This window comes from Mya arenaria, chromosome 8 (assembly GCF_026914265.1).
Source record: "Mya arenaria isolate MELC-2E11 chromosome 8, ASM2691426v1".
NCBI lineage: Eukaryota > Metazoa > Mollusca > Bivalvia > Myida > Myidae > Mya > Mya arenaria.
In genome coordinates, this window is record NC_069129.1 from 71,395,693 (window position 1) to 71,467,781 (window position 72,089).

The following is a 72,089-nucleotide window of genomic DNA, read 5'->3' on the forward strand; positions in this document are numbered from 1 at the left end:
GTAGTAAGGGATTTTTTTTTATTAATATTTTTTAATTCTTTTTTTAAAATGCCAGAATTATATCAATATTCATGTTTATTTCAGGTGAATTATTTAAAAATAATTCAGTGTGATATATAAATTCAAATGTTCTGCCTTAAGCTAAAACTGGTAGCTTGACAGCCATTGTACATGTATTTTAGTTTGAGAATGCGTCCTTTTGAACAGCAAAACTAGTACAAATACACAATCACTTTTATCATTTTTTCCGGAAGTAAACAAAACATTCAACGTTCTTATTGCCAATATTTCTACATTGTAATTTTCCTAAATGGCGTGACCATAACTGTTATACAACACTGTTTTGTTATAGAACTTAACTGTAACACTGACAACGATCTACGCAGTTCTCCTTTCACTTTCATTAAAATTGACATGAAGTTAGCGTGCACCTGTTTCCCGTGCTTTTTAGAGCATGTGCTACGAAAAATGTTTATTTTTCTGTTAACTTATTAAAAACTTATAAGAATATTTTTTTTATTAACCGATGATATAATAAAAGCACTTTAAATAAATGAACTAAATATATCTTAGCATTGTTGTTTTTCAAAACCATCGCGGAATGTATCCGTTTATTTGCATAATGGGCGGAGTTAATATTACGTCATTGAGTTTGAGTGCTCCTCATTGACACGGTTACCGATCCGAATCCAGATCGATAATCACTTGTCACTTCGGGTGTTAATTGCTTTTGCAGGTTAAACAAACATTCAGATCGTGCATTGGGGCTCCTTTCAGATGATACCGACTCTCACACCGAAATATCCCGGGTCAAAACTGACGCATACTACAAATGTATGATGCGTCAATTTCGGGTCATTCACGATTTCTGTGCGTCAAAACCCGGGAGCTCGGGTCAATTGAAAGCCCTGCAGTGAGTTTAACGTCACAATCGTTAACGCCTCGGTCCATATACACCTTCGGGGGCTGACTGACCGGTTCTTATAATGTCATATGGCCCTCAGTGGTGTGTTATATTTCTTAAATATGTGTTATAAGAAGCGTTGTGCATTAATATATTCTGAAATCGCCTAATATATAAGCGTTAACAAAAGGCCACGTACACTTTTTGTCTTAATGAACTAATTTAAAATAGTTTTTCAAATGTATCATACATATTGAGCCTTCTGTTGGATCTTATCGACTCTCGGGTGGACGATTCCTTTCTGGTGTGAACTATTTTTTCAAACGAATTGTTTTAGCGGAGAACTTACACAAGAGTATTTAATAGTTTAAGTTAATTTACTGTACTCACTCATTTACTGACATTTACAACTGAAATTCTCGAATTTACGATAGTTTGACTTTCGCTCGTTGTTATTCCCAATATTTATGGCAGCATGATTTCCTGCGACTGTGAATGGTAAATGCATAAGTTCGTCGCTTTGTAGGTTGAATATAAAAACAGTGAATAATGTGTCTACGAATCTGTTAGAATTTATATAATCAAATTCGGATGAACTTTCTAACAACTGAGTAACCATGAAGAGTATAAGCAGACTCATTAAACGGTACACACGGCAAATTTTGCGAAATAAACAACAACTTGTGTTTCAAATAGAACCTGGCGCCGTCAATTACCAGTGACCATTACATTGGACTCAAACTAAGATCAAAGTTGAAAAGAAGGAATTAAAGAAGTGGTGGAGTGCAGTGTTGACGATGTCAAATGTAGCCTCGCACTTCTTTCATAGTTTAGTTGTTGTTTTTTCCTAGTTCATCAGGATCACAATAAATATTTTTTGAACAATCTTAAGTCCCTTATAACAGGCAACATCATACTACCAGACACTAAAGTTGTGACATAATAGTACGCCTCGTTATTGTGTGAGAATAATAAATACCATACTACCAGAAACCACTACTATAGTTGTGACGTTATAGTTCGCCAGATTAGTGTATGGTAATAAATTGCATACTTTTGCCTTGCTATAATAAGGGGATAATTATGTTAAAGTCAAGCGAAATGTACAAACAAAATTCTTTATTCTTAAAGGATAACACTTCAACCTTTTGCGGGAATTCTTGTGTAATTGTTGTTGTTGTTGTTGTTGTTGTTGTTGTTGGATGTAGAGCTCATTTAGTGTGTTCAATATTTTTTGTGGATTTCATTCTGTGGACATTTAAAATAGCATAATCAGTAAAAAATATTAACTTTTATACATATTATTTTCTTTTTGGAATTTAAATTTTCACAGGACCTATTTGAATTTACTTTTGTATTAATTTTAGTAAGCTTTTATATGATTTCAAGTTTGCTCTTGTTTCTCGTTCTGTGTTTGGTTTGGTGGTTGTTTAAACTGGATATCAATATAAAGTGTGTTCTTGTTGAGAGCTGTGAGTGGCATTGATTCTGGACATTACCAAAATGCTGTGGCATGAATCCACTGTGTATAGGAACTTTCAACCATTTTGGCTACTCATTCAGAGGAATCATTGCCTGTGTGCATATATTTGAATCGCAATGAAATGAAATGATTTTTTGTTGCATATATCATGTTTGAAACCTGTCTCATGCATATTTATCTTTTTATGGACGGAAACTATCGTGCTTGATGCTCCTCGCTATAAGGGCTTTGAACGGATGAATTGCATGAAGTGGTCGCCGTCAGAAGTCACGCTAACAGTGACAAAAGTCTCAAACTCGAAGGGACATCACATTGCTATAATTTAGGACTTCGTCTGCGCATTTAAACCCTTCAAGCGTTTCGGTGGTCTTAAACATTAACAGGTCGAAAATATTTATGGACATAATTTATAAACGTGCATTAATATTTGATATCGCTGTTTATGTTAAGTTTGAACATACACGGAATAAATGCATTATTTGTTCATACTCGTTGTATGGTGTTGTCGGTACAGTTTCCAGTGTGTTTTTTTACATTTTATATTTGGGTTGAAGTTTTATCTCTGGTTATTACTCTGGCCTAGCATATCTTTGTGAGCAAGTGTGAAGTTTTATTGCAGATTAAGTGTAATGTTTCATTTGTGGGCAATTTGAATGAACTATTGATATGATATATTCAACTTTTAAAAGGAATAAATGGCTAACGCAAATATATTGTGCTGTACAATTTATACGTGTATTTGTTGAATTGCATTCACAGTTTTTTACTGGCCACTTTCATTAATGTTTTTCAAGTGCAGTATTAACTTGTTGCGCTTTAATAGTATGTGCAATAGAAATGTGCAGTCAATAACAAGCCCGACTTTGGCTCATAAAATATCCTGCTTGTTGGAACACCTACACAGTGTTTAATTCTTTTTTATTTATCTCAAGGTTAGGATATTTAAATTTTATGTTTAGCATAATTAAAATAAAATAGAAAACATAAATATGTCTAAGCGGTCTTAAGATAAATAATCCCACGCATCGCATCGGTCATTTTATCGGCAATATTTCATAAAGACAATACAAAACAGATCCATTTGGTCCAAGAAGCTAGACATTTGTTATCGAGGTAATATTACTAAACTTATATCTGCGCTGGCGCAAGAATTACACAATGATGTTTATACTGTGAATAAATCAGAACTTATGTGGCATTCACTCTGCTATTATTCTTTCAAAATGCGTATACAATTATAGTCAAGAACCCAGAGTTCTTATAGGATTTGCTATTCAATAGAGAGCCAACACTTAACGACGGACGAGGGAACATGGAACATTTGTTTGTTTCAAAACCAGCGCTATAAAATCAGACAAAATAAGTTAAATAAAACAGGAAGGGAAGTCTGAGTCTTGATGTAAGATTAGTAAAAAACTTACATAATGGGCCACTGGATGCCGGTTTCTTTCTAAGGAGGCCATATTTTGAAACAGACTTAAAGTCCCATTACGTTTTATTGATGTACATTTATTTATTTTTATGCATATACCTTTTTTTTAACATTTTTACGCTCCCCCCCCCCCCACTCCCACCCCCCCCCCAAAAAAAAAAATAAAATAAAAAATAAATAAAAAAAATAATAATAAATAAATAAACAAATGCATTTCTCGCAATTATTTAATGCAACAAAACCTTGTGATTTGCATTTTACTTAGGCATATTTACGTTAGAAACAGACGCTTAATTTCATTTTAAAAACGTTTCATATTTCTTAGTTATTTCTCTATTCCAGCAATTGCTCATCTACTGTTTGCAAAGCGCTATGCTCCGCCCACTTATCAACCTCATTAGCATATAGCGAGTGAGTGATCCAGTTTATAATTTCGTTAGTATTTCCCACACCTTTCCTTTCACTAAAGCACCGTGTGGGCCTCGGTAGTTTTTCAGAATACTTATTTATCTATGTATTTAATCCTAAATGACAGAGAGACTTTAAATTAATATTCATCAAGATGTACCGAGTAAGACTTCGGCTGCCGACAAAAACTATTTTTCTTCTCTATTTTTTTTTCCTTTTTTATCTTATTGTTATTCCCCTTTCAACTGTCTTATCTACAAACTTTGTTTCTTAATTTCAGAAATATTCAAGATTCAATAACAAAATGAAGCTTATGTGACTTTGAATTGTGTCGAAAACAGCGAAAAATAATGCCTCCAGTGCTTCATCGATTACTCAATACAAAAACAACAGACTTTTATCTATTATTCAAAATGAAGAATTGCGGTTGTATATTATGGATCACCACAAAAGGGCCTCAATATATCGAGAAACAAGCATTCTCCTACCTTTCTCCTTGTGTTATTGTTTGTATGCCGAGTGTTGAACTTGAAACATTTATTTCGATGTGTATATAGTATGGTCGGTGACAAAAATGGCCAAAATGATTTTTAAATAATAATACTTGTGTTTTTAACATGATACAAGCAGGTGCGGCTAAAGCGGTTGAGGCCCCAGTGCACGATTTAAACAATTAGTCTTACGAAACAACAAAACAACTCTATGCTGTTCATGAATGTACGAGGTCATATCGTTTTAAAAAAGATATCACGGAACGCGACGTAACAATGAATTTAATTATGAGTGATGTTCTTGCAGCCATAGGGTGGACATTAAAGCACTGGACATACTGCTAGACCGCAGTCAAACACTTCATTCCGTAAAAATTGTCTCGCACTGCCAGATGGAACTGATAATACCCTATGTTTCGATAGAAGTGACTGTCCTGCGAATGTCAATCATTGTTGATCAACAAATCGTTTGCGCTTATTGCACAAAAGATCTTCTTCTTTTTTTTTTAGATTTGCTAGGTAATATTTAACTTGATTTGTCGGTATAATAGATTTGCATTGGGCTTTGCGTTTCAAATTCATTTCATGTTGCTTAGAAAAGTAAAAAACTCACCACTAGTTCATCAGTAAAAAAATTGTGAGCTATATACGAGATGATTTATGTCACCAATCGCTACCAAGTACGACTATCTTTGTCCTGGTTCCATTTATTATTTATCCAAATGATTTAGATAGGAAATTACTGTTGTCCAAGCTCAGTTGTAAACATACGTCACTTTCTTATTATGCAAACTCTGCTAGGAAACTGTATAGGAAACTGATTTATGAAAGACATCAAGACGTTTTTTTTGCACAATTTGATATACTTGCAGACGGAATGCAGCATACTTACTGTCACATAATCCTAGTACGCATATCATTTTAATTTTCCCGCGAACGGTCAAATATTACACTGCGTCTTTGGCAATAGTGATATATTTTTTTATAAAAAAGAAATCAAAGTGTGTTGTAGATACAATGACCGATGCGTGGAAAGAATTGAGTAAGAAGATTCACATTGAGTAGTCGATAGTTGACAGCTTGGCTGTTCATAAATAACGACAAATTTAACGGTTGTATATATCCAATTCACTGGTTCTGGTAATTGTTCATTAAATTAAGTTCAAAGTTAGTGACCGGTCAATTCCAACTTTAGCGAAAGTTTGACAGTTTATCGATGTTATTGTGTTGTGCCACTGAAACATTTCATGGTAGGTATATGGCTTCAAGATGTGTCCTGAATTTTCCATTTTGTTGTTTGTTTTGTCTTATTATGATGATAATCTGAATCATGCAATTCAAAAAACATACCAAACATAATTTCAACTTGATTATTTTTGCGAAAATTGTAACCATACGTTCCATAAGGCAATAAAGTCTGAACAACGTCCAAGGCAAAACAGACGGTTACTTGGCATTTTACAAAATCTTGGCGTAGAAATTGAAGAAGTGTAGTCATGGAAGGGTAGCTGTAGTTTCCATTCAATTATTTTAAATTTTAGAACATATTTTAACGAGAGCGACGGCATGTGTATCGGTCCCTTTTAATGTCAAGGCCAAAGCACTTGCCTGTCCCTAATTGAGGTGTTCGTTGGTTTCTAGTTTGAAAAAAAAATCCGTTTGTGTCAAGATACAACGCATATTAAACATATAAATATTTGTATATTCCAACAGTATTTATTTATAAACAAGAGAGCCAAGATGGCCCTATATCGCTCACCTCAGTAAAACTTTGTGCTATAGACTTGTTGATAATTAAAGGGCAATAACAGGGATTTGGATTCTCTGATGTATTATGCCCATTCACATTCTCACCAAATTTTGTGATGATTGGACAGATGCTTAAAAAGTTATTGATAGGACAAGAGCAATTTTGGGTAATTTCTATGATTAGAGCGCAATAACTCTCGGGTGACTACAGCAATTTTGCTTATATCAAACACGTTCATACACATTCAGACCAAATTTGGTCATGATTGGACAAAGGGTTAAAAAGTAATTGATCGGACTACATACTGGATGGTGCCTGTCTGCCCTTCCATACACCATAGGTAGAACTATTACATGTCCAGTTTTTTAAACACATGACAAATATGTATTTGTTTAAAAAGATACAAAGGGCAATAACTCTTACAGTATTTTGGTAATCACAATTTACTGTGAATGAGTTCATGAAGTTTAAAGTTGGTTCCTTCAATGATTTTAAAACAATAAATAACAATACAAAAACAGATGACTCATATTCGAACTTGACTTTAAAATTATCAAAACAACCTTTCTGAAAACTCCGGGATATTTGGGCTGAAAATTTTACCTCTAGAGTGTTAACAAAGTTTTTTCTATATTTGGGCTCTGTGACCTTGTTTTTGGCCTCAGATGACCCATATTCGAACATGAGCTAGAAATCATCAAAACAACCTTCTGACATATTTCCAGCATATTTGGGCTGAAAAGGTTACCTCTAAAGTGTTAACAAGGTATTTCCATATTACGGCTCTGTGACCTAGTTTTTGACCCAAGATTACCCATATTCGAACTTGAGCTAGAACTCATCGAAACAACCTGACAAATTTCAGGATATTTGGGCTGAAAATGTTACCTCGAGATTGTTTACAAGGTTTTTCCATATTTGGTCTCTGTGACCTAGTTTTTGACCCCAGATGACCCATAATCGAACTTGAGCTAGAAATAATCGAAACAACCTTTCTGACAAATTTCCAGGATATTTGGGCTGAAAATGTTACCTTGAGAGTGTTCACAAGGTTTTTCCATATTTGGGCTCTGTGACCTAGTTTTGGACCCCAGATGACCCATATTCGAACTTGAGATAGAAATGATCAAAACAACCTTTCTGACAAATTTCCAGGATATTTGACCCATATTCAAACTCGTCCGAGTAATTACTGGGACAAACATCCTGACCAAGTTTCTTGACAATTGAGGCAAAAATGTGACCCCTAGAGTATTAACAAACTAAGTGTGGACGGACGACGGACGACGGACAATCATCGATCCTAATAGCTCACCCTCAGCCTACGGCTAAGGTGAGCTCAAAAGCATTGTTGAAAAAGTTCCGTCCAACATGATCGATGCTTAATTAAACAACCATATTATATTTTGGTATATCATAATGACATACAACACGCATCGACTTTGCAAAATAATTTATAACTTGAACCAAATAACTCGTTTAGCTCAGATAAGACGAATGTAGTTATGTCTTCCCTAAGCCTATGCATTGTTGTGCAGTGTAAGCATTTGTCACTTCTAAAAGCATCGAATGAAATAATGTTCGAACATATTAAAGCGGATTCGGGAAATCATAGTAACGCAGGTTCGTGAAACCATAGTAACGCTTGATCGTGCACCATGTATTTGCAATCGAATTGCACTTGGCATCACGTTGCTTAGTGTATATAGATGAACCATATATCACGGGCTATGTAATCATAGATACAGGATAGATTGAAACATATTGGAAAAATATAAAGATGTGAACCAAAAGAATGTATACTTAACATCGTAAGTAGAACACATTTTATAGTTAAAATTGTAATAGAGGGTTCCGTTTACACAGCTTTCAGACGGAAAATAATAAACTACTCTACTTTCGCAACTGCGTTTAAGAAGTATTATGTGTAAAGTTATCAGTAATTGTTCTGTTATTTTTTTTATATATTCTAAAATTAAAACGAATATTCCACTGTGTTGTTGTTTATCACCCAATAACACGAATCTCTTAAAAATTAATCTAGCAATAGTTTTTAATATCTCCTAAATTTTGATTTAAAACTGTTTTCATGAACCTCAAAGAACAAACAATATGAATAACGAATTAAGATTATAGCGAATTACTTTCAGGATTCTCATGAATAAGAGTGGGGTCCGTATAAAGGTTCGGCTGTGCAAATCTCGATAAAAATCTTCATTGGATTACTTTATTCTCTAGTAATCACGTTTTCCAAAATGATGAGATGGCGAGACGTTTCAGGCCGTTACATATTAACGCCCGCATACAAATCTTTATTGTGCCCTTTGCATTGTATGAATAGACAAACTGTCAACACTCTCGACATTTTACCATCATTGCTTTATTTTTTCCACGCATCGGTGAGTCTATCTGCAATATATTTCTTAAAACAATACAAAACAAATTGCTTTTTGCAATAAACGCAAAATAATCACGTTGCTTGGTAATATTGCTTGGGAGCGTTGGAAGAAACAGCAATAGGATGTAAAGTGCTTGACTGATCAGTAATTATGTTGCATTGAGAATCCAATAATAAAAGTGCGTAATACAGTGTCTGAATGTCAATGAAATGTTCAAGGCCGCTACAATCCTTGCAAAAATAATTACAGTAAATGGACGAATGATTACTACCGACAACGGAAGATGGACACCAGGAAATACTTGTATCTTTATAACTGAATGACATCGACATGTTTAAGAATTTAACTACAAAATTCATCGATATTTCTTTGACGACGAAAACCAACCCTTACATCTCGGAAACCCAATCCTAACACGTTAGTTGGAAGATAAGACTGCAATATTTACCGAGATAGTTTGTCGTCGTTAAAGAGGTACTGGGATTGTAGGACTATCCATAACTGTCGACTGGAAGATAACACTGATTTACCAGAAAATGTTTTGTGTGCTGCCAGTTTTATTCCCCGACTGGCAGTCGAAAGCCGTGTTGACTATATTTAATTACTAATCCGAACAGAGCACTATCTTACAGGTAAGTCCTATGACCTGGCTAAAAATGGTAAGAATGTGGATGAATGTTATTTGACTTAAGTTATTGTGATAAACATTTATTCTAGAATCTTCTCTGGTGCAAGCATATATCCTAATAAAGTATTCCCGTACTCGTTATCGTGAATAATTGAATACGTTGTGTGTTAAAAGTACGCTGCATTTTTAACTTAGGGACCTGAATACAATGTTACATTATAAGAATATTTTCTGGCACGGAAGAATACTTATCCAATAACGTCTTATGAATTTGCCATGAAACTTAGATCTTAGAGCGAGGGTATAAATGTTCTATCACGGATTATTTTCCAATAGTCTATATAAAGGTATTTTAAGCAATTTTTTTTTAGATATTCATAAATTGAAACTTGTATTCTTTACAATCTGATTTATTTCCCATGATCGCCCCTATTGTATTGATTTGTTTTCATTCACTAAATTTACTTTGATTTTACTTTTTTGTGTATGTAAAAATTTTCATTTTCATTTTTAATTTTATTAAAATAATTTGTTTGAATTCAAATTTTAATTTTGATTAATTCATTCAAATTTGTATTTCATTAAAATTTAAATTTAATTTCTTAACTATATTTAAATTTGATTTAAGTTAATTTAAATTAATTCTAATAGAACTTGTGTTGAATAATTATATTGTCTTCAATTTGAATTTCGTACCATTTCCTTGGAAGAATTCAAAAAATCGAACGACCAATATTTCAGCACGAACAGGAGAATTTAATAGCGCGATAATGAAATTTTATGAGTAGATTATACCTACCTGAGATTACAATATGGATCTGCAAATAATCAATTCGCTCCCTTACCAGAAGTAAGCAATATTTCGCATTGCGCATGCCCGAATGCATTTACTGCGGACCCGTATTAACCACGAGCTTATCAGTTTCCTGCAGTGTCAGGTAGGTATTACAAACTCATAAAACTGCAATTTGAATACAGATTTATAATTTCATTTTGTAAATAGTCCTTCCTGACAGTAAAATGAGGATAATCCAAGGCTTTCATAACAGTATTGCCAGAAGGTGGGATTGTTTAAACATGGTGTACCAGGCATCATGTCATCATATTCATTGGAATGCATGACATAAGCATCCGAATATAAGTTTCTCTACATTATGAAAATAGTATGTTTGTACATTTCTTTGTAAAAATCACATTATTTATTCCGAACGCAATTACCCTTTAGTGTTTACACTATAACAGAACATGAGGCCACATGCCCTAATTTTTGTCTTACATTTACTATTGTATACATGTGTAAAATAAACACAAAGAATGATATCAATTTCTTTTAAATAATTAGTCGTTAACAAGCAGTTGGGTATTCTATATGTTTTACAAGATCATTTTCTTTCAGAAAACTGTGAAAACTAAATTCCTACATGGCAAGGAGTTAACAGTAACATGTTTTTTTGAGAACCAATCCTTGATCGAGCAGTTAAATTACAAAAAAAGAAGGAACTGTAGTGATTTACTGACTTAATAAGAGTATGACTAGATAACTTAACATAGTAACACCTTAACATTTCAACATTAACTAGCATTAACCCAGAAACAATACATATCTTCAAGACAAAACTTTTAGTGGTAGTCGGTAGCGGTTACGTCCCTTGTTTCTTTAATCAATTGCTCAAATTTCACTATCGATTGTCGCTGACGTAGGCCTTTCCGATCAATTGTCGATTATAATCGATCATCGGCACAACCTACCAGTATTCTATATTTTAAATCGCATCCTTTACAGCTAGGATGTCGATATTCATAGAATTTAACGTGTTCCATTGATGCACCTTTCAATAGCGCCTATGAAGGTCCAACAGGCTGTATGACCTTTAATATGGGGAACTGACAAAAAATTTGTCTTTTCTTATAGGCTTATTGAATGATTTTTACAATCAATTTCAAAACAACTAGTAGTTTGACTGGAGACCGGATGTGTCGTTAAACCTCTGTCTTCCGTAAGAATGTATCAATGCCTTTTTCGGACCTAAAAGGATGTTTTGTGGAAAATAAAATATCTTGGAAGAACGACTTTGTCGATCTAATTCAGACAAACCCGACCGTATGAAAGTTACCCCGATTTTTGAACAGTCATATTTCCTTTACCTCACCATAGAGCTCGCAAGTCACTGCCTGTACGAAAACACGTAACCAAGATGAGAAAGCTGGTCTTCCAGTTTAGCATCCCTCATGGGCTCAAACGGTGGTTCTTTCAAGTAACAAGAGGTATGTCATAACCAGGAATGAATTTCCTAACAGGTGGTATATCATTAAAAACTCCTTAAAAGTCTTATTATAAAAGGATGACGACCAACTAGGACCTTATCAACTTGGGATATCACTGAAGATACCATGGACCTATAACCCGTATTTGTCTTTCACATATTGAGTATTCGGTGTCCTTTATATGTGATAAAAGACTTTGAACAAGAGGTTACCTGATCGGACATGCTATCAGCATCTTCAACATTTAAGAAAACCATGAATGTCTCGGCCATCGCAGTGCAATCAGTATTAACCTGTAATGACAATTATATATGTTTGCTTTACTTTTCATAATTAACTGACATGTGAAGAATGTCTAGTCATAAATGTTGTGCCAAACAATCTACAGGGTATCCAGAGCAAATGCTTGATGGTGTGGAATCCATGAACAGAGAAGCGCCGTCTGGTTGTTTTGGATGTTGCAAACAATTCTTTCAGTGGTTTGTCCCGAATATTGAAGTTCTTAGTTGTCAGTTTGAAATCCACTTTGAATTCAGATTTTGTCTGCTCAGAACATCCGCTATGAAATTCCATTTCCTCTTGTTGTGGACGGACCTTAGTTTGATGCTGTTTTGAATTGTTAGCATCCAAACATCTCAAGTCAAAAGTAAAGAATCTGAAGATTTATTTCCCCCTTTTCTAAATTTTCTCGTGTGCTGTCTGGTCTTATTAGAATATTATGATTTTTTTTCGAGCCATGTCAGAATCACAGCTTACATTTACAACACATTGATATGCTACAGCTTTTCCTGGTCCATTGGCCTCGCACTGTACGACTGCTCATATGCCCACCCCAGTCTGACTTATGTCTGTTGTCAATATAATTCGAGGAAGTCAATGACATAAAGTGGGGGTAATTCAGTTCAATTTTTTAACAAAAGAAGCTGAATTGGTCTCCTGAACAATCAAGTATTCGGAATCAATTCTCTACAACGGTAAAAGGTACGTGCACCTGCATGAGAGAATTTCCATTAAATTTCATACCCGATATTCTCTCTTTGTCAAATTAACAAGGCCTTGTGCTAACATGCACAGAATCCTATTTATGTGAAAGGATGCATTTTAAAAAGTCAAGGTTTACACTGGGTATCTTCTCTTTGAACAAAAAACAGACCTTTTGAGATTGTGACCATCTTAAAATTGCTTCCTCAAATATTTATTCAGGGGTTTTAGATTAATGAATGGCCTCATTTCTCTCGATTTCTTTGATTCTAAAAGAATTGTAATGTAATAGCCTGTTTTAATCTGGTTTTCGGAGAACATTTCTGTAGCATTTTTTGCTAAAAGAGTTCTGATTAAACGATCTCTTTGGGCAAATGTATTATGTCTATGACTTTCACTCCGACTACGTGCCAAAAAGTAACGTTCTTGTCTTCTCGAGAGGAGAAAATTGTGTTCTTATTTTCTTCCAAAATGTCGTATCGGGAACGACGTTTCTTTGCCGAAATTCTTCTTTCGTCTGATATTTGACGGTCTCCACGGCGCAATGCGAATTTTTGCTTATTTCCGAAGTAAGGAAGCTTATATTGTATTTGCCTAATTAAGAAATCAGCATCGTATTGTTAGCGAGGTTTATTCACAAAATGAACTGACAACACCTATCTTGCATTTTGTGAAAATGAACGCATTTCCCAAACAAAGTAAGACGCTATACAGGTGTATTCGTCAGGGCAAAAGTGGGTGGAGAAGGTGTTTTCTACAGCTTTTATTTTGATGTGAGGTTTACTCTTTTGCAACAGTCAAATATATTTATCCTTTGCGACATGTTTTCGTGCGTTCAAGAGGTTAGCATATTTCACAAAGGGATATTTCATCTCAGATGTTTTCAGATTCTGTTCGCATTCATCGACAATATGAATATGTTTATGTGCCAATATGTTCCAGACATCCGATCAAAAGCATATTTTAGCTACTTCGTGCAATATATTACTCAAAGGGCCATAGTGGCCCTTAATCGCTCACCTGAGAAAAGTTTTAGTCTTTGTGTTTTTTTTTATGAGAATGAATGAGTTGATTGGTTTATGGTAATTCAACTAAAGATTCAACTATGATCGAGTATTATCAAATGTTGTAGTGGTTAAGGTCACCCAAGCACAACATTGATATTTGTCTGCAACACTGTACACATGGTTCAAATTACATTGCTGTAGCTTCAAAAATAAGACGGTAGGTAAAAGGTCACGGTAAAGCTCATCCGAGGACAATATTAATATTTGTTTGAAAAATTGCACGCATGAATGGTTTTAATTTCATTGCAGTAGCTTCAAAAATTAAAGAGAATGCCAAAAGGTCACAGTCGAAGTCATCCTAGCACAACATTCATATTTGTTTTTCAAAAACAACTGTACACATGGTTCAAATTTCATTGCTGATTTTTCAAAAATATGAAAGAAGGTCAGAAGGTCACAGTGAATGTAATCCAAGGACAACATTGAGATTTGTTCTAAAAAAATAGGCATGGTTCAAATTTCATTGATGAAACTTCAGAAAAAAAAGAGTAGGTCAACAGGTCACAGTAGAGCACAAAACAACATTGATATTTGAAAAACTGAACACATGCTCTTACTTCATTGCTGTTACTTCAAATATAAGAAAGAATGTCAAACGGTCACAGTCAATGTCCTCAAAGCACAGCATCGATATTCATTTACAAAACTGTACACATGGTCCAAAATGCTGTATCTTTATAAATAAGCATGTAAAAATGTCACAGTTTAGGTCATCCAAGGACAACATTGATAGTTATTTGAACAACTAAACACATAATCCAAATTTCAGCGTGCATTCAAACATAAGGAAGTAAGTCAAACGGTCTCAGTCAATGTCACTCAAGCAGATCATTGATATTTGTTTTCAAAACGGTTCACGTGGTCCAAATTTTATTTTTGAAATTTCAAAAATAAAAAGTACGTGAATGTCAAAACGTCATATCTAGGTCAACCTAGGACAGCGTTGATATTTGTTTTCAAAATTGTACACATGGTCAAAGTTGCATTTATGTAGCTTCAAAAATAAGAGAGAATGTCAGGGGTTGGGCCAGCTTTGACCCAAGTGCCATAATTTTAACAAACTTGTACACCTGTATGATGCTATATACAAAATATCAAGGGTCTGGGTCTAGCGGTATCAGACAAGACAATTTTCAACTTGTGATTCCAGGGGCGGGGCTAGTTTTGACCGCAATGGCAAATACATTAAATCACAGTAAAGATTAATTTAAATTGACGAGGCGGTTAAGGAGAGGCTACTCGAATCAGTTGTTGACAGACAACGGATGGACGGACAACAGTTGGTTGGAAATAGGAAAAGCCCACCCTGAACAGAATTAGTTTTTTTGATCAGAGTTCTGCATGAAATTAATTTCCTGATACAATTTTGAAAGGGCACCATCCAAGGAACATTCCACGGGCGATGGATGATGTAAAAAGAGTACAAACAAGCATTTAAAAAATAGCGACTTAATTTTACTTTCTTTTTACAAAACAACAACACACACACACGTATCATTAGTTCTGTAAAACGCTTCTTGTGTACAACTTGAAATATCTGAAAAAACACACACATAACCATGTCTGAAAAGTTTTTGAAAATGTTCATGCGACACAGACGCTGCTGGAGGTGTGCATCACACAGGTACAATAAAGTAATAACGAAAACGAGCTCGCGGCTGAAACGTATAGCGCCAACATGTCAAATGACCCTTGCAGTTTAGTGTTTGTAAAATTCAGACAACCATCTCGGGAGCGTTTTCAGGGCATGCATGAATATCAACAAACAATAGGCCCATGACGGCCTATGCTCTACTGGCATTTCTCGTATGGTCATTTTCAATGCAGAGCATGTTATGTATGGGTTGTAGGCAACAGACATATAGTTCACTTGGAACATTTTGTGTTTTGGTTTGCGGAAAACGTTGCACGTTCAACATCTGAGGGAGAAAATAGTTTAAGCAGATTAGTTGCATGAGCTATTTTATTGCAGTAGCTTCAAAAATAAGGAAGTAGGTCAAAAGGTCACAGTTATGTTCATTCGAGGACAACATTAATATTTGTTTTCAAAAATGTACACATGGTCAAAATTTAATTGCTGTAGCTTTAAAAATAATAAAGTAGGTCAAAAGGGGTGGGGCCAGCTTTGGCCCCAGGGGCATTATTTCAACTATCTTGGTAGAGGCTCATCATATGATGCTCCACAACAAATATCAAAGGTATGAGCCTTGCGGTTTGACACGAGATTTTTTGTAACACAATGATCCTGGCCAATATTAATTCATCTCTGTTTCGGTCATCATTCCTATCTTTAGCTACTAAGTGGCCAAATGCCATAGCGTTTATTTTCATTGGAGCTTCATTACCGTTACCGGCAAGTGTCGATTAGATATTCTGAGAAGAGATGGGAGAGTCAATCGCTTTGGCATATGCTAAGACTTGAATAATAACTATCAAATGACCTGCCTTTTGCAAAACTCATACGTTACTTGGTACCATCGAAGATCAATTCCTATCAAAGGGGTTTGGTCTAGTTAAGAGTAACGTCACTGAAACAATTGATTGACAAGCTCCTTTGTGGCGATAGCCAGTAAAACACTGGTTATTGTCACGTGATGTGAAATGTATCACATGATATCGTTAAACTATTAAGGGGAAGTTAGGAAACAGTTCTGACTGGTCAACTACAATTGGGGTCAATCGGGAAGTATACAACACTTATCCGGAGCTTGATAGAGTTTAGAGTCAGAGTCTGAGCCTGTTTTGGTTAGGAGTGTGGATTATATTCTGCAAAGTAGATAAAATCTCAGAGAATGTAATTGGGTTTAAATCTTCAGGTCTACGGACCGAGTTTAGGCAGCCTGCCAGGTTAAGATCTGAGAGGCAGCTTTGCTCTCGTTTAATAGAACAAATTAATTGGCAACTAAGAACTAAATAATTGCTAACAATACCACGGATGTGGTTGTTTGGACTTTACAAACATACGACTTAACGCCTTAGTGTATATGATGCGGTTTGGAGTGAGGGTGCTACATTTGAAAGTTTTTCTTATATAAGTTTCTAGGAAACTTGTGACCCCCGGGACAGGGCCATTTTTGATCCCAGGGCATAATTTGAACCATCTTGGTAGAGGACCACTATATGATGCCTTATTCAAAATACCAAAGGTCTGGGACAAGCGGTTTCAGACAAAAAAATCAAACATTTCCCTATATAAGTATACCAAACCTGTGGATACCGGGGCGTGGCCAGTAATGAACCCAGGGGCATAATTTGAACAAGCAATTGCGTTCAGATGGATGCACAGGCCAATAGAGCTAAAAATCAACCATCCCTAACTGTAATTGGGATCTTTTTTAACAAGGGAAAGGGAGAGTACAACATAAAGCCAACTGCATAACCAAAAAACAACTTGTCTCTCTTTAATCCTAGACATGCCTCTAGACTTGCCTAAAAATAGAATTTTTTATACTTTCAATGGCCATTTTCTGGTTATGCATGAGCGGATCTGGCTGGTTTTCGAAAGGAATCGAGCTCTGTTGGATATCTGCACAAGTTTCATCGAGATACAATAAAAACAATGAAGACTGTATAGTGTTCACAAGCAATTATTTACAGACGCACTGACGCACTTAAGACGTACACATTGCCATCCCATGGCAAAACCACATTCAATGTACATATAAGTCCAGTAGTAATCAGATTTTGTGAAAACAACAACAGTGATAGCATGGAAACTTTATTGTCAATGAGATATTTACAAAAGGGTACAGTCATTTATCTTTATAGAGAAACTGACTCTTAACAACTCTTTTATATATTTAACATGGTATTGTTTAAATTTCATGCAACAGTTCACACAGTCATCATCATTATCATTAGTTAAAATATATTTTTTTTATCTTCTCTAGTTTACATATTATAGAATATATTTAATTCAATAAAGCCATCTCTTACAATGCACTCTTGATAACCACAAGGCTTATATCTGACTAAGATAAGGTAACAAGCATTATCATACCCTCCATTTTCGCCACATAGCATGTTTGAAAGAAAATTAAAAAAAAATATAAGGAGAAACTATGGCATTGGTTTTCCTTCTAATTCCCAATGTTTACAATTGCATTCAAAATGTTTAATGTAAACACTATATGTGCAAATGCAAGTATCTATGTGTAAATGCAGATATAAAAGACTCTCTTTAAGAGAAAACTCACTATAATGAAAAACTAACACAAAGACACAAACTTACATTATTACATTGGCATTGTATTTAGGACAAGTCAGTATGATAGTTCAAATAAAATAAAGGAAAAAACATGTACACAATACAGCACGCAATTTAGGTCAGGTTTTGGATTGAATAGTTTTCAAAAAAAGGGATCTACATGAACGAATAAACGAGAAACAATGCTTAACAATACACAAAAATGCACTAAGATAACAATGCAAGACAAGGGTAGCATCATCGTGGCCAAACTTGTTGGTTTTCTAAATGGGGCATTACTCAACAAATTGTGTTTTTTCTGTCAACATGTGTTTAGAATATTTGTACCAAGATCTATATAACATATATCTTGAACTCTTACTTATTAGTTAAGGCCAGAGTTGAGGATTTTGCACATTGACGCAGACATGAATACCAATGCTCTTATGAAACCTTGCCCTTGTCTTCCAAAACCAGACCAGCTAAAAACATCTTAAGATTTTGTGATAGATTAGCAGTCAAAATAACAAGATATAAGTATATAATGTTTATACATGTAATGCATTTAATATTCAGAATTCGCAAAATCATCAAAACCTATTCAGTAATAGATTTATGTACCTTTTCCATGTTTATCAATATCTAATGGCCTCACTAATATTATACCTTCCAAAATTGCCAAAACCACCAAAAAAGGACCCCAAGAAAGTATAACAATCTACAGTAATATTCATATAACCAGGAACGCAGCAAAGCAATCGCTGAATAGTTTTGTTTTGCTGTTGAACAAGGGGCATAACTCAAACATTTAAGCCAGAGTTATGGGCCTTGTTGTACATGTGCACATTGTTACTGGCACCATGTTTACATAGTTTAATTTGATTATCTTGGATCTCAGCGGGGTTTTTTTCATTTATGACCCCGGTTAACCTCCCACCTGACAACGACATAACGACCCAGATATCTCGACTTTTCTTCTTTGAAAAAAGACAAGTTAAAAGTCATCAATCAATCTTTAGACACACATACACTGGTTTGGTACAAATTTTTGATCAGTTTCTTGCAGCACCAAACGTGTAGAAGCATTATAGATAAGAGCATCAAATCCAAGCATTGGTTTGTAAGTATCAAAGACAATAAATAACAAGAACTCCTATAACTTCCTGACAAATGTATGGATTCATAAACAGCATACCATTCAACTATTGTACAAATATTTCAAACATGAAACAGAACATATCTTTAAATCGTAAATAATATATTGTCGATCATAAAAACTTTCAAGTTTTTGCACAGTTTATGTATTCCAATGGTTTATGGATACAATACACTGGTGATACAAGGCAAACATTCACAGAATGAGTGGTTGTATCATATAACACAAATAATGTCTAATTAACATAGCCTTTATGAGAGAATGAACATGTATGAGGTTGAATGCTTAACAAAACTTCCGTAAAGAAATTTTATCAAATATATATTAAATGTAAATGATCCCCTCTGATGTTTTAAGCTGCTTACACCTGTGCAAATTGTCCCTGGTCACAGGTGCTAAGTTTCATGTAAGACTTGGAACAGTTTTGGCCAAGACTAAACACTGCACAGAAGATGAAGGGACACTAATCAATAATTATTATATTATATTTATATAGTCATTAGTCATTAAAGTTTTGTATGTATCATACATATATATATATATATATTTATATATATGATGTATATATATATATATACACACACACACAGTATGTAAAATTGTATGATCGGGGACATGATTTAAAACAAGCTGAATAATTTTCTAAAAATCTGCTATGCCCATACTAGAAGCTAATCTTGATACCAAACTATTAAGTGGTCTTATTGAAACAGATGCAAAAGTCTTATTGCCTAGCATGACTGCCATGGTGATCTTATTGAAACTGATACAAAACTTTGATTGGCTGGCAATGGTGCTGCAATTTAAACACATACAGTTCTCAATATTTATGTGAAAAACTGAGTCAAGTCTCTCCAGCTGTACAGCCTCTCTATGACAGCGTTTCATATACCATATATAACACACCAAAATCAACTACAACATATTTGAAGCCAATGTGAATCGGTCTGTTTTGTAAGCCTGGGAGCTTTATTAGCACAGCTATGGTTCCCTAACTAGTCTCTCTGGCTATCAAGCCTCCTGTAGTAAAGGAGGTACGGTACCCTGGGTGGGGCGTACCGCAGCACCTGATTAACTGTGACAGTTTTTACATTACTGTCGTCGAAGTTCACCCAGCCAGTGATGCCAGGGTGAAACACGTTGGTTGTGTAGTGGCCACCGCCTGTAGACTTCTTCCCATGGTGGTAAACAACTGAATTGAGAAAATGAAAGTAGAAAAAGGTAACATAAACAAGGGTTTTGAAAACAGCTGTTTTATTAGAATGTTTACTCTGTTTAACATGGCTTATTTACAGGTGCCTTCTTTACTTATTTTCTTGCCTTAATGTTGTGTTCCCCAAATGTTGATCTACTGCGTCCAACTGACTTTTTCCTTCCATTTTCCTTCTAAATGCTAAAGAGCTTAAACGTCACCCACATCTCCCACCCTCCAACACACACACACACCAGCAAGAAAAACACTGATGTTAACCAAAAGGTACCTGCAAACAGCTTGTACGATCTTTGCTGAATGGAGAGTTTGTTGCGGGCATTCGGTGACAACAGGTCTGAAATTATACAGGTTTAAAATATATATTAAAATAACTCATAATATACAGGCATATAATGGGCAAAATCCAACATATAATTAAAGCTCGAGTTCAAACACATGTGTATATTGTCACTTGTAAGCTGTATCCTAACTTATATGGAAACACCCTGACAAATGTTTTCTCAGACATTGTCACTAATATACGTTGTCCAGTTAATCAAATATATTAAAACAAAAGTGCAGACAGGTGCGAAGTGCAGACTGCCAATATGTCATGCACATTTCCAAATAACACATAAACCCATTAATTAACCATTAAGAGCTAAAATAAACAGAGATTTATCTGTCTGCTTTTCAGACCTTGAACAAATTTGTAAGCACTTTTTCACAGCGATGATAGGTTGTTATTGTTGTATTGCATTTAATTTTTTAAAAAGTATTTGTTTATTATCTAAAAGACAGGTGTATCTAAAAGACAGGTGTGCCAACAAGCCGAGTATTTTATCAATTCCGATAATACATTGATCATATTAAGACTGATGACGTGGAAAACATTTTATAAAGATGGAATTTAATAAATATGTCCAATGACAGGATGATATTTTATTGATTTGTAAAATAAAAGAAATCTACTTGCAATGGTCACTGGGCATGAGATCATGGGTTTTAATGGTTATATAAAAATAAATGATTTCATATTATAACTATCAATTTTAGCTCAACTCATTTAAGAAGTCTTTAAATCAAGAATGTGGAATTGAAGAATAAAATCCAAGCATTTTTGTTAACCCTCCAAAATAAAGACCACTCTACAAACAAGAGTTGTCACAGAGACAGCGCGCTCGACTATTACGCCGCTTTTCAGTGTAAGGACTGAAAAGTTTTGGCGAAACATGGTTCACTGTAAAATTAGATTAGATTTCAATGCAATACATGATGTATTTGCTTAGATATTAACATGAATGTGGTTACATGCAAAATTTTAACTTGAATTACTAAGTCCTATATTTAAGGGCCATTATTTGCAAAATACAGTACAAAAATGCAAAATGCAATACAGTAAAACTGCGTTCCTTCAAGGTTGCCGGGGACCGAGCCTAAACCTCGAGGAAACAGATGTTTCGAAGACCTGATTTTTAATTCGCCAGTCTGTTATGAAATATCTTTCAATGTATTTTAAGTTTGAAGTCGTCTGTTTACTAAGACACCGAATATGTGTTGCGTTGTTGAAATCGCTCATATATTCAAAGGTTGTTGTATACTATATGTATTCTTAATATATGATGTATAAGAAATATCAATAAATAAATGAATAAATAGAAATTTTTATTTTTAAAAGAATTGCTATATTGCAAGGCAAAGTGACAAGAAGGAATTCTTTTCAGAGATTCCGATGTTGGATCAATAGTATCGATGGATCGATGGTAGTGTTTATTCATATTTTTATTACTCATTTACATTTCTCACAATTAACTTCTTGTCTTTAACTTCTCATAATTACCTTCTAAAATGCACATATCGGTCATGCATTAACAGTGATAAACGGTTTTTCACACCTTATCAAATTGCCCTTCAACTGTCAATGCAATTTTACAACTTGCTAAAATTTTAACACCTAGCATTGTTTGTTTATTTATGAACACGCGTTCGGGAAAAGTGTAAATTATGACCTCGAGGGAGCCATAACGTTTTGTGCATGATTTGTGTACTTGGGACGGAGTTTATTGCTCGACTCCTCGACATAATTAGGTTTCGATGCAGCATTGGTATATTTTATATGAAAATAGAAGGAAAAAAGTTCGGAACTAAGCTCCGACCTCGAGGGAACGCCGGTTCTCGAACGACCGCTTGTTCGAACGACCCCAGTTTTACTGTACATCAAGAAGTTGCTGAGATATTAACCTATGTGTGCGTACATGCAAAACCTTAACCAGAATTTCTAAGTCAAATAATAAAGGCCAATTATTTGCATTAAATTCAAATAAGTGTTATCTTACTTCATTAATTCAGTAGGTTAGATAGTTGAGAATACATATCTAAAGTTTCAATGTAACACCAACCTTTAGTGATTTCCAGTTCAACCTTGTAGTCGACCTTCTTCATGAGCTTCTGTGAGCCGCCATCTTTGTTGTAAACGAAACACTTGAGATGAAGGATCAGCACAGGGGGCAGCTCTTCTAGGGACAGCTTCTTACTGACATCAACCTGTGTGGGGCAGAACAGGGGTAAATACTGGAGTAATGCTCAAAACGTATGAACGTTACAAGTGAGGGCAGGACAGGGGTGAATACTGGAGCAATGCTCAAAACATATGATCAAGTGAAGGCAGAACAGGGGAAAATACTGGACCAATGCTCAAAACATATGAACGTTACAAGAGAGGGCAGGACAGGGGTGAATACAGGAGCAATGCTCAAAACATATGATCAAGTGAGGCCAGGACAGGGGTGAATACTGGAGCAGTGCTTAAAACATATGAACAAGTGAGTGGAAAACAGGGGTGAATACTGGAGCAGTGCTTAAAACATATAAACAAGTGAGGGGAGAACAGGGGTGAATACTGAAGCAATGCACAAAACATATGGACATGAGGCCAGAACAGGGGTTAATACACCAGTACAAAGTAACCATAGTAACATATGGACCAGTGAAAGCAAATCAGAATACTGAAATCGTTTTTTCCACATTGGACATGCATATATCCAGTGAAATTAGCCCTGCTATCCTATGCTAGCCCATTCAAGCGCAATACTGAGCCTATCCTTGGTTCAAACAGTGTCTATTTTTAAACAAATAAGACATTAACCAAGTCACCACCTTTATGCAAGAACTCAAGAACTGCTTCTATTTCTATATGCAGTTATTGAGTTATTGCACAAGGGTAACAAAACTTAATATACATAATTTAAGCTAAGGATTTCTTTTTCTTTTCTTGTATAGTTTATCATAATTGAAATATGCCATATCAATAGTCAGATTATAATTTTTGCAAGAAAAAGGATAACAACATAAAACCATAGCTGTCACAGGCACAATCAATACTCAAAAAATGCTTAAATTAGTGGTATGTAACCAATGTCAAACCTGACCTGTACTTTATGGTGGTAAACATTATGTACCAAAATCATTTAAATCTCACATCAATTTCAAGATTTATTGTCAGGATAGAGTATTTTTGCCCAATTCCAAGATGAAAAGGGTCCCTAACTCCCATAATTAGTGGCTTGTAAGTTGCCCTTTGAGCTGTATTGGTGAACATGTGTATTATAATTATTAAATATGTCGACCCAAGACAAATTGACCAACAGACAAGCTTACTTATATCACCTATATACCAAACCACCCAGTTATTTTTTGTATACATGTACATACCTCAGCGTTTGTGCTAGGACAGGTGTAGCCACTGATCTGTTCCTTGCTAACCAACTCCTCCAGTGCATCTTGAACCGACCACACTCGCTCAGACTGGAAAAAATAGATTAAGCATTCAGTAAAGGATAATATGTGCTGGGATGAGGAATATGAGATTCTGCTCACTATGCCTAATACAAGGTGCTCTGATCATTTTGGCAAATTAAAAACTTCTTTATCAATGGAGACTATGAGTACCCCTGATCACTATGGAGAATGTGAGACTAACTGATCATTACGGAGAATGTGAGACTAACTGATCACTACGGAGAATGTGAACGTGAAGAATACAAGACTTACCTGATCGCTTTGGAGAATATAAGACGACTAATTGCAATGGAGAATATGAGGCCCCTAATCACTATGAAAAATATGAGACTCCCTGATCACTATGGAAAATATGAGGCATACAGGATACATATTAATCTAGTCCTTTATAAGTTGTATCAGGTTTTAAGCTACTTCCAGGATATTTAGGATTTTATAAATGGACATTTCATTTACAATTGAAGGGAAACAAATAGTTTAGCCAGAGTAATGGAATTATCTCCATAATGTGTTTCCATTGTCAACAAGTGTATTGAGGTTCACCCTGAATACTCTTAACAGTGTTTAACTTAAAGCCTTCATATTACAAATTACAAGACCACTGAACATGCTTGCGTGTTGTTGTTTTCAGCACAATTAATGAATTATTACCAAAAGGAGTCGGGAACTAACTTAGAAAGCGAACAAAGATAAAACAGATTATCCAATGAGAGGAATAAAGCTGCTCTCTCACAGATTGAACGTTTTGACAACTTTTTTATTTTTTGTCTTTGAATGAGCCAATTTTTGTGAAAATCCATGGAAACCAGTGATATAAGACAAAAAATCAGATCGCAGATTTTAATATTTAAGTTCCAAAATTGATGTTTTATGCATTTTTCTTAAACCGTTAGTGACGGTTTAAGCAATAAAACATTAATTTCGAACGGAAATACGAAAATCTATGACCTGATTTTTTGTCAGCAATCTGATATGATTGGTTTGCAGATATTTGCGCAAAAATTTGCTCTCTCCAAGACAAAAATTAAAAAAAGTTGAAAAAATGGTAAATCTGTGAGAGTGCAGCTTTAAGGCAGCTTCGAAATTAAAAACAGTACATCAAAACCAATGGAATCCTATCACGACAAACTCATTCTCAAGCTCAAGGACTTTCTGATTGTTTTACAAATACCCACCAAACGGGCATTAAAAACAATATGATTTGCTGTTTTAATTAGCAATATATGTTGATCTATGGCATTTATCATCACTATTAAAGTCAAATTCATTGGCGGATGATATAACTTTGTCACTGATAACATGTGTATTAAGTTTCATGAGAAATCTTGAGCACTTTGCCGTTCGTTATGGCTAAGGGAAAACATACTAAAACTGCATTATGGCCAAGGGAAAACAGACTAAAACTGCACAGAAAGCCAATCAGAGAGACACAACCATCAATGCGAGGATATTTCCTGTGTCTTTGAAAACATTTGACAAACCAAAATAGCATCTAAATACCTGAAATTGTGATGGAAGACCCACAGGCAACCAGCAAGTGCATTAAAATTAATTAGCTTCATAGCCAGTCCCTACACAGTTCAATGATCAGTACATCAAATCTTCATACATTTCATGTCATAAAGACATTTTAACAGCTTCCTACTCAAAGTAGTTATCCCCCCCCCCCAACCCGCAGGATATTTCAGAAAAAAGCTACCTTATTAAAAAGTTTTTCCAGACTTCCAGAATGCTAAGTACGGTAGTTTAAATCAGATCTTTATTTTTTTACCTAGGCAATTCATATAAATTATTACCAAGGTTACTGGATGGCTAAAATAGTAAAAGTACATAATTCCTGGTTGCAAACGCCTCTGTGCATTTCAAACATAATTCTTTAAAGTTCATTGCATTTTATGAAGTCAGAAATACTCTAATAAAGAAACTACATTCTTGTTCAACAAACTGCATTGAATCCATTCTGATGTAGAAATCCATGGGCACCATTACCTGTATGTCCAGCTGCAGTGTGAAGAATGGCTGGAGTGTGGCCGTCTCCTTGGCAGAGGTCTTGTACACAGCTGAACGCAAAATCCCCGCAAATATGTCGGCTATCGGACTCTTGGAAAAATTAGCCTATAAAACAAGAGCTGTTTTATAGGAAGGCCACATATAGTTCTGAGGTCAATTCAACTAGAGCTATCACAGAGGTGATGAATACCCCTATAAGTTGCCTGGACACAGGAATAGTTAAATATTGTGTTTTGGAATTAACAAAATGAGCATTTTAAAACTGATCATCATTGTGCTGTAAGTTATATCAGACAAATATTATCAGACCATTTTTCCTTTTTATTAAATGGTCATATCTCTGAATGAAATGTAATTAATTCAATCATAATCCACTTGACAAAAGACTGATTGAATTTTTGTATTATTACACCAAAAAAAACCCTCTTCGCACTTCTGCACCTACCGTGCGTGTGAAAACGGACTTTTTCTTTGGTCCGACCTGCTCCCAGGCATCCTCGTCTGCAGGCTCGTCTGCCGCAACAAAACCATTCGTCTGACCCTCCTCCCCTTGCTCATCGTCTGAAGTATTATGTACAGAATTTGAACTTTATATCACAGAGGCCCTGAACAGGCATCTTCCCTTCTGAAATCATGCAGTTTTCCCCATTGCTTGGAGATATCCCTGGAATTGGCATTCCCCCAGAAGGATTTTAATCTAAAATGGAATGCTATGAGCCCCTTCCTAAATTCCTGTGAAAATAACTACATAGGCATCGTTACTGTTTGGGATAAATAGTAATATTGATATGTTTGATAACTTTCGACTGCCATTTTTGGGTTTTAGCTTAATAGGTATGGAAGTGTGCTTCACCATGTCCTCTTTGGTAACTCCCTTCTGCCCTCATGTAGACCAACATGTGTACCCTTCTGCCTTCATAGAATTAAAAGCTTAAGATAAACAAATCTTTTGTTTTGATTAAATCTTAAAATATTATTATAAATTCATATAAACTTGACATATTTGGCAGTTGTAACCTACTATTACTTCAATTAAGCACATTTCCTACAATTTTTTGGTGAAACTCATAATGTTCAAACTCTTTAATGCCAGACACAATTGCGCTTTTCTCACTTAGCACCCTGTCCTTCTTTTGCAGCACCCCGTCCCTTTGAAATGCCGGCTAAAACCCTACATTATACATACAGATAATGATTTCTCTAGAGCAAAGGAGGCTATTTCCATTCCACATGTTAAGGTTATGACAGTGATGACATGTGAACAATGTTCAATTCTAGAGCCTGTAAAGGTCTCTATGGTATTAGACCCACCTGTATGTTCAGACTGGCAGTTGAGGTTGACAGCAGCTGACATTTCTTCGTGCATTCCATCGAGAATACAGCTGAGAAATTCCTCAGCATCTTCTTGCTTTCCCAACTGAAAATAGTGAGTAATCTGATAATTATGTTGTCTTACTCTCACCCAAAAGTTTGATCCCCACCAGAATGAGAGTGATCTAGTGGTATAGGTGTCCACCTCTCACGAAGAGGTTATAGGTTTAATCCCCACCAGTGTGAGAATGGTCTAGTGGTATAAGGGTCCACCTCTCACCCAAGAGGTTATGGGTTTGATCCCCACCAGGGTGAGAGTGGTCTAGTGGTATAAGTGTCCACCTCTCACCCAAGAGGTTATGGGTTTGATCCCCACCAGGGTGAGAGTGATCTAGTGGTATAAGTGTCCACCTCTCACCCAAGAGGTTATGGGTTTGATCCCCACAAGGGTGAGAGTGATCTAGTGGTATAAGTGTCCACCTCTCACCCAAGAGGTTATGGGTTTGATCCCCACCAGGGTGAGAGTGATCTAGTGGTATAAGTGTCCACCTCTCACCCAAGAGGTTATGGGTTTGATCCCCACCAGGGTGAGAGTGATCTAGTGGTATAAGTGTCCACCTCTCACCCAAGAGGTTATGGGTTTGATCCCCACCAGTGTGAGTGATTATATGGTAAGGTTTCTTACCTAGAAACAACTTAAGTGAGATTCATATTAGCTTTCTGCTGTTGTTAATTATCAAGTATAACCTTACTGAAAAACAATATATAAGATAACGGCCTCTCACATAGTTTACGATATAGAAAACATTCTGATCATCAAGTCTAAATCCCTACATCACTGCTAGAAAATGTCACTTTTAAGCCAAGATTTGTTCAATAACAATGTTTTGAAAACCTGAAAAAAAAATTAACAGTGCAAAGCTTTCATACGTCTGATCATCTTGACTACTGCATATCTGTGTTCTAAAACACTGCTAAAAGCTATTCCATATTTGATAGTTGGTCATTAAGCAAATTGTGTGCAGACAGCAGATATTTTACTTGTTTAGAAAAAACAACGCTAAACCAATTTCTCAAACACGAAAAGGCTTCAGACACATTGTAGAGAATAATATTGTAATTGCACAACCTTTCCGGACTGGCTTACTGGTGCCATTCCATTTACTTTCTTTGAGAATTTTGTCACAATAGTTTTGTCTTGTTATTCTATTTTCTAGCCAACAATTCAGAAATTGTACTTGGGTTGGGGACTTAATTAACAACACCATTCATCTGTGTGGACTTTTAATTATTCTTAGCCAATTTTCCATATTTGCTACATAATTAATTTTAACATAGTGCTGGTGTCACCATGTGGCGACATAGCTCAATGCGATGTATGCTAGACTACTTATTCTTTAAAAAAAAACGTGACATGCACAGTGTTCGAAATTCGCGGTAGCCCGATAGCCCGAGGCTACCAAATTTCAGCTGGGGCTACTGATTTTCCACAGAAACTAGCCCGACCGGGCTACCGTTTTTTCCTTGTGATTTAAAAAAAACCTGCCAATTAAACGTGTTACGCATCGTGTTTTTTATACGCAAAGCCTTATTATTCAAGAACGCGTCCTTCAAGGCGACTGGAGTGACAACGGCGTAGTCGGATTCGCCGAAATTTACGATGATAAAAAAGCTAATTGCTCAGCTATTCAGGACTCAAGCCATGTGCTCAATGTTTGTTTATTTAATCAATGAATATAAGCACATGTCAAAATTAATTAACGCCCAAAGTGACAAGTAATTATCGATCAGTTTCTAACCAGTAACTGTGTCTAATAGCAGCAGTCAAACTCTATGACGTCATTTAAACTCCGCCCATTATGTAAATGAACGGATAAAGTCGGCAGTTTTTGACAACAATGATGGCTATGAAAATCAACAATGCTAAAATAGCAATATCAACATTGATATTTTGTTTATTTCATTTAAATATATTTTATTTATTAGCTAAAATAAAAAGATATTTAAGTTTTTAATGCGAATAGAACATAATCATTCTACAAAAGTTGTCTGAAATGCGGAAGAAACAGGTGCCTGCTTACTTCCTGACAAATTTAATCAAAGTGAAAGGAGAACTGTCGGATATAGTTAACTCGTTGTCTGTGTACAGTACAGTAGGGTTCTACATGTTGTATTGTATACCTTTGAATAGCTTTGCCATTATTTTTCAGGGTTCCCCCTGGGTTCTAAAAAGTTGTCGCCACTTTTTCGCGGGGGGTTAAGGGGGCCGCGATAGGCCCCCTTACGGGTCCAGGGCAGCGCCCTTGTGGGGGCCAAGGGGGCGAAGCCCCCTGAAGCTCATGGGGTTTAAGCATTTTAAGAGCCTTAAATTGCATTTAATTAGCAAATCATAACATTTTGTTGTACATGAAGCACAAGATATTAATAGCAAATTGTTATTCTGTTGACAAAATTCATTGTATATGGACTAGTATATAAATAAAAAAATATTGCAAAACATGTGACATAAACATCAATATGTTGATTTCAGTCTAATGCCTGCATACAACAAAAGAATACATTTGTGAAATTATGAGATAAATTTAAAATAAATGGAAACTCAAAGAAATATTCATTGTCAAACTATAGGGCCATAACTTTCCTAATAGAAATTTGTCTACCTACTCTTTATTCCAGCCAACATATAAGAAGCCTTATCAAATGGGGTTTAATCCTATTTATTTGATTTCTGTTAATCTTTTTGACACTTTTTGAACTCTTAGAATGCTGCATTTATAGCAATTACAAATTGCGACAAAACCGAAAGCAAGTCTATTTTTAGCGCGTAAACGTCATTACGAAATTTGCATATCACGTGACTTTCCGACAACCTAAAATTCTACGATTTGCATATTTAAAACTAACACGATAATTACGCAACAACAAGGCTGTTGAGCTAAATATTAAAATTCTTTGCTAATAAGAGACATAACAGTTAAAGGATGTCACTGTTTATCCGTGAAAGCAATAAAATTCTGCAATAATTAGCCAGGTGTTGACTGGGCCGTGACTGCTTGCCCTAATTATCGGATTAATTTTTGTTGTCGCACCAGCAGATGCGCTTGATTTATGACAGTGACAGAATCGCTTATCATGCAGGCCGCATGGTCACCACTTACGTCATTTTAAGAAAATATTTTTTGAAAAAAAATCGTTGTCGCCATAAATTCGCCAAATTTGAAAAGTTGTCGCCACTTTTGCGATTTTGTCGCAAATGGCGACAATGGCGATCGCCAGCGGGAACCCTGTTTTTTAAAGAACAATTATAGGAATATTGGCAATATGACCATCGATATATTTTTGTTGTTACATCTGAAACTTGAAAGTGAAACTGAAAGTTGAAAAGAGAAAAATGTCATTGCACAATCGCTGGTGCATATCGGATTTGACAAGGATGCATTGGATAACAGAACTTACAGTACATGCATAACTCTTTTCATTAAATAAATGATATATTCAGAAAATATTTTTCTCTTTTTTCTCGTAATACCTTTTTGAAAACTTTATTAGTTACTGAACTTTTGATGACTACACTAATATAAGTATATGACTATAATTTATTATTGACACATTGTTCAGATTGGGGAGCATTTATTGAAACTGTATGAGCGTGCTAGATTAGATGATCAGACTCGTTGCGGAATCGTAATTAAACTTCCAAAAATTATTCTGAACGAGTGAAATTTTTAAGTGTTTAAGTTTGGGCTAGTGAAATTGGTTTCGGGCTAGTAAAATTTCCTATCTGGTAGCCCGAATGGGCTAGTGGATTCAAAGCCGAATTTCGTACACTGCATGCATGTGGCAGTACAAAAAAAGGAAATTCCATATTGCTAGCATTTGTGAAGGTTAGGATCAATGTTTTACTTGTCTATGGGTGCCTTTGGAAGTAGACTATCAACTACAGTTTTAGGTCAGACAGTTTAATCTTGTAATATCTAGATAAATGTTAAGCGCTGGGAGAGCGATGTTGTCATACGTTAGGCAAATAAAAGTACAATTTTCAGGCATTCTGTTCAGGTGAAGAGTGCACATTTGAAAGTTCGCCAAGTCGTCTAGCAGAGGACATTCACTACAGGAGGTACATAACAACCTGACGTGACTTGATTTCTTTCAAGGAAGCCTGTTTAGAAATTCCAAGGCCTTGCATGCTACAACCATTTACCTGTCCCTTACACATGTTGACCATTTAGCAGAATTATTACCAGATGGAGTCAGGAACTTGTTTCGAAAGTGAATAAAGTAGTGTAGAAAATAAATAACCGTACTTCAAAACTTTAATGTATTCCTAACACGACAATCTCATTCTCAAGCTCATGGATTTCCTATCGTTTTACAAATCACCATCAACTCGCATGAAAAACAATATGTTTTGCGGTTTAATTTGCATTCAATGAAAACAACAATAATTTCAACAAAACATCTTGGTAGAGGATGGTGAATGTTTAATGGAAGATATAAAAACATGCGTTGTATTTGGCCTCAGGCTCAAAAGAATAAATCAGTCTGGTTACCGTGACAAACCATCCCAAAATATAGGAAGCTCTCATGAAGGTTCTCCTGACTCATTTCTTTTAAGCAAACTGTGTCCATACCAAACACAAATCAAGTAACAACCAAAACCAAACAGTGAAGATCTTTTAATTAGTCCCTGCATTCATTATTTCTGCAGTAGTCCACAGACAAATCACACCCTGATAAAGCACTAAGCTAAACCATGAACCCCACAAGCACAAAAACATGTATCCCTACTTCAATATATCTGGACAACTTCACAACAAGCTATGACATACTTCACATCAAAATTAACATTGAAAAATAATTTTATTTCCTCCCCCCCCCCCCTCTCAGGGCAATATGAGTCCATCCAAGACCAAGTCAAAGAATGCATTCTAGAAGGATTTTTATCATACCCCCCCCCCCAAATTTCCATTGACAATAAAAAATAAAATAATTCAGTATGACTGGTTATGCCTTTGATATGCATCAGTTGTAGATAGTTCAGATTCATCAGGTCTTAGGTTAGCAAAGGTTATCACATGCATCAAATCCTTTTTATCAAACTATTGTATTGCTAAATATTCTTCCATGTCAGAATTTCTATGTCTTTAAACAAGAGCTGTCATAGAGACAGCGCGCTCGACTATTTGGGTGTATGGATTGAAAAGTTTTGACAAAACATGCATGGATCACTGTTGGATTGGATTTCAATGCAATACATTATGTGCTAAGATATTTACATAAATTGAATTGGAAAATATTCCAGGTGGAAGCAAACCTTAACGTAAATTCTAAGTAAAAAAAAGAGGCATAATTTTGTTAAAATGCTTGATAGAGTTACCTCCTCCTGTGTACAGGTTGGGGGCATGATTGTGAACAAGTGTGCAAAGTTTCAAAGCCAGATGTCAATTGACTTTGAAAATATTTGAGGTGGTACAAAAACTCATACAAAAACTTTAACATAAGTGGTTACGCCGACGCTCGGGTGACTAGGATAGCTCTCCTTATTCTTCGAATAGTCAAGCTAAAAACCTAAGAAATATAACATGTTTTTCTTCATAACAGTGTGTCATTTGACCGAATCAATCCCATTACAAACTCGCTCACATGATGCAGCACATTTCTCCTAAGGTTATTTGATTTTTTTGTCTGTTCATTCTAAATGTTAGATTAAAAAAATATTTTACAGATGTGTGCATCCTTTTAAGCCTACACAGAATAAAATGTAATCTAGGATGAAAATTGTTCTTCTCTCTTACACTCTATTTTAAATTATACAAGTACAATTTTCAGCATATTGTCCCGATTTAGGAGACTGGGTGAAAAAAGAAATCTAACTGAAATGAACCTGACACCAGGAAAAAGAGAAAAGTTCTTACAGGATACAGGGAAAAGACATAACAATCCCTAGAAAGACTTAATTTTCATGGAAATAAGTTATATAACACATTTAATGCTATTCCCATCTAATTCCCTAATGGCTAATGATGTTAACAAGCACCCTGCTTAGTTCATAAAACACATACTAAGTGCTTCTGTTTTAAGAATTGAAAGCAATGATTCAGAATAAAGCTTAACACAAAAATGTCTTATTCAATTACTGAATGTTAAATGAACACTGCTTAAAAGGGATCTCATTCACGCTTAAAGATGCACTCTTACTCCCAAATAAGATTTACATCAATTAATAATATTGTTTTATTATTCCAAAAAGGATGAATAAATGTCAAAAACAATGGTTCTTATGAAGGATATCGAGTTTAATTTGAAAGAAATGAGCATAAAACACAGTATTTCTACCTTATGAGACTATAGTGGACTACCGTAAATCTTTTAGCATTCACCAATCATTTAATATTTTTGCGCTTTCTGCTTTTAAATTCATGGTTATAAACTCAAAATCAGTAGTTAATATTTTCCATAAATGCATTATTTAGTTAGTAGTTCAAGGTTGATCAGTCAAAATCTATGTTTGTTGTACGTGTGTATGTATTGATTTTGAATAAGAGTGTCACTTTAAAAGGATCTCATTCACATCTTATAGGGCAGGCCTTTTTTCTTTAGTACCCATTGGTCCGACTATCAGACCCATTCCCAAAGCAAATTATAAGATATTTTTTCCAATCTTCAGAAAAAAATCCCAACCAAAACTAAAATATATTTAATAATGTCCTCATTCGTAGGAAATTGAAAATTTTGTTCTTTGACCTGTAAAACTCCCCAATTTCGGCATATTTCACAACACAAATTTTCCCAAAATATCTAGGGTCTTTTTCCCAATATGGGCAGAAAAGTCCCGTAGGGTCATAGAAAAATAATAAGTTAGTTTGAATTCTTGTTTCAATGATAAAGCATTAACAAAAGTTAACCTGGATGTCAGCAACTATTTTGCTGTAAGTGTTGAGTAGCACTATCGGGTTTTATAGGCTTGGATTTACAAAATTCTGTTCAAAGGACTATCTGCCAGTTGCTGATTGGTAGTAAAATACCTCAATTTAGACAGAGTTAAAACAAACTTTTCCATCATGAGATATGTGACTGAGTCTCTTTAACAAACTATTACTATCAGGTATTTGAGTCTCTTTAACAAACTATTACTGTCAGATATTTGAGTGAGTCTCTTCAACAAACTATTACTGTCAGATATTTGAATGTGTCTCTTTAACAAACTATTACTGTCAGATATTTGAGTGAGTCTCTTTAACAAACTATTACTGTCAGATATTTGAGTCTCTTTAACAAACTATTACTGTCAGATATTTGAGTCTCTTTAACAAAATATTACTGTCAGTTTTTTGAGTGAGTCTCTTTAACAAACTATTACTATCATGTATTTGAGTGAGTCTCTTTAACTATTACTGTCAGATATTTGAGTGAGTCTCTTTAACGATCATGTGTTATATTACCACATTACTTCATAAGAAGTGAAAGTAGGCCAATCATTTGCATGCTATGAACATGAGAGATTGAAATTGTATCTTAATTCTGTAAAAAATACAGACCAAGTTTCACAAATACTCATGAATCCTCCTTTGGTTTTGACTTAATTTTATATTAACATATTGTTCATTGAACTTTGAAGCCTGTCTTATTGTATACAAGGGTATTAAATAATCTAAAAACATGTGAAATATCTAGTATTCTGGCACAATACTTTCTTATCCCTTTTATCCTGCTCTAATGGACTAAAGTGAGTAAGGCCAGAGTTTTTATATCTTTAGATTTACGGGAGCGCCGTACCTAAATATTGCAAAACCCAAATAAAAATAAAATTCATTTTCGTAGTTTTATTTTTATTTTTTCCGACGAACGTTGCTCCAAGGTTAAGAAAAAAATAAAATTAGTGTTCTATAACCCATATCTCAGAACCAACTGGTGTACCAATTGTCATTCATTATCGGTCTTTTTACTGCACAAACCACGTAAACCAGTCGGAAATACGCGGGGGGAAACAGAACAGGTACCCGTTACCATAACAACGTCCTGTCAAAAGTGAAAGTACTTTTTGTCATACCCCTTATTTCTCACAATTTCTGCAGCTATATAGAAATGTTTTACTACAAAAACGTTCCGATGTTTATGTTTCATTGTTTAAATAAAACCGTGGTGAACTTAGAGCGTGTTTATTGTGATTTTTTTTGTAGATTCAGTATGTTGTTCGCGTTTCGTGGAATGATTGCGAAACTTCCGGTCAAAATAAGGAGACAGAAATTCGTGGGTTGTATTGTCTATTAAAAGTCGTTGGCGCATGTCGTATATTAACAAGGATGAATTGGATTACAGCGCAAAAATGTATATAGCTTCTGACAAACACAAACTGCAAAATGATATCGTGTTCATCATAGTCGAAATGGATATTTTTGTCTGAATTTGACTCTGGGGAGCATTGAACACACTGCTTCACGATCACATATTTGAAGAGAAAAACACAAGGTATTCGTAGTTATGCCCCCACAAAGTGGCGGCATATAGGGTTGCCCTTGTCCGTACGTACGTCCGTACGTACGTCCCGAAGATTGTTTCCGATCTAATTCTTGAAAACCGTTTGTCCAATCCTCACCAAACTTTAAACACATGTTTGTGACCATAATATCTTGATCAAGTTCGATAGTCATGGAAATCGCTTTAGTCATTTAGGAGTTACGGCCCTTTTTTGCCAAAAATACTTCAAAAATATATGTTTCCAATCTAATTCTTGAAAAGTATGTGTCCAATCCTCACCAAACTTTACATACATGATTGTGACCATAATATCTTGATCAAGTTCGATAGCCATGGAAATCGCTTTTGTCATTTAGGAGTTACGGCCCTTTATTTGCAAAAAAAGACTTGAAAAATACGTCCCGAAGATTGTTTCCGATCTTATTCTTGAAAACCGTTTGTCCAATCCTCACCAAACTTTAAACACATGTTTGTGACCATAATATCTTGATCAAGTTCGATAGTCATGGAAATCGCTTTAGTCATTTAGGAGTTACGGCCCTTTTTTGCCAAAAATACTTCAAAAATCATTATGGCTTATTTTCTGTGACAAAAAACCGAAGTGGGGGCATCCGTGTCCTATGGACACATTTCTAGTTGTTAATTAGTTTAATAATGATTTAGAATTTAAATCGTTATAGAATACTTAAAATGATGTAATAATACCATAGTGTGTGTTTCCGATAAAACAGAAAAAATCTGAACATAAGATATCTGGCAGTCAGTTCAAGAAGTCAAACTTATCCGTTGCTTATTGCCAACGGGCATAGCTGGAATTAGAAGGATATTTTTCAGGACTGATTCTAAAATCAGTTCTTAGACCTGGTTTTTTGAAACATATAACACTTGTAAAATTTATCTTAATGCTCCCGAATTTTCTTTGGTGAAGTACATAAATGTAGATTTTGACTGTCTGTGTATCCGTAAGCCCTGTCAAACTTTGAAGTGAAGAGGAATTTCCATCAGGGCTTCTACTTTTTTTGGTTATATTTTCTATATAAAAAACACATCACGGTAAATTGTCACGGTGCTATTTCGTTAAAGACAGAAAAACACATTTGACCTCCTTATTATACCGTGTCTGAAACTGTGTTCAATGTTTGATTACTTCACAATGGAAAGGATATGCTTCTATTGTGGGCAAAAGGTTAGAATTGGCCATTTAAACTTCTTTATTACACTGACATATTTCATAAAATCCATGGGTTGATAATATATGCACCTCATATGCATAGATGCATTCGAACAAATATATACAATTAATTTCAATGAGCGCTTGAACTCACAGTGTTGAGGTCAATATTTTCAGTCATTAAAAGGATCTTTTAATTATGCTTTTGAAACTTTATGGTGATCTATCACGCTTTTTTCAGCCTATGAAATAGCTGACACAAGTAAGGTGTGTTTTGTCTTCGTGATATAAGAAGATTTAAAAAATAAAAAAAATCGGAGAAAAATCCGTTTTATTTTTATTTACTTCTCCTTTGGGACATTTTATGCATTTTATTTTTATTTTTATTTCCTCCTCCTTACCCAACTTTTTGAAAAATCTCCCGTAAATCTAAAGATAAAAAACTCTGGCCTAAGCTATTTATCCCCCTTGTTCTAGAATGAGTGGGTAATCAAAGAAACAATACTCTTTTCAGTGATTTTAGACTGCATACACAGTAGTCTCCCTTCTTTAAATCCCAAACCTTTTTCATCATCATCATGCCTAGCCTGGTGCAGTGTTCAATATTATTCTTAACCTTATATCAGTGATTCTATTCAGTCAATTAGCCAGTCATTTTTATAAACAAATCAAAACACTCAGATTTTACTCATAAATTTAAGCTCAGTCTCAGTTGTTCACTGTATACTGGGACTTTGTTAAGTAGTGGTTTCCTTTGAGTATTCTGGTATTGCTTGTCCCATGATATAACCTACAAGCAAGATAGTCTACCAGAACTGTTGTGAAAGTCTTTTATAAAGCATTAATTGTCATATTACTATAAAATATTTAAATAATTATTGAAAAGTGAGACCTCACCAATGCTCATCTGCTTTTTTCAGCGAAAAAGGGGGATTATTTGACAAAAGATTTAAACAAGAGCTATCACGGTCCTCATTATATCCACCAGACTCTAACATGACACAGGCATGGTAAATGTAGTTGAAGTATTAACTTGTGAAATGTAAAAGAAAATATTCACAAGAGCCTCTGCTGAGAAACATTCCTGGTAAGTTTCATGAGTGTAGGTGCTACATGCAACTCAAAGATTGTATTTCAGACCATTTTGAACTAGTTTTAAGGCATTAAATCTTGTTAGATATATATAGCCAAAATTGACTTAACTGGCAGCTGCACAACAGCTCAGGCTCACCAAAATGCATAGGACATTTTGTGTGTGGAGGTGTAATACCTTAGTCCTGAGGTTCATTCGACACAAGATTTTATTGACAGTACATGCACCTCCTCTAATCAGCTCGTATAATAAGAGTTATTACAAAGCTTGGGAGTTTTTGCACAACAATGACACTGCCTCAAATGATGACACCAAATTAAACATTTAAGTGACCATGTTGGAATTCTGACTCAAGTGCTTGGCATAAAGAAAGGAATCATCAAGCCCTGCTATATGAAACCCTCCATTTGCCAGTTTTTGCTTATTTTCACCACAGAGGTTAAAACAATATCTCAACTATTGTTGGGAATCGAACAGAAATATTACTATGGATAATCGGTTTCTGAAACCGATCAATGATTGATTACTAATTGACTTAATCATTATTTAATTATCTTTGGTCATGATAGTTAAGGCAAACAGATGCAGTACATGCACCAGTTCTAAGCACCAATGTTCCCTTACAATATTGTTTGTACATTTCTTTGTATAAATAACACATGATTTTTTCCAAAACAAACTATCTTTTAGTATTTCTTTGTATAAATAACACATGATTTTTTCCAAAACAAACTATCTTTTAGTGTTTACAAGTTACTATTACAGAACATGAGACCACAGGCTCTCATTTTTGACTTACATTTAGTACAGTACACATGTGTAAAATAACCACAAAGAAAGATATCAATTTCTTTTTAATAATCAGTCAGTAACAAGTACAACAGCAGTTGAATATTCTATATGTTTTACAGGAATATATCCTTTCAGAAAACTGAGAAAACTAAGTTCTTACATGGTAAGAAGTAAACGGTAACATGTTTTAAAAAATCTTTTTTAAACCACAAGCATGAGAAGTTGAAAACTTATCCTTTAGCAGTTAAATTACAAAGAAATTTTGTAATAAGGTACTGTAGTGACATCAGTGTTCGACACTAACGGGGTCCCGGGATCCCGAGGACACCAATTTTTTGGGAGGGACACCTAACTTCAAAGTCTGGTATTCCATCGGGACACTTAAATTTCTGACCGATAAACGCTAAATATCAATAAATAAGTAGCATTTCATTAGTTTATTACCTAAATTCGAGTCCCCCTAAATTTCTTGACAGTGCAAGTCAAAATGATATTATAATTAATATTATCCGACACACCAAAGCGAAAGTGTAGCTGACTTTTTTACTATATAGTTACTTCATGAATCTATAAATAAACTGGTCATTACACAAGGCGCATGCGGGTTAACGCTTCCGTTTTGTTGTTTACATTTTCAACAAGGTCAGAGATGACAGAGATTTATTATCGGTAAACTACTTAAGTGGAATTGTTTTGCTTATGTGTCAGAACCGCTCAAAAAAGATGCCATCACTGGTGATACCTTTATGATACGACCTTCGAGTATTTACAATAACATTTATGGCACAAAAGACCGGCATCATACATTCAGCATTCTTTGTTAATTGGCATTCAACTTATCAGTATTTTTTGTTAATTTTAAAGACATATATTTTAATGCTATGATCAAATCAAAATAGAAATAAACTTTGCTAAGTTTTATTCATTATCTGCAGTCAATTTATAAAATGTTACGACTTTATGGCGCGAAAATTAACATACACAATTTTTGGTCGTCTGCTCTTTCAGTATGCACTATACCTGTTGGGCAGTCTGATTGATTTATCAGCAGCTCTACTAAATATTGGCTTCAGTTTTCACAAGCCAGATGTAATATTCCTACTGATTCTCAATGAAAAGCACCGACATCTGACAAGACCCTGAACCATGATGTATTTTATGCGTATTTTCTGAAAATCTAAAAATAGTAACAACATCAAGTTTTTGTTTACATAGTATCCATCTTTGTTTTTGACTGAAAACAAAAGGGACTTAGACTCTCTACCGCTTTTGAACCCAATCTACCAACTTAGAGACCCAAATACACCTCACTGCCATTGCCAGAGGTTCACATGTCTGACATTCAGTGCTATTAACTTGTCATTACATGCTGCTGAAAACATGTATAATATGGTCTATACTTGAATTACAAATTGAAAAGTAAAAGACACTGTATTTGTATGTTGAATTTAATAATAAACAGGCTCAACAATGAAAAAATGTAAAAAGTGGAAGGGACTCCTAATTTCAGGAAGGGACACTGATTTCAAATGTTGGTGTCCCTTCGGGATCCCTTGGAAAAATGGTTAGTGTCGACCCCTGGACATACTGACTTCAACATTAACTGGCATTAACCAGAAAAGAAAATTAGTCGGCAGTGGTTACGTCCCTTGTTTCTATAATCGATTATTCAAAGTTCAACATCGATTGTCGCCAACGTAGGCCTTTACGATCAATTGTCGATTATAATCTATCATCGGCAGAACACAAATCTCAACTCTTTTCTATGTAAAACAGACAAACTCAAGTTTTTTACATAATGTAACAAACACTACAAAGGTAGTTAAATGATTTGGTCTGTAAGGTGTATGTCAATTTTCAATTAGTTTATGAGGTTGTCAGTGTTTGATGAAATTAATCGATTAACGTTTACAAAGGACTAAACAAGAAAAGCTGATGATGACTCATGGTCACATTTATACACAGATCCAGCTTAAACAGTCAAAACAAACCTTGAAATGTGGATTAACAGCAATGACTTGCAGCATCCTGTACACATAGGTTGGTTCAAACGATGGCCCCGGGGTGATATCACGTGTTCCCTTGGGTTGACCTGTAAGGAATGAAAATCTAAATGCTAACTCAGAGCGAGGCCCAAAATTCTCAACCCCATCCCTATACTGCCACTATGGAATAAGTGGCAATTGTAAATGTCAGAGTTCAGGGCCAGTATTCACTATAATTCTTATTCTTATCTTGTACCATGCTAGACTTGCTGGTTTTGTCAATGGTAACATGATACTAAATTTCATGGTAAACCAATATGGCTTCCCAGGGTTCTCAAAATGAACCGGCCGCCGGCCTATTTGACCGCTTAAAACCACAAAAACGGCCGGTTAGAATTGTTGTCGAAACCATAAGGTCACATTCTTTTCTGACCTATTTTAATACTGATTATCTATTCTTACTTCGGCGTATGTAAGAGTCTTGAGATTCGAAATCGTATTGGTAAGAATTCTCCGTAATTCGCGCATGTGCTGTTACGGTTACCTGTTAGAAGAAAACATTGTCGATGTAAAAAAAAGAACATAGACACCCCAATAAAAGTGGCAAAATTACAACCATCAGATTTACGCGACCATCTGCTAAAAATAGATGTTTCGCTACGATGAACACTCGATATCTTCTAATTGGCCGTGATTGCAGATGGGTGTAATCGGTCCAAACACTTGGTAGATCACAGGAGACACATTTTGCTGACTGTATAATGCAAATATTTTGGATATTGTTCGCCGTGTCAAGTTTTTCCACGTCCGAAATAAAACTTACATTTTACTCATGATAAGGCTTAGCGTATACACAGGCTAAATGGGAGGTTTTAAGACACATTTCATTAATCGTTACAATAATAAATCCGTAATAATCAATTGTTATTTATTTCGCCTAATCTAAGTCCCATCCCATCACAAACACCTGCGAAAGGATAACTAATTAACACATGTATTGAAATGTGTCGTGTATGTCGGCTGCAGATCAAACGATACACTTTCTGATATCAGAGCAAGAGCACACCACATTTTTCCATTTGATATGCAGCCGACATGTACGACACATTTCAATACATGTTTTAATACCGGTAAGTTAAACTCGAGATTTAAGTCGCGTGGCAATGTATTGTATTTAAATCGCTCAGTCGAATACCGTATGATCCCATTTTTCCCTAGGCTAGTTAACCATCTACCGTGTTTACCGCGTCTGCGTCTAGATTGTAAGATTATCGGAAAAATTATAGTCAATAAGCGTCGTGTGAAAAACTTCTAATCACGGCCGAGATGTTTGAATTCACTGCAAATATGAATGAACTTATAGGATTCGCAAAATATGCATGTATGACCAAATTATAAGTGTTTTTTAAATTTATTTTTTCACTTCAGAACTCCTAGAAAAACAGTACCCTTAATGGCTCAGAATGCAGGAAATTGCATTCTTGTTTTAAAAAAAGTCGGGGGGGGGGCTGATGCCATCGGGCCCCCCTAGAAAGCCTGTTACAAATTCAATTTGGCCTGTTCAACTCAAACATTTTGAGAACCCTGGCTTCCTAAGTTGAGTTATTCAATATCAAAATATCAAAGCTACCATGGGGAATGGTGTTAAATAAATCTTCTGTATAAAGCTTTAAAGGTTTTAAACTGCATTTTAAAACACATTTAAACAAGAACGGACAGACGGTGCGATTTTAATATGCCCACCTTCGAGGGCATAAAAAGGAAAATAAAAGATTACCAACTGTCTATTAAAAATCTAGAGTTAGCCATTTCGTAGAAACAAATGTATTTTCTTTTTTTGGCCTAAGAACGTGTTTATACCTTTGTCAGCATTGTTTCTGGACATGGGGTGAAACTCATGAACAAACTCCACACTGAAATAGAGAAATGTATAATCATACTGACGTCGCTATGAGTTTTTACGCTTCTACAACTTAGAAACAAAGTATAATCTTTGAACATGAGAGAACATGCAGTAAGCTCGGAATAAGCCAGCACATATACTCCTATACACACATAACTATTTTTCTCTTTTTTTCTCGATTATTTTAAACCAAAGACCTAACTGGGATTTGATGTTCAAACAATTCATCAACAACGTAAATGAACACATCACAAGTTATTACACTAATTATGTATCAAAAGGATATTGACGTTAGTTCAGGAGTGCAACAACATCCTCGATTATTTTAAACCAAAGACCTAACTGGGATTTGATGTTCAAACAATTCATCAACAACGTAAATGAACACATCACAAGTTATTACACTAATTATGTATCAAAAGGATATTGACGTTAGTTCAGGAGTGCAACAACATCTATGATATATATATATATAACAAATAATATTCCCTTATAGTTGACAATAATCCTTATGATAGAAAATATTAACAACTTACAGTGAGTCGAGAATGGGAGTGGAGGAAGGGCCTCGTGACAAAGCAGGGTAGCGAGGAAGGCCCCGCAACAGGTTGTAAAACGGTGGGCACGCTATCAGGGCCTGCAGGGTCTACATATTCAGTTAAGGTGAATGGTTGAAGCATTTGAATATCCTTGGTATATGTTCATAAAACTTGCTTATGGAACCAAACAAATGAATATGCTACTATTATTATACATACACTGACAATGTAACTAACGCAATTTTGAATCACGCCAAAAGATGTATCCCAACTAAAACAGTCGTTATTCGACCAGACGACGTTCCCTGGATGACTTTGCATTTAAAAAATCTCATTCGCAAGCGTAAACGGCACTATAAAAATGCTAAGAGTAAAAACTCAACACTGTTTTGGGATAAGTTTCGAAGTTTTCGAAACGAAACCACTCTGACCATTCGGAGTGCAAAGGAAACTTACTATTCTAATCTTTCAGAAAAGATTTGTTCTGGGTCTGTCCAATCTAAAGGCTGGTGGACGATTTTAAAATCTTTTCTTAATCCTCAATCTAAGCCATGTATCAATGCAATTCAAGATCCCACTAACGGAGAACTGTGTCTAGATGACGCTGATAAAGCTGAACTGATCAATACACATTTTAGAAACCAATCTTTATTAGACGATAGTGGTCATGTCATTCCGCCGGTAAACAATCGCTACGGTAATAATAATCTTGATAATATAACTTTGCTACCAAGTGATATCACCGACATTTTAACCTCCCTCCCCATAAACAAAGCCTCAGGTCCTGATGGAATAAGCAACCGAATACTAAAAGAATGCTCGCACTGTTTAGCTCGCCCGCTGTGTGCCCTTTTTAATACATCTCTTTCTACCGGTCAGTTTCCCAAGCAGTGGAAAGATGCCAATGTATGTGCAGTTTTCAAAAAGGGAGATCCGACACTTCCTGTAAACTATCGTCCTATTTCCCTACTTAATACAATGGAAAAAGTGTTCGAGCGGGCAGTATATAAACATTTTTTTAACCATCTTCGTGATATAAACTTTCTAACCTCGTTTCAGTCAGGCTTTCGGCCAGGTGACTCCACTGTTAATCAACTTACTTTCCTTTACAACACTTTTTGCAAGGCATTAGATGATGGCCTTGAAGTTCGAACAGTATTTTTTGATATTAGCAAATCGTTTGATAAAGTTTGGCACAAGGGTTTGCTTGTGAAGCTTCAAGAAACAGGTGTCCATGGCAACTTACTATCGTGGTTCCGTGACTATCTCAGTAATCGTAGGCAACGCGTAGTTCTCCCTGGCTCCAGGTCTAGTTGGGCCCAACTTGAGGCCGGTGTTCCGCAAGGTTCCATTCTAGGTCCCCTTTTATTTCTTATATTCATAAATGACATTGTTGTTAATATTGGTAGTAATATTAGGTTATTCGCAGACGATACCAGTCTATACATTCTGGTTGATGAGCCCCTGAGGGCCACTGAAATAATCCAGAGGGATATTCATAGCATAAGTACTTGGGCTGATAAATGGTTAGTAACCTTTAACCCTGCAAAAACTATGTCAATTTTGTTTTCCCGAAAACGACAACCTCGTTTCTACCCCGAGTTAACTATGTATGGTCAACAAATTTCAGAAACTAACTCGCACAAACATCTTGGTTTGGTCCTCTCCAGTGACTGTACATGGCACGAGCACTTTGAGTACATTAGAAGTAAGGCCCTCAAACGCATATGCATCATGCGAAAGCTAAAATTCCGTTTGGACAGAAAATGTCTAGAAATTATCTAGTTTTCATACATTCGCCCAATTCTTGAATATGCTGATACAGTGTGGGATAATTGTACAGACTACGAAAAAAATGAACTTCAAAAGATTCAAAATGAGGCCGGTAGAATCGTCTGTGGGGCTACAAAGCTAGTATCTATTTCCGTTCTTCACAAGGAACTGAGCTGGCCTACTCTTTCAGAAAGACGACTCAATCACAAACTATGTCTCTTCTATAAAATGGACAACGGCCTTGTACCTGAGTATTTATCATCCCTTACACCCCAAACTGTTGGTTCTCATAATTATCCACTACGCAATGCATCTAATACAAGAACGGTTATGTCACGTACTAGTTCTTACTTTTCCTCTTTCCTTCCTTCTTCTGTACGTGCATGGAATGAACTTTCTCGGGATGTGCGGGACAGCCCTTCTATTGCTTCTTTCAAGAGATCTATTTCAAATCAATCTTCAGTCTGCCCTCCATACTATTACAACGGTAGCCGTCGCTTGCAGGTACTCCACGCTCGACTGCGTACTAGTTGTAGTGCCCTTAACTATCACCTCTTTTGCAAAAACATAATAATTTCTGCTCTATGCGAATGTGGTGAAGTTGAAAGTAGCACTCACTTCTTCCTGCATTGTCCCTTGTATACGGATATTCGACAAACCTTAATTCGTGATATGTCTAGAATCACACGTGTTGACATTGATATCATTCTCAACGGTGATCCTACCCTTAACAACGAGAGCAACTCAAAAATCTTCAGTTTTGTTCATAGCTTCTTACAAAACTCGAAACGCTTCTGATTATGCTATATTCCCAGACTTGACCCTTTCTACCAAACGGTACAGGTACCCAACTATCATCAATCTAACTATCATCAAACTTACATATACTCTCGCTCTGTCTACTTTTTTTCATCCATCCATCTTTTTTTTGTTACCCAAATCATCATTTTTATACACTATTTCAAACGCTTTCTTTCGTTCTCTTAAGATAATATTCTGCATGTTTTCATTAACAACATATATACATGTAATTAAAATTGTCTAACCTTCTCATTACTCTGCATAACGTGTAACTTAATTCTCACGGAGAGAAACTTTATAAGCTATGCTTTCGTTTCAATCCGATTCAATATATTAATGCAAATACTTAAATTATATTTAACGTGTATTATATGTATATAGAGATATGTTGAATACAATATGTTTAAACCAATATGCTACCAAATGACTTTCAATCCAGTGCTGTTATTTTTCGCTTTTTGGGGGAATTGGGCGCGGCCTTTCCAATTGTGAAAAGAATGTACTGAAGTTGTTAGATGTTCCATTAAGAAAATACCAACTCTTTCATATAAAAACTAAATGGGGTCAATTTTATATGAAACAAAAACATTAATCACATTTAGGAAAGAAGTATATATGCCCAAATTGGTCAGAAATTACTCTTTTACACTGCAATCAATAAGAATTTTTAAAATTCATCATTTGCTCATCGGCCAATCAGCACCAGTATTCCATCTTGTTTACTAGCCTGTGTTGTTGTTTCCATTAAATTCATAAGGAAACTATATCCTTTACTTAAAGTTCTGATATACAGAAAGACACTAACAATTGTGACTGAAAGTTGTAACCAGGCTATTGACTAATGCCAGGCTTTTAGATCTGTGCTAATTGACAGTGCTATGTTTGAAAACACTCCGCTAGTGAGTTGCTGAAAGGATACCCCGTTGATGTAGCACCAGTTTCCCTTGTTCACCAGGCCTCGAGGTTGGAGGGCCACTGTCCCGTGACTGATGGACATGCGTGATATCAGCTCTGTAAAACACAATCACATGACCACTATAATCATTCATCTTTACAAGGCCTGAAGGAGACCTGAGTAAGCCTTATAAGGAATGTTCCACAAGAAATTGAAATTTCTCATGAGGAATTCCTTGCAGATTAACATATATTTTATGATTGAATATAAATATTGCAGACAGTGAATAGTAACTTCTACATAATTTAGTTTCACTATAACTACTGTACAGCATACCCTACACTTAGAAATGGAAATAATCAAATAATCTAGATTACCTCCCAGGTCCTTAGCTGCGCTGTCTTCAGCAGCAGAAACGGTACAGGGAGGTGACTCTAGCCCGGGTCTCTCCTCTTTCCCATGATTCTCGGCTGTGTTTTCCTCCCTGTAACTCTTCAACCCCTGCCCATCACCAGCTGTGTTACCTGTCTTGCCTTTAAACAAACTTGCCCACGAGGATAGCTTAGGTGCCTCTGGTTTAGGAGCTGGTTCTGAAGCTAGTCCAGGTTCTAGAATTTCTTTCACATTTTTTAAATTTTCAGATTGTTTTGCACCGATTTCATCATTTGCACTGTTTGTTTCATCCCTAGCTGCCTCTGTGGTTTCTTCATCACCGACACATTTTTCACAGACCTCTTGGTTTATAGTTGTATTATCAACGTGTTCATTTTGAATAATTGGCTGTCTACCTTTAATGCTATTAGTTTCTTGCACAGTTTGAACTGGACTAGAACTCTCCACAAAAGGAGCATCTTTAATTGATACATCCACTCTAGTGACCCTTGCTCCAACGTCTTTATTAGAATTAGTCACGGCAGACATTTCTTGATTTTTGAACATATCAGAATGAGATAACACATTAACACTGTTACTACTTTCACTCGCATAATTTGCACCAACTACATTCTTTTCAAATCTAGTCCGATCATGGTCTTGATTCTGATAGGAGACAGTTCTATCTGGAATGTGGACTGAACTGTCGTTATAAACATTTTTATCACTATTATCCACAACGACTTCCATGAGTTCGTCACTTTGATAATTAACATTAGGGCTGGGTGTTTGGGATGGAAGTCTTGCACCATGGTTGGGATCGTGTCCCATTGTTCTGGGGTCAGGGAAACTAGCCATGCCCACAGGCATTCCAATATTCCCACCTTGTGTGTTATGTAACAGGTTACCTGGAGGAATAACTGGCTGAACACTAAAGGCATTTGGATTAGATCCATTTGGCCCCAATGTAACATTAGGACCACCAATGTTTGTAGCAGTGATTCTGGGGTCTGGGCCAGCTCTAAACAAGGCGGGGTGTCCTGGGGGTGGGACAGAAAAGTCTGTGGGAATGATGGGAACTGGCACTGCAGACATTGTGTGCTGGGGATAGCCATGTTCTTTAAAGGATTCTGTTTGTTTGTAATAATCTGGGGGACGTTTCTTTTTGTTTCTTCTTTCATATGGTTTCAAACTAGATTTAAGTTTTGACTGTTGGTTGGCAAAATCTTCACTTTCATCAATTAAACCAGTGTTCATCATAGCTGGTGCTATCCCTTGCCCCTCATATGGGTTATGATTGTACTGATGCAGTACACGTTGGCCTTGGTATGGACCCAGGTCTGTAAATGGGGCTGACACTTCCCCAAATGTGATACCAGAATGCATGTCAGTGGGCTGGTACACTGGCATGTGTCTGTCATCCATGAAGGAGATTTCCTCCTCAGCCCAGGATTTTACAGGGATTTCATGGCTCCCTGAAATAGCACAAATTATAAAAGTTGTGAACACATTTCACATGCATCTTCAATTCTTGTATTGCAGAATTTGTTACTTGCATCTTCAATTCTTGTATTGCAGAATGTGTTTACTTTCATTTTGATAGAAGGAAAATATGGTGAAACTATATAATTTTACAATAATTTTTGACCAAGCCAATGAAAATATCATATCTACAAGACATAGCGCTACTGTTGATTTATTTTTGGCAACCTTTGACGTTTAATAAGAGCTACACACACAAAAAGTAAGTGACCATGATGATTGTAAAATGTAAAGCAATACTTTATACTTGTTAGCTGATGACAAATACAATAACACAAATTAAAAATCACAAAGGCTTACCTCCACAAGCCTCACTATCCTCATCTTTATCCCATGGGAACTAAAATAGAAAACATTAAAATAACAGCAATTGTAAAATGAAAACAATGGGAAACAAGAAGATCATAATGGCCAATAGCTCAAATGATTTTAAGTTTTTAATCTTTGTTTTATTATGAGAATGAATGGATTTAACTACGAAGAGTATATTCATATGTTGTTAAAAAAAGTAGGTCAAAATGTCACAGCAAAGGTAAACGGAGGACAAAATTTATATTTGTTTGCGAAACTGTAGTCACTGTACAAATTTCATTGCTGTAGCTTCAAAACAAGAAAGTAAGTCAAAAGGACAGTCAATGTCATCCAAAGACAACATTGATATTTGTTTTCAAAACTATAGGTCAACCAGCTTTGACCACACGGGCACAACTTGGTAGAGGAACATCATATGATGCTACATACTGTTGAATCATTTAAATCCTTGGGTTTGAAAGTTTGTGTTTTTTTTAAAAAGACAGTTTCATAGGAATTTTAAATTAAGGGATTTTCATTTAAATGAATTATAATCTGCAATCCTAAATCATCTACAAATTCACCATTTGCCAATCGTGTGCTGTTTGTTGTCTATGTCATGTAGTTTATGACACTTACTACAGTGGGACAATATGGCAATTGACGCAGATATCCATATCAAATACCATCCGATAAAGAGAGATGCACCCATATCAATGATATAAAATAGTGAAGCGATTGAATGTCAATTATTAAGCATCTGTGCAAAACTGTGACAGTCTTCATTGTAACTGGGTTGCCCGAAGCCCGTGACAAGTAAATACTGTGTCGGACAAGTCAAAATTCCCAGGTTGTTGCCTGAACGGGCAATTGTATTTTTCCGTGTCTGCCCAATGCTTTCACACTTATTGATAAAATAATAAATTTATAAGCGTCTGCTGCACACTTAATTAAATACTTCTCTCATTCGTGTTTTTGTTTGTTTTGATGTTTTTTTAATTATTTTGGGCAAGTAAAACCATTTTGGGGCAAGTGGTTTTCTTCAATTACTTGCCCGAAAAGACAAGTGATGAAAAAATATTCAGACAAAGACTGCTGTGAAAACACAGTAGGGATGTAAGATTTCATCGGAAATAATTGATCAAAAGATTTGATCAAAGAAACAAGGTTTTAAAATCTAAATTTAAATTTTCCAAACACTCTTTGATGGAGGGGTTGCCCCCTCACGCACCGACTCCCATTCACCGCTAGATGACTCAATCTGCTTGCCCTATTCAAATTTCTACCCTGCTTTTTTAAATCCTAGCTGGAGCACTAAATCTTGGTAGAGGACATCTACCCAATGTAACATACCATACATCTAAGCTCTAGGCCTTATGGTTTTGGTGTTAAGATTTTTACCTCTACTTTTATTGGTGCCTGACGTGTCTGTCCATGAAGGATGTTGAAGACTTTTGCATGCTCATCAGGATCCTGACATAATAAATCTTCAAACTCCCCGAATACAATATCCTGTAAAAAAAAAATATTTCACTATATTTATAAATCACCAATTGCTACATCACAACATAAGTAAGTTTATAACTTTTGTAGATACAGTCGAAACTCGATGGCTCGATATTTTAGGGACCGGCCAAAGTACTTCGAGCCTCGAGAATATCGAGCCAAGCGGGATTGCTTACAGAATGTTATTTTTTCATTTGTTACATAAAGTCTTATTTATCTCGTTTGTTATTGGCTACGCTATCTCCGCAAGAGAAGGAAGAGTATATATTGGGCATAGTTACGCACCCTAAATTTCGTAATATGACTTATTCGATTATTAGAAAATATCATTTTATTTTTTATTTATAATAAAAATACTTTTATGCGAAAACAAGCAATTGTAAACAGTGGGTAACACAAACATAGCTTAAAAGTTATATCAAAATGCATAGTAATTTAGGGATGGATAACAATTAGAGACATAACTTAAAGTGATGGCATGTTTATTCAAACTGTTAAACCATTTAAATTCGACAATAATTATAATATCAGTCAAGCAATTTTAATCGATGCGCCTTGTGCTAAATGAAGCCAATCAAACACATCAAGGGGTGATATTCTTAACTGAACCCGCGAAAATGACATCGACCCAAGCAACCAAATCAAAGTGTGAAAATCTTGTTTGGGACCGCGAAAACCACTTCGAGCGTGGAGAAATATCGACCCTCAAGATATCGAGCCATCCAATCGAAATTTATATGAACAAAGAGTAAATAAAAACCGGTCCTTTTAATTTGGTTCGAGCCAACGAGGATATCGAGCCATGAGATATCGAGCCAACGAGTTTCGACTGTATATTAATTAAAAATCAGTTTATTTTAGCAGTAATACCGGTAGTTTTAGTATTTACTTTCATCCAAAAATTTATCTGAAACACATACATTTCTAATCATCAAAAAAGGTAAGATAGATGCTTAGTAATGAATTTCTGAGTATTTCTCTTCGCGAGCATGGTGAAATCATTTATTCGCATGTTGATGATAAGATGAAACTAACAAACTAAGGTCAGAATTTGGGTACAGTCGTGAAGATAACACATTCATGGATAAGTACATGTTTGCAGGTCACTTTGTCAGCAAAATGCAATGTTATAAAACTATTTGCTCGGGTCTTATGAATTAAGATCCAGTCTGTTTCAAAATTATTGATAATTTTCATTATAAGTAGCTATTGGCCATGATTGAGAAGGTGAGATTGACCAGGGAATATTAGAATTACAGTTGATTAACATAGTAAAAAAGATAAAACAACATCAGATATCAGAAAATAATGATTTCAGCATTTATTTCATACTGAAGTTAAACAAAATTTACAATAATTTAACACAAAGATAAAAACATAAAATAAAAATTGATGACAAATAGCATTAATTAACACATTTTCTTTATATAATCCATTTTGTAACATATTAAAAGCAAATAAGATTGTCGATTTTGTTTACCAGACATCAGCAGCACAATCCATTGCCTGAAGCTTTAAGTTATTTCATTATCTTGGTGCCGGGAATGAGGAGACCGGATGAGAAAATATATTGAGGGGAAAGATCAGGAAACAATATCAACCCCTTTAACCCTTTAGCACACAGGCAAATGGCCAGATTACACCTCCCAGTCAATAGCCAACTTACTTACCTTATCTGTATAGGCTCTTTTTAGGGGTATTGAAAAAGAGAGCAATTAACAGCACTATGATCTTAAAATCTCTATTACTTGCAATTTTATGTGAACATATTTTTTACAGATAATTAAATTATCTAATAGATAGTGTCAATTCTGAAATATTAAATCATTTTGTTTCATCTATAAATGCATTTCGAAGATGGACTTGTACCATTACTTTAAAATGTCATAATTTCATTCCATTAAGGGTTTCAAATACGCTGAGATCGTTCTAAATTTTATTACTCCTACCATAAAAAAAGACCCATCTGGATTAAAAAGCCGACAATTGATGATCTAGTGTATAATACACAAAAATATGGCAGGAATATCCTGTGTCATCCAGCAGATTGATCAAGTCCAGGGTGTCTGTTTTACTTTATGACCACCCTCATAAAATGTTGTCAAAAAGAAAGCTAAGACTGTCATTTCTGGTATGAATATTGATCATGATCATCCAGACGCTTGCAAATTTAACAGACGACAAAGGTTTACCTGACCTATTTTAACCCTTTACTTCATGTAAACCTAAGCCATTTCAGGCTGCCAGTTCATGGCTTATCAGTTCATATCAATACCCCTACTTCATAGGAGATTATTGATATTACTGGAATTTTAACCCTAATGTATTACAAACCTATTTTCTTAGTATTTCTTTTGGTTTAATCAATAAGTCATCAATGTAAAGTTTATAGAGAATTAAATTTCCAATCCAGTCATATAAATTTTATTTTGTTATCTAAATTATTTCCGCATGATATTCATAAACAAACAGAAAAATATGTCAAATTTGATGAAAATTAATTTTTATTACACTTTTATTTATCAAACATAACACGAAATATTATATAAACAACATATTTTTATAATTCATTTAATGCAACCTGAATTGAAACAAAGATGGACAGAATTAAAAAATAGTTCACAACAAAGAAGCACGGTATATTTATATATATGATACAGAAGAAAAAAAAGTTGATCAACAGTCACTGTACTTATAACTTTCGGTTATTTAACACTACAATGAACAAATAAAGTTATTATTCAACTACTACATGAGGCCTGCATGCTATTGTTTACTAAATTTATATCGTTTATTGCATGTCCATGTATTGTCATTTGGGTTTGATTTTAAAAATCCTCATTGCTCGTATCCTTGTGTGCGTGACGCCGAGGTCTGAATTCTCGACGTCGTACTCAATGTCTCAAACTCATTTTAATTGAAGCCAGAATGTTCCGATTCATCAGACAAACACTGAAATATAAATGACATTATTCAGGAATGTTGTTTTAAACTGAAGTTAACAAGGGCAGAAATTAGCTCTACATTGCATTCTTGTGTATTCGAAAACACGTGTTTCAACAGCTGATCGATGTTAAATTGGGTCATGTCAAAGTTTAACAATAGGGATAGTCATTATTTTATAACACATTTGTACTTACTTTCAATTTGTAGAAGCAGATGCGCATTTTTATGACCGGATTAGCGAAACAGAAGTGACACATATGTCCCATATAATGATTTATGGCCTTTGTTTATACAAGCCAGATGATTTTTTGTTTATCCAACATGGCCGACATTTTGACACGTTTTCGAACCATGACCTGTGACGTCAGGCGCGTGATCAATAAAATATAGTTGTATTATTGGTAGTTAATTATAACTTGCAGTATTGTGTAAATTTCCACGAGGAAAACGAGACAGGAATGCCCACAAACCTGCGCAGTCAACGTTTTACGCATCTTTGATACCAGTGACCTTATTTTGCGATTTTCCGAAATTCTTTAAATAGTAACATAGTGTTTTTTTTAGTGCATTGTATTTATCGATGTTTATACTTCATGAATATGAATTTATAGCGCATAAACAAGCATCAGGTATGAAAATAAATGCCCCTACATTACGAATACGTAGGATTACGTATCTATGAAGCTATGGATAAAACGTTAAGATCCGTATCTATGAAGCTATGGATAGATAAGTAAAATTGCGTATCTATGAAGTAAAGGGTTAAGGCCAGAATATGCTGGATATGAATCAGCTTCACAGCAAGTTTATTCATGATTTTCTCAGCTACCTATTATTTTTATTGTTTTAAATCAAAATTTAATCTTAAAATAATTATAATCTTTATTTAATTTAATGCTTAAGTGATCTGACCTAATATATTTGATGATTTACGCATCAATGAATTTGGGGAATTCTCGGGGAATTTTACATCCATGGCTCGTGGCCTTATGTCATAATGGAATATCACACCTGTGATTGGCAGTATAAATAAATACTTCCTAATTTTTTAAGACGATATTTGCTATGGAAATTCAATACCTGTAATGCTTTGCCTTTTTTTATGAACTTCCGGGATATTGTTTACAAAAAGGAAGATGCAAAATTGAAATATTAAATTGACCCTTTGGAAATGCGGGCAATGCCTTTACATCCAGTAGTCGATAGTGTCGGACATATGCGTATACATCCGCTAATGGGCAATGTTGGCCATACCCATACACATGCGCTAAAGGGTTAAGGTAATTTATAAAAATATGCAAATTAGCAAAGCCCGGGCTCCATGTAGATTGAGAATTTACTGTTTATAAAGACCAGTGGACCCTTTCAGTGCCGAGCATGCTTTTCTCTGAAGGGATCTGTTGGGTGTTTAACATCGCACGTTTCAGGACTTTAGTGTCCTTTTTATGAAAAATTAACATGCCCTTAATTAATCCTAAAGGAAACACTTGCATTTGTTCAGTTTTTCAAAAATATCATGTAGAAATTTCATTTTTGACTTGATAATAATTGATTTCTGGTTGGATAAACAACGACTTTGACAATGTCTTGACCTGTTCAGAACATTATTTAATAGTAATTTAACAGTATTTAATGAAACATTTTATTTTTTTTTAAAAATGGACACCCTGAACCGACAGCCTGCCCATTCTATTACCCAATTCTTGTTTGACATTGACAAAGGCCTGGTGTTCGAGCATCAATCAACCAACTAGCTTACTAAGTCTACAAAAGAGTGGGATTAAGGACACAAAAATGTCAATGATATTAAAATTACATTGCAAAATTTAGAGATTTGTCACTTCAAACGGAGGACTAACAGTTGTTTGGAAATTCAGTGAGAGGGCAATTAAATATAAACGTTTCACTTTAACAATTCTATCACATAAAAATAAAATGACACCTTTTCAAAAGACCCCATAATCGGCTATTTTTTGTCAGCAAACGTTTCGTGGAGAAATCGCCATGATTTTTTTAACGCGCATGCGTAAACGGAAATTCTTATTGATTGTTTTTTACCTCCAAGATAAATAGACCGACAAGAAAGGGAACCTGGTTAAATAGCCCCCAAGGTAAAAAGCTCCCAAGTCAAATATACTGAATTTATATATTATTTATAAGTAATATATTAAAGTGTTTATTATTTTTACTTGGTTAAATTGCTTGATTAAATTGATTTATCGATATACAAATAATGTTGGTTGCACTTCATTTTGAAAAATGAAAGGTTTAAAATGTTTTGGAATAACATAAGTACTGTACGTACTGTATGCATACATAAAAAATAAAAAAATGGGGGCGTTTTGGGGGACTATTTGACCAATTTTAAAATGTGAGTGGGGCTATTTGACCAAAATGGGGGTTATTTCACTTGGGGGCTATTTGACTAGGAAGCCAAGAAAAGACCCCATCCAAACTCCACGGAGCGCTTACTTCTCTTTGTATTGTCCTTGCAATGGAATGGATGATTGCTTGATTAAGGTTAAACACAATGTTACGTATAACAGAAATTTTAATGTAAACGCTTGCAGAATGTTTTTGAGGTCTTAAGTTGGAGATTTTTATTCAAATGGGGTCCTTGTACAATATAGTTCTCACTAGCGGATTCAGGGGAAAAGGGTGCAAACGGCGGGGCATTTCCACTCCCTATCATTAAACCAGATTGTAGCATTTTAGCAAACGTTTTTTTGGGGGTGAAGAAACCCCCCCCCCCCCATATTAAAATGTATAAAGAGAATTAGAAAAGTAAGTTGAAATTGCAATTAAAATTGTTAATATGGTAACATCAGGAAAACATGGTGAAACAAATAAAGACGGAAAATAGGTTCATTGTACTACAATTTACAAAGTTTTGCTTTTGTTATTTCTAAAATTACAAACAGTCTTGGTTTTTCATGTTCTGTGTAAGAATGTTTATTGAAAATACCAAATCGCATACGTAACACCTTAATAAAAACTTGCCGACTCCACCCTACCCACAAATAGCTGTATGTCTTCGATATATTTTAATGATATACAATAATAACAGTAAACATTAGTCCTTGTTGTTTAATTTTGATGAATACCATTTATATTCAAAAGTGACATGTTTAATTTTGGAAAAGTAGTTCTTCAAGTTCATATACTTGTATATGTTCACTCCTTAAGTTGCAGTGGAAATATCAAATCGATTTTTTCTCTGTTGTTATTTCACTCATAAAACTCCACATTTCATCGAAAACCATGAAAGAAATGCTGTTAAAGCTTACAGTATAGAATAGCGTATAGAAGCAGAAGCAGAACCAGACGTAAGAGCAACCGGTGAAGGGAACTTACCGCTGCGTGAAATTTAAGGCATTTCATTCTTTGTGGTAAATATACGACGCATGCGCGGTGTTCGTATTCTCGCAGTTTACCGCAGAGGACGCCATTAACGTTTTGCCGAGAATTAACGGGATTTTGTTCAACTACATCAGCGGGTAAATGTCAAAACAGAGAAAAAAAATGACAGTCTTACTATTTTCACCTTATACCGTCGTAAAGAGGTACTAGTTCGCTAATTATGGTTTCATATTATAACTTCAAATGAATGCTGAATCCGGAAGGTCAGATTAAATTCCGCATTCCTTATTGAAATGATGTTCGATAGTGAATGGTTTTGATACAAGGTTTCCACACACTGACAGTCTACACAGAAACTAGTGTGTGCGTGGTAGAAATCGGCCGTCAAGACTACGGGCGTCAGTATCGTTGCCACTGTCCTCGACGGCGACTAGTTCACTGTTTGACATTTTTTGTACTGGTAACCGGTAGTCTAAAATAATAGACGTGTTATACAGGATTCTTCCAATCCCTAACGTCTAAACGGGAATGTGCAAAAAACGGGGGTGTTTTAAAAAATATTGAAATTGTTTTAAGTGAAGTATTTTATGGTTGAAATTGATCATAAAGAGTTATATTCATATTTTACCATGTAAGTGAAATGTTATTTTGCACTAAACAAGCATTTAATGCATTAAAACAAGTTGTTTACCTTTCCAATAAAACGAAAGTTGACTGACACAGACAACAATTATACGAAGGGGAACAACTCGATACAATCGTAATAGCTCGGCCTCCTCCGACAAAGCTTCGAGATAGACCTCGTTATACAATCTTAACAACTCGGCCATGGCCGAAATGTTCCGAGCGATTTAAAACTGTGCCCTAAAGCCTTGCAGGTGCCCTTCATGTATATATCGTTATGTTTTGACAGAATGAAATGAAAAAAAGCCGTCAAACTCATAATTATAAGTTGGATATTTATTTTTTTGTGTACGGAACTAATATAAAATAACATTATCTTGTAATATTTCTTGTTTTTATGATATTTTATAGACGCTATATGCTTTAACCCGGAATCCTGATCGGAACAACTACCCACTTTTGATACTAAACAATTTGTATGTGAAGGATTTGCCATATCAAAAATCTAAAAAAAATCTGTCAACGTACAATTATTTGGACTATGGTAACCGGTACTTTCGGTAAATCCCCAGTTCGGTAAACTGATTATATCGTTAGATTCATCCAGTTGTTTCGGTAAAAAGGATAATTATATACATTTATCAATGACAGCGGTATAAAAATAGGATATTATGGCTAAGTGTGAACAAACAAGGTAATTACATACATGTGATAATTGACAGCATCTGCTCAGTAAATTACAAAAATTCCGCACATTTGCAGGATTGCAATTCATAATCACCATCAGAATATGTGTTCAACAAAATTTCACTCAACAAAATTTCACTCTTTTCGTCAAATAAAACAAATGATAGGGCAAGAAAATAGTTGCAGGGGATAGAATAAAATGTAACAATCTCAAAAAGTAACTTGCACGCAAAAAGAATCGCAAGTTGCTGTCATCAATTTCTTTTTGACCTCAACTTTCCTTAATTTGGATGCTCATATTGAGATAGAGCTATCAGAATACCTACCTGGTTGTGAATAGGGAATTATTTATATCAAATAGTAGGAAGTGACCATTTGATTTGTATCTAGTCTAAAATAATAGACGTGTTGTATGGGATTCTTTCAATCCCTAACGTCTAAATGGGTTGGTGCAAAAACCGGTGGTGTTTTTAAAAATGTTGAAATTGTATTAAGTAAATAATGTTATTGTTGAAATTGATCATAAAGGTTTATATTTATATTTTACCATGTAAGTTAAAAGTTCTTTTGCACAAAACAAGCATTTAATGCATTAAAACACATTGTTTACCTTTCCAATAAAATGAAAGTTGACTGACACAGACAACTATTAATGCCAAGGGGAACAACTCGATCCAATTGTAATAACTCCGACAAGCTTCGGTATAGACCTCGTAAATACAATCTTAACAACTCTGCCATGGCCGAAATGTTTCGATTGTTTTAAAATTGTGCCCGGAAGCCTTGCAGGTGCCCTTCATGTATATATCGTTATGTTTTGACGGAATGAAAGAAGAAAACCCTTCAAACTCATAATTAGAAGTTGGATATTTATTTTTTGTGTACGGAACTAATATAAAATAACATTATCTGGTAATATTTCTTGTTTTTATGATATTTTATAGATGCAATATGCTTTAACCCGGAATCCCTATCGGAATCATTACCCACTTTTGATACTAAACAATTTGTATGTGAAGAATTTGCCATATCAAAAATTTTAAAAAATCCCTAAACGTACAATTATTTGGACTAATTTGTATCTTGCTTCAGTTGGCATGCTTTCGCATTAGTTTTGTTTAACTGAACAAGTGAATTAATGTTGAAAACACAGATTCTGTAGGTGATATGAATGAAATGCTGTCTATACAGCCTACAGGTATGGTATTCGGTATTGGGCATAAGTGGCAGAAGTGCTTTGCTCTAATTGCATTTTGGGTTTAGTCCATAATAACACACTTGTTTCATTGTTTATGTATGACAAGTTAACCTTGCAAAATTAGCTGGAGCACCATCACAGGTGACTGTGATGAAGAAACCTTTTGACCATATACAATTGTTTGGAACACATGTTTAGCTCAAAGAAGCCCTGGGTATCTATGTTGGGGTATACAGGCCCAGATTGTGATAACCTTGGTGTCTGCGTTGTATTGTAAAATCTTGATCTTTGGCCATAGAGATATTCCAATGAAACTTGAAACACATGTTTGCTGAGTCATAAAGCGCTCATTAATAGCAATGTATGTAAATAAATTATTAATGAATTAATTGTCATATTATGCTTCTTGTTCAAATTAAAATTAACAGGTGAACATTGGTGTTCGTTTCATGGCGCTTATGATGAAAACTATGTTACAGAGTATCTGCTTTGTCTGATAGTGGCAATATTGAATTACTTTCCATAATACACACTCATTATGTTTTCTCCAATTGTAGGTACTTGTGTTGTGGGGATGGCATCAGGCAGTGGGATGGTGGGACCAGGTGGGCAGCAGCTGGTCCAGATGGCAGTGACGGGACTAATGGACACCACACCAGAGGACAATCTTGACTCCAGCTCAGACCATGATGGTAAGGGTTGGAGTTATTTTTGTTCTGTTATTGCCTACAATTTTTTTAATGCTGATGCCATATTTGATTTTTTGAAGGAAATGATGAGTCAGTTTATGATGATTTTAACATCAAATGATCATTCAGCTCTTTATTATGGTGCTTCTGATTTTAATGGACTGACTGAGCAACCAATTTGAATGATAAGATAATGTTAAAAAAATAACTACGAAATGTTAAGGAGCCTGTTTGACAGTTGAATACATTGGGAGTGGGGGGGGGGATTTTTTTCTGTAGTTCTACTATATGTGTACATATAGTACACATATAGTTTATAAAATTACCAGACCATGGAGAAGAATTTTCTTGTAAAGTGTAAAACTATTCCTGAAATAAATCTGCATGTACAATGTAGTTTTTATTTCAGAATCCGACAAGTATGAGCCCCAGCTCAAACAGAGAAGAGTTGATGTGGACTTCGATGTTCACGGTGATGCTTCAGTGAAGGTGACTATTGTTAACATTTTAGTGGATGAATGATTGTTTTTAAGCAGAACTGTTGTGCCTGATTGTTATGTGGTAAAAAACCTAAATCCTCCAATTACCATTGCACTAATGTGATAATGGAAAACTTGACAGGCTGTTCCATAATACAAGTGAATAATATCTGGAACGTTTGAAAACAAATAATTTTTTCTCTCCTTTGCAGCAAATCCTGTTCAACATCAACAAGGCAATCTGTATGCGACTGGACAACATAGAATCATGCTTGAATGGGTTATCTAATCGACAGAGAGAGATTGAGCAGAAAGTGGACACCATCTGCAGTATAATGAAGCAGAACAGCGCTGGTGGCCAGAGCAACTCTCTGAAGAAAGGGTATGCACTGTTACTTTCTTTTAACCATTGTTTTGTGATGTAATATATGCTATTTCTTAGAAGCTTGAAATGTTTCAAAGCAGTGCATCATGGGTCTTTTTCAAGGCAACCCACAGGTCTGATATTCCATCCCCACAGGTCTGATTTTCCAACACCATTCGGTCTGATATTTCAACCCCACAGGTCTGATATTCCAACCCCACAGGTCTGATATTCCAACCCCACTGTTCTGATATTCCAACCCCATGGGTCTGATATTCCAACCCCATGGGTCTGATATTCCAACCCCACGGGTCTGATATTCCAACCCCACAGGTCTGATATTCCAACCCCACGGGTCTGATATTCCAACCCCAAAGGTCTGATATTTCAACCCACAGGTCTGATATTCTAACCCCACAGGTCTGATATTCCAACCCAATGGTCTGGAATTCCAACCCCACTGGTCTGATATTCCAACCCCACTGTTCTGATATTCCAATCCTACAGGAATGATATTCCAACCCCACAGGACTGATTTTCCAATCCTACAGGAATGATATTCCAACCCCACTGTTCTGATATTCCAATCCCACAGGAATGATATTCCAACCCCACTGTTCTGATATTCCAATCCCGCAGGAATGATATTCCAACCCCACTGGTCTGATATACCAACCCATGCACAATGGCAAATTGTTTTAAATGGTGCGTATTTCCCAATTTGGCAAGTTACTCCTGGCAATTGCTTTCATGTTACACAGTTTGAATGAGTGTGTTTTTTGTTCCAGAGCATTTGTGGTTGGTCTCCCCCAGCAGAATGGGAAAGGATCTGGGGAAGGATCAGGTATGCTAATGTTCTCTGCCATTGTAGCCCTACATATACATATGATCACTGAAAGATTTAAAGAGTAAAGGTAGTGATTCACATCTGACAGTGGGTATGGGGAGAGTGCAATCAGCTGATATTAACAAAACAACTCCATAACTATTGCCAAATTTAAATACAGGATATGACATGACTGGTCATTCAATGCCGATTGTCATCTAAAAAAATATTTACACCGCAACTTCCTTACTTGAACTGCCTTTTGGCAATTGCGTTTATCAATCGATGAACACAACATCTTCGGATATGTTCTGATCGCATATCTTCGCAAAACAATATACATGAAAAATATTGATCTTGTTGTTGTTTGTATTGTGTCAGCAGGTCCCGTAAAATATAAATCAACATTTTAGAAAGTGTTAATTTTTTAACTTTTAAATGTATTGTTGCCATAAGAGTTAATTTTTTAACTTTTAAATGTATTGTTGCCATAAGAGTTTACATTTTACGTTTAAAAGTGATTTCAAGTGGTTGATCTTTTCCCGCGTTAATGTGACATCCTTTGAAAGAAATTGCTTCGGGTTACAGACGGGTTGTTCTATTAACAGAATGGGTAAGAAAGGGTTACTGGAAGGTTTTCTCAAATGAAATGAAGTATTTTTTAAAACAATTATTGATTGAAATAATGAACTATTGGTGTAAATATAAGTAATGAATTGGTAAATGTTGATGTCATTATCGGGGATATGAAGGACTCCAAACACTTTGACCAGCCCAATTGCATTCATACGCCAATAATGACATCAAGCCTGCAATTCATTCCTTAAATAAGTAGATATAAATGAGCATTGGTGAATTTTTATCACTTTTAGTAAACCAGTTCAATTTATTTTTATACTGAATAACCAAGAATGAGATATTCTATTCATATCATAAATGTTAATATTCATGAGGATATACAGCAATAAAATAATGATTTTGACAAAACCTATGTATGAAGTGTGCACATAGTAAAAGCTATATAAAGTCACGGCATAAACTATTGTACTTTTTGTGTATATATATATATATATATATATATATATATATATATATATATATATATATATATATACAGAAATTACAATGATGCTTTTTCATAATGGCGATGTCATAAATGATATATAACTAAAATACATGTATTATATCTAATATCCCGAAATATAAAACTTGCTTGCCATTCTTGCATTATGTTTTTGTTTACTCTTATATTGGGTCTGCTTTCCAGAGAGCGGTGATGGTAACGGCCCTCTTGGTTCTATAGATAGTATAGCAGGACTTGGACCCAACGTGACCCTCATCACCTTGAACAGCGAAGGTACATGCTACCATTGGTGATATTCTAATTCCAATATCTAAATGAAAAAGGTCCTGTCCCAGATGAATTAATTCTTATTATCTCAGCATTGTTTGTTAATTCCGAAGTAGTACTCGCTGAAATAAAGCAGAAATACAGTTTTCTTAAATATTTAAACTGCTAATGATGATAAAGAAACTTTACCAATGGTGATAGTATATTATGTTGGTGATGTCATTTGAAATTGGTCATTAAATAAGTAATGATGTGTTTGTAGAGGACTATCCATATGGCTCATGGATGGGAGATGAGAATAATGTGGAAATGAGAGTCCGCTGTCCCATCACTCCAAGGTAACAACATAGCCATTCAGCTTGAACTTGTATTATCAGCCATTTTTGAAGATATGAAGAAGAGTATGTAGGTTGTGGCTCGCCTGTTAATTGTTCCATGTTCTGTATAAATGTGTTAAGATTGTGTTCTTACCTTAGGCGTACTTTTCGTTACTGTCAGGTATATCATTTCTCTCCCTGTCCATAAAGGTTTATCACCTCTGTTGTTTTTCTTTTAACCAAAGATTATCCCTATTTGACAATATCCCAGTAAAGGACGTTTGGGGGGGGGGCAAAATATGTTAGAGATACTTATTGCTGTTGTTTGTTAGCAATATAACATAGATAACCTATGACAATTTCGTTTTTATGTTGCTATCATCCATCACAATTTTTTTAATCCCCGCAACAGAGTGGGGAGGGGATTTCAGTTTTTCAGTTTCAGTTTCAAAAAGTGTAAAAAAAATCGGTCCGAAATTTTCTCATTTTTATATATTTTCAGTCCAAAAGTCAGTAAAAATTGTAATACACAAACATTCTTGGGTCTTTCACACATTCAAAATTACCCCCAATAAAAGTGTCCTAGTTACCATCGGACCAATGCGACCAGCTGCTTTTTCCGCTACGCTGAACACTCGATATCAGTTATTAGCAGTAGCTTGCAATAGGTCCAATCACGTGAATTGGTAGGTCACAGAAGACACAATTAAACAAATTATGTGCTTGCAGCTATCCTGATTAAGTGTTAAAATCGGTCCATATTTTCACATGGCAATATGCAATGTCGTCGTCGATCATTACATGATATATCCGTTTGTTGATTTCCAAACTGTTAATTTTATATTGTAATAAATAAGCATAATTTTATATTGTAATAAAGAAGCATTGCTGGTTAAAAACAGTTTTAAAGATAAATGCAATTGTCATTGTTAATCCGCGGAAGCATTAATATTCCGAATTAATTAACCTAATCATATAGGATATCAACAGCGACACGCTTGATTAACTACAGAGTCTGATAGCTGAGTGAGCCGCTTACGTCATTTAAATCCACAGTAATGAAAAATTTGTTGTCGATATCAAACTTATAGCTTGAAGCCCCGGTTATAAATCTAGATATATATTATTATTCAAGATTATCAGTTGAATGTACCCGCTGTAGAAGCATTAAGCAAATAAATCATAATACTGTTTCACTTTTTGTCGTCTGACCGCTTCCCGCCGGCCGCAGTTAATTACGATCGCAGTTAGAAACGCCACAGAACTTGATGAGAATCTCATTTGACTTAAGCTTGTATCAATGACTTCCTTAATCGGCTATGATGGTCCTAGAGCCCTCTTATGATTTGCCACATCGCACATTTTTTTGGGGGGGGGAGGAGGTTCGCCGGGTCCGGACCGATTGATCTTTTAGAAGCTCTGGTACACATGCTTGAGTCCGCGCTATAACTAACTATGCATTGATGGATTACCATTTTACTTGGTACAAATGTTGTCTTCATTGAGACGATGTGCAGTGACCTTGACCTGTGCCATACCTCAATGGTCAAAGTCACATCTGACATTTAAAGGTCATAGTACACATGCTCGTGTCCGCGCTTTTACATTTAGCAGTGTAGACATGTCAATTCTTACTGGATTTATTTACCTTATACATTTCATGTACTTTTAGCAACAATAACTGAATTTGATCCAAGATCTCACACCAATTGCAATTTGTGCCAGTAATCTATTATGAAGTTTCGGGTCCATATTATGACAATGCTAAATAGAGGATAAGATATAAATGTTAATTGAAAGTGTTAAACAAGTTGCACAGAATGATACTTAGCACACTCTCATAACCTTGACATTGATCTTACCTACACTACACACTATATGAATATCAGATATTATCTTTAACAAATATCCTTTTATAATATGTTCATATATCCAAGAATATTTAGGCTGCTGATCAGAAAACTAGTATTTCCTATATTCCCACTCTTGACCAGTGGTTGTGTACAATTTTGGGCAGATTCAACGTACCAGTCAGGTTGCGAGACTTCAATATTCATGTGATGTTGCGGACACCGAAACTAGTTCTTCCAAGGAAACAGACTTAAGAGTGATTTTAAGTTCTCTGCTTTAAACACAATTGAGTTAAACAAAATATAATGGTGACATAGTTAATGGAGTTGAATTCTTCATAAAATGATGTGTTTTTTTACAAAACTGATTATGAAGAACTATTAAAAGCTATCAAAACTATTTAAATACCCGGTACATTTAAATGAGCAGCCTATTGGGCCATATAAAATACATAAGAAAATACCAAAATTATTGCCCCTGCTACATTTTGATACATCTCTCTTCTTTTTTAACAAGAAATATATTGGTTTATCGATAATATTTCAGTGACCTCCTACACATTCACTCCAACTGTCGGACCCCAGAGAAGATGGCCCTCACCCTGCTGGACTACTTGTTTGACCGGGAAACTCAGGCCATGTCAAACCTCTCTGGCCAGGGAAAACACGGCAAGAAACAGTTAGACCCTCTCATGATCTACGGAATCAGATGTAAGGCAAAAGATAACTTACTGAATTATGACTAAAGTAATGTTCATTTTGATTTTTTTTTAAATGCTTTCTGGTTTATTTTACAGTGATTTTTAACTAGGGTAGGTTTAACCTTTAGTTAGGGTTGACATATCTTGACCCAACTTGGTATAAAGGAAGAGTTTGTGGATACCTTTCATGTGATTGCTTTTGGGGTCCATATGGTCAAGGTCACTGTTACTAAAAAAAGAAAAACAGACACAGGCTGAAGTTCTTCTGTCATTTATTGAAAACCTGGTTTCGTCGCATAGCGGAGTTTCTTGTTTTTTATATTTTACTGTTTCAAGCTGTGAAAATATCCGGTTGATATATTTCACTGTTTTGAAATTTTAGCCCTTCCACACGTCCATATCAAACATCAGTGCACACAGGATTTCAATGAGCTCAAATGACATTTTTTTCATATATTATTTCGCCACTTTAGATCCCTTTTATCATATAATAAACAGAAAAAATTGTATGTTTCAGTGTTTGATTAAGTACAAGCTGAGAATAAACATCACCTTGTGAACACCAAAAGTAGATATTTCAATTATAAAATATGGCTTTTGGTGCTCCCTCTGAAAATGACTTGCAATCTTACACTCAAACTGAAATCCTCCATATAGTTAAATTTATCTCAATATCTGACTGATTTTTTTGTTGGCTTTTTAATTACAGTTCCACCATGAAAGAATAAATCTTTCACTTTTTACGAAAGACGTCTGTGCATTGAAACAAGCATTAAGTCACACGTTCTTAAGTTTATTGTTACTTCAGTATTCTGGTAGTTTGAAACAGGTGTGTTTTCATCAGATTTTTAAAACAACAACAACAATTGAATAGTAACTTCAGTATTTTGGTAGTTATTGATTTTCATGGCTTTTTCAGGTCACCTGATAACAAAATTCAACATATCTGAAAATGACTGGCACCGTATAAAACAAAATGTAGACTCCAAATGTCGAACAGCATTCCGGCGTAGACAGCGAGGGATGCCCTTAACTGTGAAGGCTTTTAGGGGCAAGTCTTTCAACAACAGCTACTCTCTAATGGGAGGTGAGATGTTGGGGTCAGATGATGACTCCATGAACCATGAAGATTCCCTACATATAAGTCAGGTATGGAGAACTTGTTAGTATGTTACATGTCATTTTTATCCCCCACCTTGAAAAGGCGAGGGGATATAGTAATGGTAGGCGCAATTCTGTGCGTGTGTGTGTGCGTCAGTCCGTCCCACATACATTTCTTTGCATCTCCTCTTACATTTCTCATGCGATTTCTACCAAACTTTCACAGATTGATGATCATAAAGTGAAGCAGCGCATATTGTCGGGCTTTTGCGTTTCAACCATTTTTGAAAGAGTTATAGCCCTTTGTTTAGTTTACATTTAAAATTGGTTTCTTCGCAACTCCTCTTATGTTTTTCATGCGATTTCTCCCAAACTTACACAGATTGATGATCATAAAGTGAAGCAGCGCATATTGTCGGGCTTTCCTGATTTGACCATTTTTGAAAGAGTAATTGCCCTTTGCTTATTTTACATTTAAAATTGGTTTCTTCGCAACTCCTCTTACGTTTTTCATGCGATTTCTACCAAACTTTCACAGATTGATGATCATAAAGTGAAGCAGGGCGTATTGTTTGGCTTTTGCGATTTGACCAGTTGTGAAAGAGTTATTACCCTTTGTTTATTTTACATTTAAAATTGGTTTCTTCGCAACTCCTCTTACGTTTTTCTTGCGTTTTCTACCAAACTTTCACAGATTGATGACTATATAGTGACGCAGCGCATATTGTCGGGCTTTCGCGATTCGGCCATTTTTGAAAGAGTTATTGCCCTTTTTTTCTTACATTTAAAATTGGTTTCTTCCCAACTCCTCTTACGTTTTTTATGCAATTTCTACCAACTTTCACAGATTGATGACTATATAGTGACGCAGCGCATATTGTTGGGCTTTCGCGATTCGACCATTTTTAAAAGAGTTATTGCCCTTTCTCTATTTTACATTTAAAATTGGTTTCTTCGCAACTCCTCTTACGTTTATGACTATATAGTGACACAGTGCATATTGTCAGGCTTTTGCAATTTGACCTTTTTTGAAAGAGTTATTGCCCTTAATTTTACGCATTTTTTATGTTCCTGAGAAACTACCCTTACCATTGATTGGCTTTCGTTACAAAGAATGTCCCCATGAGGCGGGGGATATAGCTGTCTGTGACCGCTCTTGTAATCTTAAAATTTGAAAACAAGTTCTCGTGAAGTAAATGAAATGTGCTTAGATATTATGTGTGTTTGATAAGCTTCAGTTGTAAGTAAGACTTGTTCCATTTGAATATGTTTGCTGGAAAATGATTCAATTTATGTTTACCAGCTTACTTCGAAATTTACAAATGGGCAACACAATTAAGAAAAATGAATTCTGAAGGAACAGTTTGATTCCAATTCCTATGACATAACAACCATGACATGTAATTACATTGGTTGTTTATTTCAGAACCAGGACGTGTATCTCCAAGGAGACTTGGATGGGACAGGTCTGGTGACGGGGGAGGGGCTCCATGGGGAGGTCCAGATTCTGCACGCCACCCCGGAGCAGATCTCCCAGCTCCAGCATGCACACCACATACAGATCCTCCAGGGAGACCAGGTCATACAAGTGCCTGTACCGGTTAGTCTACCATTGTCTCAGTTTTGTAACTTCAATTGATGCTATAATGGTGAAAAAATGTGTTTTTCTTAGCTGATACTTTTCTAGCTTAAATTGGACCTGTCAGTGGTATTGTAGCTTAAATTGGACCTGTCAGTGGTATTGTATGTACCATAGCTCTTGTTTAGTCTTTTATGAAATGTAATTGTTAATTGGACAGATATTCTTGCTTATTGGATTGCACATCTGTTTTGAGCTATCATGGAACATAATTATCCAGTACTTTTCCAAGGGATGTTGGTCACAGTCAGCACTGGGTTTGGTTAGGGATTGGTGTCTCCTGTTGTGCTCAAAAATAAATTATTTCTTCATTCTTCCACTTTAAAATTCTAAATTATATTTAGACTTAAGCAGTGTTTGATGTTAAAAGGTATTTGCTGGTCCAAGACTCTTTTTGGACTACCTAATTTTGCATAAATGATCCCATTATACAAAAATTGTATAACTATATAACTATCTGAAAGCTCTTGCCTTTGCTTGTTTCGAAAATATACTAGGTTATCCCTTTGCACAGACTGGTGTAATAAAAAATAAAAATAGTCCCTATTACTGCCCAAACTCCATGCAGCAGCTGCTTTTCTTTGGCATGGCTTGCCTCACACATAGCTGTAAACATCCTGACACCCTTCAATTATTGTGACATGTCTAGTGATGCACATGTCACGGCAATTAAAGGTGTCTGTGTGGGAACTCATCTTTTTAAGGAATATCGGCAACGAGCCAAACATTGGCCTTGGGGAAATACTGAATTTATCATTGAATATCAAATTATTAATTAATATTAATATTTATCCTACTGTTTGTGAAAGAGATGGCATTTATTTGATTTCATCCATCTTACAGTCGAACATCCAGTCATTGTCTGCGTCTGACCTACCAGAGGGTCTTCAAGTGGCTGTATCGGCTGTGTCTCTCCCCGGAATCATGTCTGAGACCTCCCCCATCATTCAACTAGCAGACACCCACAACACAAGCCATGCTGACTCATGACATACGGCACACCTAGGATTCTAGGGATTTATAAGACTTAGTGACAAACACTTTGGTTTTGAAGTGACTGGCCAGCAGTGGTAAAGTGCTCGCAACCAATTGGATTTTATGTTTCAAGACCCTCCAGGGGTTCTGTGTATTGAGGCCCACATAGGATTACCTACATGTTTTGAGGCCAACCAGTGGTTTCGTGGATTGAGGCCCACATGGTGTTACCTACATGTTTTGAGGCCCACCAGGGGTTTCATGGATTGAGGCCCACTAAGGGTTCTATGTTTTGATCCAACCAGGGGTAAAAAAAATTGTTGCCCATCAAAATGGGTATGAGGAGGAAATAAATGTTGAGTGTGATACCAAACAATAGATTTGCCAGATCCAAAGTTTTACAAGATTGTCATTGATATTTTTGTGAAATAACTAAATAGAAGCCTTTAACCAAGTCAACAAAATGTTGGCCTTTAAGTAACTGTTCTAAACGCGTGATACTTTGAAAAGATAATGTCATTGTATTTCTGCAGATTTTTCTCTGTTCTCAACTTGAGAAAGTCAACATTAAGACACGTTACAGTGTTTAAATATGTAGGATGTCTGTAAGAAATGCATGGTTTTGATAATCAGATTGTGATACATTATTTCACACTATTTAATTGATTATTATTTTATGTCAGAGAGAATAAATGTTGCCTGACAGGTTTTACTGTTAGATATGAAATTCTATTGTATGTTTTTTTGTGATTTATAGAGATTTATTAGTGAAATAAAAATGAAATTCCATTGTTCCAAACTGTCAAATAACTACCAAATACAACATCTGAAATAAACTTCTCTTAAAGGTCCTTGATATTCATAATGTGAGCAGATAAAATGAAATTTACAGTGTTATGCCAAGGACGCGCCCTTGCGCCATTGGCGCAGAAAAAATCAGGATGGCGCAACGAAATACCTGTAGACGGGCCGATTGGCGCGCCCGTTTTTTTTAAAGCCGTTTTGACTAAATCAAATTTTTAAAGAGCCGTTTTGACTTAATTGATTTCTTTTCCAGAAGTTTTACAACACAGCATTCATACGATAAAACAACGATTTTCATCGGTCCGTATACGTGTAACTATCCAACCGTGAGGGGTAGTATATTTTTTATACCAAATTCAAAGAAAACAACTCAAATTACAGGGGGGAGATATAAACAAATTCAATTTCAATGAGGCCATGGTGCATTAGAGGAATGCAAAACAGAGGAAAATGTTCCTGGGTGGGGAGGGTTATAATTTAGGGATGTGATTTGTTCGCGGAATTACGCGGATCTAATGGCCCCAAGGACCCCCCCCCCCCCCCCCAAAAAAAAAAAATTTTTTTTTTTTTTTTTTTTAGCTGATTTAAAAAGATGCTTTTGAGCCAGATTTTCTTCTACGGCAGTGTGCTTTTGACCCCAAAAGTGCCCCTCAATCAATCAGTCAATCACATTCCTGATTAAAGCATAATAACACAGTGACATGTGAAACTGTTCATTAACGTATATCATTGTGTCTCAATTGTGCCATGTTTATAGTTTTTTTCTAAATGTTAAATTGATCTGTCCAATATTTGAGAATACTGATGTCATGTGGATGTTATACCATGTATATATTGGGTAAATAAAACACTTCCATTTGAAAGTTTTCATTTTTCCCCTGGAAAAGGTCATGGCCTTTCACTTTTGAAAATGGCCCCTAATTTTCATGACTGCTGGGCCATTTGGCCCCATCTTTTTCAATCCTTGGCAGAACACTGAATTTATGTTTACTTTTTATGTTTATACCCTTTTCCAAAGAGAGGGCATATAGATTTGCAAATGTCGACCGCCCGGTAGACTATCTTTTGTCCAACAATACCTGAAAATAGTTTTATTCAGGAACATTAAACTTGATAGGAAGGTTGTCATAAACCAGTGAGTGACTTCTACTGATTTTGGTGCTAGTGGTCATGTGAATATTTTTTGCTCAATAACTTAAGAACAATTCAGCTTTAGTAGACGATCTCATTTTTTAGGTAGAAGGTGAAAGGTCAAGGTCACAGTTAATATTTGCTCTGTACAGTATCTTAACCTAGTGCTTAAAAATTAGTAGTAGGTACCCAAGACTGTGTTAGATAACCCAACAGTTTTGGGGCTAGTAGATCAAAGGTCAACGGTGTAAAGGAAACTGTCTGCATAAAAACTTAAGAACAGTTTGACCTAAGACCACAAAACTTTAATAGGAGCTTTTCCATGACCAGTAGATAACTCGTATTCTAATCTGTGTCATAAGCCATCGGTCAAACTTATGCTTACTGCCAATGTGGTTATGACAAGCAGCATTAACTTGACCTAGGACTGCAACTTCACGGTAAA

The 72,089-nt window shown here is 35.4% G+C and overlaps 2 protein-coding genes across 3 annotated transcripts; one reads left to right on the plus strand and one right to left on the minus strand.

Annotated features, from left to right (window-relative positions):
- Positions 1-17,513: 17,513 nt before the first annotated feature.
- On the minus strand, positions 17,514-55,601 carry LOC128242899 (ubiquitin carboxyl-terminal hydrolase 10-like). The gene is made up of 15 exons (XM_052960321.1): positions 55,491-55,601; positions 50,498-50,608; positions 49,106-49,145; positions 47,269-48,738; positions 46,916-47,007; positions 43,420-43,529; positions 42,841-42,893; positions 40,987-41,087; positions 27,462-27,567; positions 26,596-26,711; positions 26,130-26,255; positions 24,054-24,146; positions 22,742-22,886; positions 20,632-20,697; positions 17,514-20,342 (listed from the first exon to the last, which is right to left on the minus strand). Exons 1-15 carry the CDS (start codon positions 55,506-55,508, stop codon positions 20,146-20,148), a joined length of 2,844 nt encoding a protein of 947 aa, XP_052816281.1. The 5' UTR covers positions 55,509-55,601; the 3' UTR covers positions 17,514-20,145.
- Positions 55,602-56,976: 1,375 nt separating this feature from the next.
- Positions 56,977-70,498, plus strand: LOC128242078 (protein BANP-like). Of its 2 annotated transcripts, none has more exons than XM_052959113.1 (11): positions 56,977-57,045; positions 59,975-60,109; positions 60,516-60,595; positions 60,798-60,967; positions 61,738-61,793; positions 63,043-63,132; positions 63,389-63,464; positions 65,841-66,004; positions 66,914-67,143; positions 68,522-68,695; positions 69,578-70,498. In XM_052959113.1, exons 2-11 carry the CDS (start codon positions 59,992-59,994, stop codon positions 69,722-69,724), a joined length of 1,305 nt encoding a protein of 434 aa, XP_052815073.1. In that variant the 5' UTR covers positions 56,977-57,045; positions 59,975-59,991; the 3' UTR covers positions 69,725-70,498. The 2 variants fall into 2 exon arrangements, with proteins under 2 accessions (XP_052815073.1, XP_052815074.1); XM_052959114.1 differs by having other exon boundaries at positions 56,992-57,111.
- The last annotated feature ends 1,591 nt before the right edge of the window (positions 70,499-72,089 follow it).

What these genes read in the sequence shown, in the direction of transcription:
- LOC128242078 (XM_052959113.1), top strand. Translation starts at nt 59,992, where the DNA reads ATGGCATCAGGCAGTGGGATGGTGGGACCAGGTGGGCAGCAGCTGGTC. An exon ending in CTCCAGCTCAGACCATGATG is followed by an intron (nt 60,110 to 60,515) that starts GTAAGGGTTGGA and finishes TTTTTATTTCAG; the next exon opens with AATCCGACAAGTATGAGCCC. An exon ending in CGCTGTCCCATCACTCCAAG is followed by an intron (nt 63,465 to 65,840) that starts GTAACAACATAG and finishes ATAATATTTCAG; the next exon opens with TGACCTCCTACACATTCACT.
- LOC128242899 (XM_052960321.1), bottom strand. An exon ending in CGCAGCTAAGGACCTGGGAG is followed by an intron (nt 47,008 to 47,268) that starts GTAATCTAGATT and finishes TGTGTTTTACAG; the next exon opens with AGCTGATATCACGCATGTCC. An exon ending in TGAACTGGAAATCACTAAAG is followed by an intron (nt 20,698 to 22,741) that starts GTTGGTGTTACA and finishes GTATAATTTCAG; the next exon opens with ACCTGTTGTCACCGAATGCC.